Below are 72,089 nucleotides of genomic sequence, written 5' to 3'. Positions count from 1 at the left end.
GAGTTGGGTCATAGGGAATGAAATTTCTCATACTAACCTGTGCTTTCAGTAGAAGGAAACCATCGATAGAAGAAGTAACTTACAGTATTAGAAGTTACAAAGCACGCAAGTAAGCAAAGGCACGAAAGATATATGCCAGGTAAGGTATTGAAGTATGATTGACATGTAAAGTTAAAATGGAAAGGAAAGTGCAACAGGTGCAGTTCGAGTGGACATACAAGGTAAGTCTATTTTCATACTATTGATATTATGTGCCCTGTGTGGCTGTGATATGATATGATCTGAATATACACATGTGTGCCCTGTGAGGCATTGTTTGTATTTCCTACGTGCAGGTGTTGAGATAGAGAGAAATACAAAGGAAACGCTGCCCAAATGTTTCTAGAAATAAAAAGAGAATAAGATACAGGGTTGTAGTATGTCTTGAAAGGTCATGCCCATAATAAGAATGAGATGTGACTAAACTATGAGTAGGGTTGACCTTGAGAAATAAGATAATGACTGAAGTGATGGTAATAGTAATGAAGAGGTCAATATTGGCATGGAAAAAGAATCTGGAAAAGACTAGTGAGACTAAGGGATGATTTAGACAAAGGTTAGGTGTGTTTACCTCACCTAGCCTAATTAACCCATAGTAGGAATTGTGAAAAAGGTTAAGAAGTGTTATAATATGGAACTGAATGCGAACAGGATATCACGTGAATATAATGAGGATTGTTATGAAAATAAGTAAACCCTTGTAAGAAAGTAACTAAAGGATATGATGAGGTTTGTGGGGAACAGGAAATCAAATAGAAAATGAATGAGAAAGACTTACACAAATGTATAGGGAAGTTTTAGAATAAAAGGTCAAGTGGTAATGAAAATGAAATGTGTAAAGCAGAATAAGCTAAGAAAAAGAAAGACTATGATTAGAATAGAACGCACTTGGTATAAATTATACAAAAATAGTTATGCAACCTATGAATGTTGGTATGTTAAGGGTGAGATCAAGTGGTTAGTTGATAAAAATAATAAGAATTCAATAACAACAGGGTGATTGCAATATTTTGGATACATCAAAGGGAAGTATAAGATGGCTTGAGGCAAAACTATTGAGACATGACTAGGATTAAGGGTACAAGCCATAGTGAGCCCTGGCATCAATCGAAGGAGGTAAGAGATAATATAGAGCCTGCATGAAGACTAGTAGGGCAATGTTAAGGCATTTGCTAGGCTGATCTAAGTACCTATTCAGGTTTGTGTAAAGATTGCAATATTATGTGGGGCAAGAGAACTAGAAAGAAGAGTTGAGTAAAGGCACAATAGAATATACCTAGAGTGTTGCAAGTTGGGGTAAGAGAAATTGTATGATAATATAAATAAAATTGGGAATCATAAGGCTAGTAGCCTATTATAGGAAATGGAAATCCTGACTTGGAAATGAAAAGCAGTTAATATGGATTATAGTACAGGCTGACCTCGCATTCTACGAAAGCATGAGTTCAGATGGGTTATGGTAGATAGGCTGACAGAATCAGCCATTTTCTTCCAGTTAGGAAGACATATTCAGCTGAGGGTTATGTGAGATGATAGATTAAGGAAACAGTATGATTTCGCAAAGTTCTGACATCTATTATCTCGGATAGGGAAATTCAATTTGTGGCTAACTTCTGAAGATTATTCCAGAAAGGATTGGGAACATAGGTGAATATTTGTACAATATATCACCCCAGACTAATGGACAGGACCAGATATGCCTCAGTAGATTTCGGAGTCAACATAAGTCATATGCAAATAATTGACGTTGACATTTAAGGTTTGAAGCTGAGGATTGAGTATGCTTGAAAGAGTCACCGATGAAAGGTGCAACAAAATTTGACAAGAAAGGGAAACTTGGCCTGGGATATGTGGGTCCTTATCAGATCATTTATAGGATAGGCAAAGCTGCCTATGAGTTGGACCTACCATCAGATTTGGAAGCAGTACACCCAGTCCCTCAAATGTCAAGGTTTCGCAAAGGTATAAGTGACCCTTCCAGAATAATTCATGTGGAGGAGATCTACGTAACAAGGAGTTATCCTACGAGGAGCAATCTATCTCCATCATAAATTGGTAGATTAGAAGGTTGCGAACTAGGGACATAGCATCCATCAAAGTCTTGTGACAAAATAAGAATAAAAAATAGTTGACCGAGAAGGCCGAAGAAGAGATGGAAAAGAAATATCCGTACATGCTTCCTATGTCTACAGGAAGTCTAAACTACTGGGTTAGCTAAATCGATGAATTAAAAGTCTATGGATGACAACCATTATGGAGAATTCCTAAGGTCCTCGTGCAACCTAATGAACTTAGTTAACATTCGAGGATGAATATTCTAAAGGGGAGAAGGATGTTATGCCCCATACTTTCGCACCATGGGACACTGTCTTAAGTCTATTGAAAAGTGTCGTGTGATCTAGATTATCCACCACGTATCAAATAACTCTAAGGAAAGGAGAATGAGATACCATATAATAAGGAAGATTGGAAATAGGGTTATAAGAATCCGGAAGGAGTTGGAGGCCAAGTAATAGGTCGTACGACTCGATCTACTTGCGTAAGCTACCAACTTGGATTTCCTACATAATTAATCTACTTGAGTACACGTCAAGCTTAAGTAACAAGGAATACATAGGATATTAAAGTAAGACGAGATTACGAACCCATAGAAATGAAGCAAGCAGGTGAAAAGTAGGTGACACACCTACTTGGACCAAGTAGGTGACACACCTACTTGGACCAAGTAGGTGGCTCACCTACTTGGGGTGGACCCCATGCTGCCACATGACAGCTTTGGATTGGCCGCATGATTGAGGTGGCACCATAGAGGGATGCCACGTGTCACCCCTAAGGGGATTCCATGTGTCCCTCTCCAACAAAGGATATATATATGTGTGTAAGTTGCTGAAAATACTCTCATTCTTCATCTTTTACTTAAGAAAAGTTGAGAGAAACAAAGGAGAGAGCTACGGCTTAGCTGCAACAAGGTAGGGCCTCAATTTTTCTTTCTGTGAATTAATTGTTTAAGGTATCCTATGGTTAAATAACAGTTTTTAATAACATGAAATTACTATTTGGGGAAGCAAAGAAGAGACATGAAGAGTCCGCAACTTTCAGCATGTTAAGGAGCTTCCGAAGTAATTTTCCGCAAGTTTGGGAAGTTGTTTGTTAAGGTATGGCTTGATTCTCTTCTCCCACGTTTTGGTAAAGGTTTAAGAATGTTATGGGTGTATAAACATGAGTTGGAGATGTGAAAATATGGATGTCACGACTGAAGGAAGTTGCAGGTCGTGTAGGGACTGTTTTGACGTATTCTAGTGGCTTAAAATATAACTGGTGTCATTGTTATTGTAGTGTCGTATTGGGAATTGGTTTGTAGTGTTGTAGGGATGGAAGCATGTATAAACATGGGTATAAGGACTTCTGGTTGCAGCAACATGACACCCCATTTCGTGTGGTGAAGATTTTATGAAATAAAGATTGAAAACCATGTTTTGGAGTCGTAGTTTGGAACGGGCATTTTGGGACTTGTTTGTTGTGATGTTGAGGTGGTATAATTCTGTATTAGCTGCTGGCTGTTATTTTTGGTTGGCTGTATTAATTGAGGATGTAATTAGACGTTCGGATAGGGAAAGTTATAGAGGAGATGTTGCCCGAATTCTGTTAACTTCTTAACTAACTAATACACTAGGCGAGACTAGTCAAGAAAGGAAAATAAGGAATTGATTCCTATGGGTGCTTAGTTGTGGATTTAGAAGCTGGAAAGTTAAAGGTTATTAATATTAGTATTACCTTCGTGTTAAATAGGTCCAGAAGACAAAGAGACAAGCCGGGTTAAAAGCAATCAATAAGAGGTATGTAAAGCCTATCCTTTCTTCTCTTTTTGCATGTCTTAGATGTAAGTGTTATGTATGTAAAGCCTATCTCTCCATTTTTTTGGCATGTCTTCAGGTTAAGTAATGAATGATATGAGCTTGAGGGTAACTCTACTCATAAATGCCAAGCATAACTTACGATCCTCATTTACTTCTTAATGAAAGCACTCTTACAGTAATTGAATTAGGGCTTCTCAAGTCTTCCATATGTTAGGAAGTGATGAGTATGTAAATCTATCCTTCCTTTCTCTTGGCGTGTCTTAGTCTTAAGTATGATGTGCATATGAAATATGGGACAAATCTACTCATGAAGCTCCAAATATGATTCATGACTCCTACCTACTTCTTGAAGTGAGAGCTCCTATGCTAATTGAGTTAGTGTCTCTCATTGTCTCTTAGATGATAAAAGATAGAGGGTATGTAAAGCTTAACTCTTCTTCTCTCTTGGCATGTCTTAGCTATAAGTGGTTGGTGTATGAAATATGGGGACAATTCCATTCTTAGAACCCCTAGCATGATTCGTACATCTTATTTACTTCTTGATGTTAGAACTCTTGCGATAGTAGAGTTATTGTCTTGCAAGCCTCTTACGTGATGAAAAGTTTTATACGTGAAGCCTATCCCTCCCTTCTCTTAAAATTATTTAATGTAAGTGAAATGATATGTGATATGAGTTAGAGATAGTTCCATTTATAGATTCTAGATGTAACTCATGACTTGTACTCACTTTTGAATGATAAGGGCCTTGAAGTAGTTGAACTATGACCCTTGAGTATTCTATAGGCTAAATAGTGATGGGATGTGTAAGCTCCTATACCTAGGAGCTTTTGAACATGCTTTATGGTGATATCTGAGGGATGTTTGATATGTTATAGAGTTTTATGTGCACATATATGCATTATGATATATATGGATTGGGTCGAACGTACCTCGACATATTTTGCTATATAGGGGTATGACGGGGGCCCTGTCCCATCATATGTTGTTATCAATATTCTTATAGGTCTGTAGTCACGTGTATGTGGGTTAAGTGTAAGTTGTCTCAATTGTGCATATACGATGTGTTGTAAATGTTTTTATATTATGGCAGCCTTGTCGGCTCGTGTGCCATGTGGCAGTGGGGACCACTTTTCATCCCACTATTAGCTTAATTCATCTAAATAAATTTCAAATACCCACATAACAATACAACCATGAATTAATCCCTAATATTAATTAATATTTCCACACTGATTTAAACTTACAACTAAGTCAAGCCATTTAAAATTCAAAATTAAAAGTCCTTCAATTAATGTCCATTAGTTCATGAATAGTCCGATGCGAAAAAAATATGAAATATAACACCGCCTTTGATTTAAGTTGACTTGCTTGCAAATAATTTGACGTGTAAATATACGGGGTATAACATCCTTCCTCCCTTAGAACATTCATCCTCGAATATTGAATTGATTCTCAATTCCTAATATTTTCTCAAGTGTTCTCTTAGTTAGTTATGCCCTTTACATACCTCATCCATTTGTCGAATCACTTTAGTTCATTATAATGCATTCCAGGTTCTATGTGTAAAATGAAATTTCACAGGAGGTATCATTTTTGTACTTCAATATTCTTGCTTTACTCTATTATGATAGTCCATATTCTGGAATCCTCGGCATCATGTGCCACTTCCTGACTCTCTCTTGAAGGTCTTTAATTATCATTTTCTTTTACTTCTTAATCTCAATTTTTGGGTTGTCTATCAATTAGCGCTAGGGTTCCCATATATTATAACCTTACCATCATCCAATAACCAGTAACTCTCTTATTCTGATTGTCTCATTTCGTACTTTCCTTTAACCTAACTAGCAATACTTTAGACATATTATCTTGAGTCATTCATCTATTTTCGACTCAAACATTTCTAGTGCCCTCGCTCTTAGTTCTCCTGTCATGCATCCTATTGAAATCTTTACACGAATATGTGTTGGTACTTAAATCAGCCTAGAAGATACCTTAACATCGCCACGCTAGTCTTTATGGAGACCCTATATTTTCTCTTACCTCTTTCAGTTGATATCAGTTCTCCAACTATGACTTTTGCCCTCAATACTACTTATATCTTTGTAGTTTTATCTCAAACCATCTTATACTTTTATTTAATGTATTCGAAATGTTGCAATCACATTATTATTACTGAATACTTATTCTTTTTATTAAGTAATAACTTGATCTTACCCTTAGCATACCAATACTCATAGGTTGCATAACTATTCTTGTAAAATTTGTACAGAATGCATTCAATTCCAAGCATAGTCTGTCCTTCTCCTGGCTTATTCTGCTCCACATATCTTATTGTACTAACACTCACTTGCTGTCTATTTTGTCATACATCTTTCCCTTCCTTTACTTACTATTAAATTTTCTCATATTCTACCATATGAGAGATTTCCTATCCTTTCTTCTTTGCTACTTGTATGTCAAAATATCATTAGCCAATAACTCTATTGCCAACATCTTAACCTCTAATCTAGTATAGCCTTGCTATCCTTTATAATATCTTTAAGTTACTAGTTACTATTCTCTTGTCGTATTCATCCCTTTTTAAGCATCCATTTTTTGATGTCATGCTATCCAAGATCTTTACCAATAATTCTCAGCATAGTCTCAAATATTATCTTGGTTTCTATCCATTTATTGTTGGCTTTCAAATCTTACTTCGGACTCTATTCACAGCCTACGAGTTTGGGTCGTGACAATCAGAAGCTTGATAGCATATTACAGGGGATGGAAATCCTGACTTGGAAATGAAAAACAGTTAATATGGATTACAGTACAGGCTGGCCTCGCATGCTGCGTAAGCATGAGTTCATAGGGGTTATGGTAGATAGGCTGACAGAATCAACCCATTTTCTTCCAGTTAGGAAGACACATTTAGCTAAGGATTATGAAAGGTTGTATGACAAAGAAATAGTAAGCCTTCATAGAGTTCCCACATCTGATATCTCAGACAGGAAAGTTCAATTTATAGCTAACTTATGGAGATCATTCCAGGAGGGATTGGAAACATAAGTGAATCTTGGTACAACATTACACCCCAGACTAATGGATAGGCCGAGCGTACTATCCAGACACTAGAAGTTATATTGCGGGCCTGGATTACTGACTATAGGAGTAGCTGGTTACTAACAGATGGTGCACTTGTATGCCAAAGCCCTTCAATATTATACCAGTTAATGATAGAAAAAACATAAAGCGGCGATGAATGTCATGGTGTGAAGGAATTTCAGGACCACTCAGTAGCCAACTCTGAGGGGCTCACTCAAATTCTAAAATGTTCACCAAGAAGAGAGATTCTCATCTTCATCAAATGAAGATAGAGAGAAGTAATTAGAAAGGGAGTAAGGGAGAGATTAACGGATAAATGGTGGTGATTCTTCAAGGTTATGGCAGCACACTTATCTACTTGTTGACCCAAAATCTGCGGCAAAAATTAATCCCAACTTCAGAAAATTCTTCAAGAAAAGAAGAGCTCTCATCTTCACCAAGAGAGGGGTAAAGTTCGGCCATGGCTAACCTTGAAAGGTATAACATTTTGGTGATAAAAACAAGCAATATTACAAGATAATTCAACCCTTTAGAAGGTCCTTTGTAACGTGACTTTAACCATTTGAGCAGCAAGAACACTTACCATTTCAGTCCTCAAATTTCAGCAAACTAAGGAGCTAAGTTATCATGATAAGATTCAATCTTTCTACACATTTTTGAGGTAATTTGAACTTGTGTAGATTGGTAAATGTGTGATGAATGTATGAAATTATGGGTTTTGATGTTGAAATATGGTGGAGGATGTTGCGGGGCTGTTTTGGTATAGAAAATGATGAATTAATTTTGCTTAGTATTTTGATTGTTATTGTTATGGATTTTATGAGGAGAATGAAGGTATTTAGTGGTTAAAGTTGAAGCTAAACTTGTTGTGGGTTCTTGTAAGGATTTTAGTGATAATAATATAGTTTACTTGCATATGAATAAGGTATATAATGGTCTTGTGGCTGCTGCTATGTCTCACAAAAATTGGATGAAAATATAATATGAAATAAGGTGTAAAAGTCATATGTGGGTTCCTTGGTGTATCCACAAGTATTCGCAAGGTTTCGAGCATCCTTATGTTGTTAATTGGGGGCTATTTTAATATGTTGTTGTTGTTCTTGTTGGGCTTGGAAGATTAATGATAGTTAAGATTATACGTTATGTTATATGTTGATTGAGTTATGGTAGGAATGTTCCAATGAAAACGTTAAGACTATGGATCATTAAAGATAACTTGAAGATGTAGTAGTTGTATGTGGATTTGGATTGTTGTTTGATTTTATGAATGTGGGCTGCCTTAATCTAGAAATGATGTTATAATGAAGAGATTAATTTGTCTTAAATGGAATTGAAAGTAAAAAAACTCCATGATTAGCGTTGGTATTAAAATGGACAGAATTAGAGTTTCTTGAATTAGATTAGGTTGATTATTGTTGTTGCTATTATTTTTATGGATCATGTGTAAAAAGTGAAGGGATTGTATATCTTAATGTTAAATCTCTGTTTGGGCTGTATTGGGACTGTTTTAATCTAAAAGTGGTGGATTAATATCGATTAATGTTATGGTTGTTATTGTGGATGATTAAATAACAAAAATGAAACCATTCGACAATTCAAGTTGGAGTTGTAATTCATTTAGGGGTTGCTTGTAATGTGTGGCTGCTTGTAATGTATGGCTGCTTGTGTTAATTGAAGGAATAAGTTTAGTTATGATTATGCATTGTATGGTTTATTTTTGGGCTGTTATAAATCATTTCGATAAGGTGTGGTGGTTTAAACCTATTAGGAATAATCCAATATCATCGTAGTTGTCATGTTGATAACTAATAAAAGTCAAATGTTAAATGGGCTATTCGGAGGTATTCTTGAGTCTTGTCTTGGCTTGTCTTGACATGGCATTTGAATGTGTGATTGTTGATGTTGGTCGGTGATTGTATGGATGATTTAGAAGTGGGAAAGTGAGTGGTATAGGGAGGTGTTGTCCAATTTTTTCTAGAAATAACCTACTAACAATGAAGTACATTTTATGCCTCTGTATAGCCTAATCATAGTGCTTAACATATTAATATAGGTTGAGACCCTATAGGGCAGCATATACATATTGTGTGTAGATAAACTCTAAAGATATGGAAAGCCTATCCCTTTTTTCTTTTGGGCATGTCTTAGATATAAGTAACGAATGATATGTATATGAAATTTGGGGTAATTCTATTCATAAGCTTCCAGCGCGATTCATGATTCTTATTCACTTCTTGATGTTAGAACTCTTACAATAATTGAACTATTTCTTCTCAAGCCTTCTATACGTTGGGAAGTAGTAACTATGTAAAGCTAACCTTTCTTTCTTTTGGCATGATCCATATGAAATAAACGGACGATGAAAGTATAAATTCCAAAGAAATTCCTATTCTTAGAGACACTAGAATGGCTAATGTTCTTAATTCTTAGAACTTATATCATTATGTCTTGATACATGCGTATGATTCTAGCCTTTCTATTTTGGTATAATTCATATTTTGATATAATTCTTGTTTGGTATAATTCTTAATGACAATCTAAGGGTACTAGATATGGCTACTGTCTTAATTTTCAAATGATGGTTTTTTTTTTTTTTTTTTTTTTTTTTTTTATGGGAACAGACCCTACACGAGGCTCCCACCTCTCGTGCACAGTCAGGGGTTAAGCAACACCCCCAAGCCTTAACATAAATAATCAAAATAAAAATACAAGGAGGGGGACATAAACCTTACCTCCGATCTTATAGTGGTTCATAAGTCGGCTAACCTATTAAGGTCGGCTAACTCATCCCCGATACAAAAAGAGACTAACTATAACTAGAAAGCAGTAAACCTGTGAGAGGACTCCTCCCGGTACAATTCAACTATGAAAGCATAAATGAGGGAGACTCTCCCCTTCCATGAGAAAAAAGAAAAGTAACCTACACTAGTCCTATTCCAACTATGCTACGTACCAGACATAGCTACATTGAAGAAGAACAAGTATACGAAACTTCTATCTCGCATGGGATGGGAAATTCTTTTCATCTTTGCTCTTTTTAGTCTTGTCGTACCAAGAAAATCCAGGTGAAATATGCCTTTGTATCAGTATCATGATTACCAGCTAAGGAGGCTGAAAGGATAGGAAATATATGGAACTATAGTAGCCAACAGCCTTTGATTTGTTGTGGAAGAAAGTGTAGCTGTGCACCTGCACAGACAGACAAAACCAGCAACATGCACAAGCAACCAAGTCTGGAGGTTGCTGTACGTGGGTGTGTTGGTTTTGGCCTCTGTTGTTACTGATGCTGTTGAACTTCATCTTTCAATTCTGCACTTTCAGCTTCAGCTCTGTGGTTGAGTTGTTGTTTGGTGTGTGGCTGAGTAGTTGTTTGGTGTTGTGTTTCCACAGTATGTATATGGAGTTGATGGAGGTGTATCATTCTACAGCTACTCATGATATTGTTGTTGGTTCTTGGATGTTGTCTCTGAGGGTGTTGGAGTTCCTTCTGGGTTCCACTGTTGCTTGTATCTCCAACAACCATTAGCTTGTATTTGTTCCTTGTCTGCTTCAAGTTGGTGTAGCTGTTGCAGCTGTTGATGGAATGCATCCAAGGCTGCCAATCTGCAGGTTCTGATGGCTGCAGTCTCCCTAGGCTGCTTGTTGGTCTTTGTTATGAGGTGGTTAGACTTCTTGGAGTACCTGTACAGAAAAACAAAACAAACTAACTTGTATATGTTTCTTGTCTGCTGCAGGTGGATGGAGTTGTTGCTGGGGTGACTGCTCTTGGGGCTCAATGCAGCTTCAAGGAGGAAGCTGCAGCTGGGGTACCTGCATAAATCAAAACGACTGCACCTCACAACCAAGGGGATCTGCAGGCTGTTGTACCCATGTTCCTTGTGTGCTGCCAGTTGGTAGAGTGTTTGCTGTGGTGTGTTGATGTTAGAGAGTGTGGATGTCCCTAAGAAAAAACAATCAGCCAAAGACAAACAGCCAAACAAACACAAAAACCAGAAGGAAGTTGCATTTCTGCATAGTCCTTGTGGAGGCCTCTTAGTAATTGTTTTGGTATTTGTTTTGGTGGTTGTAGTTGTGATGTGTTCTATGTAGGTGTTGGGAAGACATGTTGATGAGTCCATCCTGACATCTGCATCTACACAACAAACAAGAACCAGCAAGAAAGGAGCTGAGGTTAATAGAAAAGATCTCAAACAAGTGTGCATCTTCTTGTTGCTTCCTTTGTGATTAGGTTGCTTGTTGGTGTCAGTTACACAAGAATGGATGTCCTTTGTTGTGATCAGGTTCAAATTCTTGGAGTACCTGCACAGACAATCAAAACCAACAAACCACACAACCCAAGAAATCTGCATGCTGCTGTAACCAATAGTAGTACTATTAGGTTGTATTTGTTCCTTGTCTGCTGCAGGTTGGTGGAGTTGTTGCTGGGGTGTGTTGATAATAGAGAGTGTGGTTGACCAGCTGAGTGTGTTGCTCCATAGAAGCCCCAGGACATTGCATCCCTCATAGCAGTTCCAAAGAGGGCCTGCATAAGTGGACAAAGGCCATGTCCAAAAAGATGGAGAAGAACAAGGCCAAATACTGTATTGGATGTTATGGGATTGTGTCTGTGAATTCCTGGTGATCAACTCCAATTTCTGATGGAATAGCTCCCCAGTTTTTGATGTCCCTAAGCAAAAACTAACAGCCAAATACAAACAACCAAACAACCACAAAATCCAGAAGGAAGTTGCTGCTCTGCACAGTCCTTGTGTAGGACTCTTAGTGATGGCTGCAGGTTCCCTAGGCTGCTTGTTGGTCTTTGTTTTGAGGTGGTTAGACTTCTTGGAATAGCTCTCCAATTTCTGATGGAATAGCTCTCCAGTTGTTGATGTACCTGCAGCTACACAACAACCAGGAGCCAGCAGGACAGGGGTTGCACAATGGGCTGCTGCAAGTGTTGAGCTTTTAGAGAGTTCATGGATGGAGTGGAGAAACTGCTGAAGGTTTGTGTGCAGCTCCAATTTTGTGTTGGAGCATGCTTCACAGAACAGAGGATCCTCTCTTGTGATCTGGTTCAAGTTGCTTGTGTGTGGCTCCCCATTAGTTATTGCACCTAAACAAAAACAAACAAAGGAATACATACAACCAAACAAGTACCAAAAACAATAGGGGGCTCCATTTCTGCACACTCCTTTTGTTTCAGTCATGGAGAGTCCTGTAGCAGTGTTGTCCTCCATGTATTTGTTGTTAGAGCATGCTGGTGTATATCTCCAACAACCTGCAATTACACAGCAAATAACCAAAGACAAGCAAGGACCTGTACAGGTTAATAGAAGAGAAAGGATCTCAAAGAGAGTTTTGGAGCCTGTTAGCATTTTCCATGTCGCTCGACTAACGTCTCCTCTTATCCGTTTGAGCTGGAACTTTCTGAAGTTTGCATATATATTCTCTCCTTTATCCATGCAAAGTTTGAAGGCTTGTTTCCCAAGATGGAGCTTCAATTTAGCAAAATTCTTCCTTTTAAATTTTAAGACAGCTGATTGTTTCAAGCTCGCTCGCCTAACGTTTCTAATTGTCCGTTTCGGCTGAAATTTCTTAGGCCTTGTCAAAAAAACATAAGCTACAATCCTGCAAATTTTGGGAGCCTTTGGACAGGCCCACATGATACCCCTCACCCTGCACCTGCTGCCCTGCTGAGGCTTAGAGGCTGCAGGGGGTTTGGAGGATGTATTTGTGCTCTTCTCTATGTATTTGTTGTTGAAGAGTGCTTCTATATCACTCCAAACACCTGCAGTAATACAGCAAACAAACCCAAACAAGACATAATATACACAGACTAGCAATAGAGATAGGACCTCATTAAGAGCCTTGGAGACTGTTATCATTTTCCAAGTCGCTCGACTAACGTTTCCAATTCTCCGTTTGAGCTGAAACTTTATGAAGGTAGTATATATATATCCTCTCCTTTAGTCCTGCAAAATGTGAAGGCTTGTTTCCCAAGTTGGAGGATCCAAATTACTAAAGACCCTCTCTTTATGCTTAAGGCAACTGAATGTTTCCATGTCACTCGCCTAACGCCTCCGATTATTCGTTTGGGCTGAAACTTTTTGGGACTTGTCAAAATATTATATTCTACCATCCTGCAAAGATTGGGGGCCATTGGACAGGTCCACATGTTACTCCTCACCCTGCACCTGCTGCCCTGCTGAAGCTTAGAGGTTGCAGGGTGTTTGGAAGTTGTTTTTGTGCTCTTGTCTATGTATTTGTTGTTGAGGAATGCTAATATATTACTCCATACACCTGCAATAATACAGCAAACAATCCCAAACAAAACATAATATACACAGACTAGCAATAAAGAAGGGACCTCAGTAAGAGCTTTGGAGAGTGTTATCATTTTCCAAGTCGCTCGACTAACGTCTCCAATTATCCATTTGAGTTGAAACTTTATGGAGTTAGCATATATATCCTCTCCTTCAGTCCTGCAAAGTTTGAAGACTTTTTTCCCAAGTTGGAGGGTCCAAATTACTAAAGACCCTCTCTTTAGGCTTAAGGCAGCTGAATGTTTCCATGTCGCTCGCCTAACGCCTCCAATTATCCGTTTGGGCTGAAACTTCTTGGGACTTGTCAAAATAATATATTCTAACATCCTGCAAAGTTTGGGGGGCATTGGACAAGTCCACATGCTACTCCATACCCTGCACCTGCTGCCCTGTACCATCCTGCTAAATCCTAAATCTATTGGTAAGGAGATTATCCTATAAGAGCAGTAAATTAGGGAGACTCTCCCTTTTTCAATGGACCTAATTATCATTATTAATATCAGTTAATAACTCAATGTATGAAGAAGTTCCTTCAATGTGGTTGATTGATCTTCTTCATCTTGGTTCTCCTGAAGCTAGCCATGCCAGCTTTGTCCATTTTGTAATGTCCCTTGGTCTCTCTTGGAAGCTGCTGAAAGCTGTAGTAGTGTTGTGTATAGCTTTTCATGTGGCTTTCCTTTGAGAGTGAATCTGCAGTGTAATTAGCTTCCCTAAAGATATGACTGAACTGGAAATTCTCCAGTTTGCTAACCAATACCTGCAATTCAGTAGTATAAGCAACAATGTTCCATGGAGGTTTAGCCTCTTGTTTGAGCCACTTGATTAGAAGTTCAGAATCCACTTTAAGGGCTACCCTGCTGTATCCATGTTGTAGGCACCACTGAATACCAATAATTGCTGCCTGCACTTCAGCTTGGTTATTAGAACCACAACCTAGTGGAGATGCAAAAGCATATATTAACACTCCATTATGGTCCCTTAGAATGCCCCCTGCCCCTATCTTCCCTGGATTGTTAAGGGCACTCCCATCTGTGTTTAGTTTGATCATTGTAGGCTGTGGTTTAGTCCAGCATACTTTGGTTATTCTCAATTCATGTTGGCTTTTTTCAACCATGGTAACCAAATCTGCCCAATTACTTGGCAAATCAATATATGGATACACAGTGGAGATAAGCATATATAGATCTTTGGATATTGAGAATATTACTCTAGTTGCATTAGACTTCTTGCCCCCATACTTGCAGGCACATCTATTCTTCCATAGATTCCAACACACAAAAATGGGGGTGGCCTGCATTACTAACTTATGTAGCTCATTGTTAGTTTTGATTAGCCACCACCTCATCAATAGGTTTTTTAGATGAATATTGCTGTGTTGCAGACCCCAGTACCCTGAGAAGTGCTTCCATATGTGTTGTGCAAAGTAACCTGATACAAAGATATGCTCTATATCATCAAGACCTGCTCTATAACAACAGGAGCATGCTGCAGGAGCATGTCCAAATGCTACTATTCTGTCATTTGTGGGGAGTTTAAGTCTGAAAGCTCTCCAAAGCAGAAAAGAGGCCTTGAAAGGAATACTATTGTGCCATATGTTGCTGTTAGTGGTTGATCTTGTCTTTTTCTTCCTTACCAACTCCCAGGCTGATGAACAAGTGAAATTACCATGAGAGTTAGGCTTCCAGTAAGCTTGATCCTGCATATTTGGATTGTAGCTGATGGGAGTGCTGAGAATTATGTGCACCAGCTGAGGGGGTGCATGTTTTCTTACTTTCTCTTCATTCCATCCTCCATTTTCCATGAATTCTGATACAATAGAGTTATTCAATCTGGGGAGACTTTCATTGTGGTAAGCTAAGGGACCTACCCCTAGCCAATCATCCCACCAAAAGCTGCTTGTTCCAGACTTAATCCACCACTGTATATGAGGTTCTATATCCTTTTTGTTGCTCATCATATGCTTCCACATTAGGGACTGTCCTGTGTTCCACTTTTTAATGACTGGATGAGCCCTTTGGCAGTATTTTGCTTTAAGGAATTCCCCCCATAGTGTCTTCTTTGATCTGAAAGTCCACCACTGTTTGTATTGGAAGGATAAGCACACATCCTCTAATTTTTTAACACCTATACCACCCTCCTCATAAGGATAACTGAGAGTATCCCAAGAGGCCCAGTGATATTTTCTTCTTTCAGTATCCCATCCCCAAAAGAAGTCAGCAATTAGTCTTCTGATCTGATTCATGGTGGTCTTGGTAGGACTGATAGCTGACAGCAGGTGTATAGGAATGGATTGCAGCACTGTTTTCACCAAGGTGACTCTACCTCCATAGCTTAACATTTTAGTCTGCCATCCCCTAATCCTGCTTAGAACCTTAGAAACCATACTAGAGAAGTATATGATCCTTTGTCTTCCTATATATAGGGGGCAGCCTAGGTAAGTGATTGGGCCATGAGTGCATTTGTATCCTGTGATCATGCTGACCCTATCCACCACACCAGAGGGAGTATTCAGTGGCATCATGATTTGACTCTTATCTTTATTGATAAGTTGTCCTGAAATAGCTTCATACAGTTTAAGAGTTTTGGTAATCAGTGTAAGTGAGAAGTTGCTGGTAGATGTGAAAATGATCACATCATCTGCAAAGCTCAAGTGATTTACTTGAGGACCTCTTCTTTCCATCTGGAATCCTGTGTATAAATGATGGTGATGAAGATTGTTGAGAAGCCTAGACAGAACTTCAGCTCCAATGATGAATAAGGTAGGGGATAGGGGGTCTCCTTGCTTGAGTCCTCTTGTAGAGTGGAAGAAGCCATGCCTTGCACCATTAATGATGACTGAGTACCAATTGTTTGACATAATCCTCCAAACCATATCAATCAACACTTCTCCAAACCCCATTTTCCTCATGACCATACAAATGAATGACCAAGAGACCCTATCATAGGCCTTGGCCATATCCAGCTTTATCACCACATTATCCCCAGCCTTTGGTCTCTTAATATTGTGGATGATTTCTTGAGCTAACATTATGTTCTCAGCAATACTCCTACCTTTAACAAATCCAGATTGGTTATCTGAGATTAGCTGAGGCAATATAGGAGCAATTCTGATGCTTATCAACTTAGAAATGATCTTGTTAGTGAAGTTGCTGAGAGAAATAGGCCTGTATTCTGATAGGCTGTTGGGATGCTCATTCTTAGGAAGTAGAGCTAAGCATGCATGAGAAATAAACTTGGGAATACCATGTCCATTGAAGAAATACTGGACTAATCTCAGTAGGTCTTCACAGATGATATCCCAGCATGAATGAAAGAATTTCCCATTCATTCCATCTGGTCCAGCAGCTGATGTAGGGCTCATAGAAAATACAACTTTCTTCAGCTCATCCATAGTAGGTAAGGCTTGCAGGCTCTCATTCTGCTCCTCTGTAACCATCCTTGGAATGCACTTAAGAACATCTTCCCTGATCAGTCTCTCTTCTCCAGTGAATATTTTTTCAAAGTGTGCTGTGGCAGCTCTTGCAATATTGTCTTCACCTTGAATAGTATTGCCTTGTTCATCACTAATCTGATGGATGATTAACCTTCTTCTTCTTCCTCTGATAATAGCATGAAAATAGCTGGTATTGGCATCTCCATCTTTGAACCAATGAAGTTGACTTTTCTGCTTTAAGATAGCCTTCTCCATCTTCAGATATCTGATGTACTGAGCATTGATCTGATGTAGCTTGGACCTGTTCTCTTCAGTATTGTCACTGATTATTTTCTCTTCAGCTTGTCTCACCTGCTCTTCATATTCTTTTACTGAAGCAAAGATGTCCCCAAACTCATTTCTTGACCACTTACTAAGAGTATTAGAAACTCTTTTCAGCTTTTGTTGGAAGGTTCCCATTGGATTTCCTTCCACAGGATTATCCCAACATGCTTTTACAGTGCTAAGGAAATTGTCATTGTCTGTCCAGCAGTTTAGAAATTTGAAATACTTGATAACATTACCTTGTTTTGCCCTGCTTTCCATCAATAGAGGGCAATGGTCAGATCCTGTGGAGGCTAAGTGACTGACAGTTGTTACAGGCATGACTTCTAACCAAGAATCATTAACCATGGCCCTGTCAAGTCTTTTCCAAATTCTAGCATCTTTGTCCCTATTGTTGCACCAGGTGAACTTCTGCCCACAGAACCCCAGATCAGTGAGTCCACATGCTTCTATCACACTAATAAACTCAAAGCTCTTGTTCACATTATATGGCTGGCCCCCCATCTTTTCTTCAACATCTGTAATAACATTGAAGTCTCCAATGGTGCACCAAGGCTTCTCCTTACTGGAGAACTGCAACATCTTGTCCCATAAGTCTCTTCTCATGTAATCCTTGCACTTTGCATAGACAAAGGTAATGAGGTAGCTATTAGGACAAGCCACATGATTGATCTCACAAGTGATCTGCTGCTCATCCTGGTCCAAAATGTTGCAGGCAATGTCTTTGTTCCAGAATAACCAGATTTTGCTATTGGAGTTGGACATAACATTATCCATACCTAGCTGAATTCTGTGGAACTAAATTTGAGATTTGTTGGAAAAAGGTTCCAGCACTGCTATGATAGACAGCTTATGAAAGTCTTTCAACCTTTGTAACCTATCAAGGGTCCCCTGAGTATCAATACTCCTTGCATTCCAGCAGATTGTACTAATCATCAGGGTTTCTGAGTTTTGGACCTAGTGTTGATGTTGCTGTTGACAACAACATTAGCAAAACTGCTGATGATACTTTGTTTAGTCTTCTTCTTTGTCTGCTTACTTTTAGAGGGTGGCTCCTTCTTTTCCTTGTCTTGCTGACTTTCCTTCTGCAATACAGCTGTCATTGTAGATCTGAATGCCTCCAGGTGATCTTCTTTTTGTGCCTCTTCCCCATGGTCATGGTCTTCCACATCTTCAGAATGAGTGACCCTATGTGTATCAGATGATCCCTGGGACTTAGCAACCAGTTGGACCTCATCCTCATGCACTTTGTCCCTGGATGGGCTGGAAGCCTTAATTTCACTCACAGCATCCTCATCCTCAGAGTCAGTCATTGGTTGATAATCACTGTCCTCTTCATCTTCCAGAGGCTGGTCATCAGAATCTTCCTCATTCTCAGACTCACACACAGCATACTCATCTTCTTGTATGTTGAGGGTGTAGGTGAGCTGAGGTAGATCAGTAGCTCTCTCAGTGATGATTTCAGCTGGATTTCTGGGAGATGTAGGAATGCAGTGGGCTTGGAGAGGAATGATATTCATCCCCACCTGGTCATCATCTAAGACAATTTGTTGACACCCCTGCTCCCCTTGCTGTACTATCACACTGTCCATTTTGGGAGTTTGACATTTATCAGTTGAGTTCATTTCTTTTATTTTCTTTTTGATGGCTTCTCTTCTTTTCTTGCTCAGCTTATTCTTCTGAACAGTAGTACTTTTACCACTAGTACTGGGATGAGATCCCAGATCTTTGGCCATGGCACCTTTGCTAGCTTGCATGGTAAGTTCAACAATACTCTCATGCATAGCATGAGGGGGTACCCCTCCCCTATTGGTTTCCCCATCCTGCATGTTAGTGGGGTTCTCCTGTACACTTCCAGCCTTTCCTCCTTCAACTACCAGATCAGCAGCAACAATATTAATCTTTGGGAGGTTCAGGGGTATTGGGAGTGATAAGTCAATACCTGAGTTCCTTGCAACATTGTTCCCTTGAGCAATACCTGTTAAGATAGTACTTGTGCATTCAATATGGGGGATGGGGTTTGTGGGAGAGATAAGTCAATACCTTGTCTCTGATTTGGAGTGCTTTCCTGCATTGTTGATGAACTCCTCACTATTGAGTTCTTTTGAATGTGTGTGTTCCCTGCAATTTGGTTAGTGGGTTGGTCTTGCATAGCAAGATCAACATGAACATTTGGAATAGAGATAGAAGTAGTAGTTTTACCTGGATTTACTTTGCTTTGCTGCACTGCAACATACTTACCTTTGGTTAATACTCCTGCAGCTCTTATTTCTTGGTTCAGCTGGCCATTAATGTGTCATTTGTTCTGTTTCCTTCTCTGAGTTTGCCAAGCATTGTCCTCCTTGCTACTCTTATTGTTCTGTGACTGTTGTGGTATATTGGATGTCAAAGGATTTTGGTGCACCTGTAAGTTGTCAGGTTGAGGTTGGTTGTGCTCTTTGCTCTCTCCCTGAGTTTGACTTGTATTTTTTGTTGTATTTTCAGAACTTTTCTTTTTCATTTGTTCTTCATCTCTTCTCTTGATATTACACACATGCACCTTGTGCCCCTGATGCTTGCAATACATGCAGTACTCAGGTACACTCTCATATAAAAGTTCCTGCCATCTTCCTATTGTAGGATCACTTTTGTCATGCCCAAGCCATACATGATGGGGTCTTTCTTGTGTAAGGTTGACCTGCACTCTTACCTTAGCAGTACTTCCCCTAGTCTTCTGAATAGAGGCTGCATCCATGAAGAGTACTTTCCCCACAGGAGCAAGGAGAGTGGTCAGGAACTCCTTATCATAACAGTGCCAGGGGAGTTCAGGAAGGGCAACCCAGACTGGGACAATGGGAGTCTCCTCCTCAGGCCTAAAAGTTGGAGTCCATGTTTGTATTCTCATGGATTGGCCTTCAATGGTCATTCTTTGCTTGGTCCACACAGTTGTGTAGTCCAATTCATTGTCCAAGTCAATATACACATGTCTGGCATTGAAATAGGCAATTTTAACACCCCCTACCAATTGAGTTTGGAGAATGAAGCTTCTCCTTATTAGCTCCACCTTAGGCATAGTGTTGCTGAATTTTCCAACAAGGGTATATTTACACTTTTCAGCCAATTTCACCATGAAATCCTCTTTGTCATAAATGACAGCTGGTAGGCCTTGTCTGGTGGTGTAAATAGGAGCAGACAAATTAAGAGGGATATCATTTTTTGCTTGGTTCAGCCTCAGTTTGGAAGCAAAGGTTTGGATGACTGTATATGGGGCTGGCTGAGGGACCTGTTCCTTTCTATTAGGGAACTGGTTCTTTGGGGGATTTTTAGTCATGCTTTCTATTGGCTGGGGCTGGTTACTAACAGGTTTGGGGCCCTGGTTAATGGGGTTAAGCCTATCAAAATTGGAGGAGACTTTAGGGAAGCTATTTTGAATACTTACAGGCTTATGCATTTGCATCATGTTGTTGGCCCTGTTTTGAGAGTTGGTATTAGGCTGGGGATTTGTATGCTCAGTAACCTGCATGACCATACTAGGAGCAGTACCAGGGAGTGCACAGGCTCCCCTGGAGTTCAACAAGTTAGCATCAACAATTATAGGATTAGAGGGATGCCCATCTGCACTATGCTTACCAATGTGATGGATAGACTCATTAACATTAGGCACCACATTATTATTCAAACATTGCACAAGATTATTAGGATTCTCAATATGCTTAGACTGTATTTGCATATACTGACCCTGCATATTGAGTTCAAGAGAGTGAGAGGACTTACCTTGTGCTCCTGTGGTTGAGCTGCTGCTGTGGGGGTGGTTCAATCCTTTTGGCATTTGATTCGTTTGATTATTTTGGGATTGAATACCATTGGCAAGGTACTGAGATTGATAATTTGCCAATGTAATCTCCTCAGTTCTAACATCACTGTGACTATCTTCCTCAAGCAAGTCTTGACGACTTTTTGGATTTGAACTTTTCGGAGCTAATTTGGGGTCTGTAGTTTGTGTAGGAAGCCTCACAACAGCCTTAGGAACATTTTGATATTGGCCCCTCATCATTTGTCTCGCCGGAACTCCGGCGACCCCACTGTGGTTGTCGTCTTGACGACTTTTCAAATTTGACTCGATTGGTAGTGATTCGAGGCTTGCCACATAGCTAGGAAGCTTCTCAACACTATCACGAACCTGTTGAACTATGCCTTGAACCAGTTGTCTCGCCGGAGCTCCGGCGCCCTCTTCACGTTCAGAATTCAAATTAAAATTCGAAGCTTTTGGTAGAGATTCGAGCTGGTTTTGGATACCTGATAGGTTCTCCTTATCCAACCTAGTGAGTTGGCATTGATTTTGAGATGAAATTGTTGCCTAAGCTCCGGTGCCAAAATCGCGGTCAGTGGTCAAATTGAAATTTGAGATTCCAAATTGATATTCGAGCTGGTTGTTTATGCCTGTGAGGTGCTCCATGTCCAGCTGAGTATTTTGACATTGAGTTTGGTCCTTTAAGCTTGCCGGAGTTCCGGCGCCGGCGTCGATATTATCACCGGCGATAGCTACGCCGGTGAAACTTGTCCCATTATGTGCGCCATCGTCTGGGGAACAATCCCCAGTGCTCATATCCTCTCGAACATGGCCGGAACTAGGTCGAACGAGTGATGGAAACTGCGGCGGCGCAGTTAACTTCGCCTCTTCAGCCGCCAGTGAATATCTCGACCATGGATGATTCAACCGATTTGATTTTTGCATATTGTGTAGTTCTTGCAATGCTGATGATTCCCCAATTGTTTGTTCGATTCGAATCCGCCCTGCTTTCTCCAAATCGTTGATGTGATGAACCCAGGCGAGTTGCTCCTCCGACAGTGCTACAGTGATCGCCGACTGATTTTGCACTTTGGAGGGGCTACGGGTGGAATTTTCCGATGCTACGACTTGCGTTGCATTCATGTCGTCGTTATCTTCGTTCCTATCTTTCGAACGAAATTTTCCTACATCGGGAGGTGGTTCCCCTCCCATTTTCGTCTTGATGACAATAGTGCCCTTAGTTGAGAGCTTTGTTTCTAGAGAGATGTTAGAGAGAGAAAATTGTTGCGATCAACTATTTAAATGATGGTTCACTTTGGTTATTTTATTGAGTCTCAAATAATAATTTAAATGCATATGGTTACTCACTACTCTGCTCGTGCATACTGTTGTCACATCTTCCATTGAATCCCGGGCCGAGTATGTATTTGTGCACTATTTCACTGCATTGTTCATCGAGTCCTTCACTAGAGGGTCGGGTATGGTATATCTGTATATGATGATATGATATGATGACATGATGATGTGATGACGGTGTCGAGCCCTATGATGGGCCGAATATGATATACATGTATATGACAGATTCACCTAGTCCATTATGGGCCAAATATGATATATGATATAATCATTTATCATTTTATTTCATATGGCACAGGTATAGTGATCTTTTGAGTATCGGTATTATACTTGTCTCCTGAATCTCTACTTCAGATGTGACCTTCTTTATTGTATTTTATGCTTTAAATACTCAGTACATATGCCGTACTAACCCCCTCTCATCGGGAGGCTGTGTTTCATGCCCGCAGGTACAGATAGTCGGTTCAGTGACCTTTCAGCATAGGGCTTCTACTCATCTGTCTTGGAGAGCTCCGTTGTTCCCTAGTCTAGACTTGTGATTCAGATCATATGATGTATATGTATATGTTTTTCCAGGGGTACGACGGGGACATGTCTCGTCATATTTCACTGTTAGTACTCTTAGAGGTCTGTAGATATATATATGTGAATTGTATATGGATATTTTCTAGCTATTCTAACGACTTAGGTTTTGGGGACGTTCCTATTCGTAGTGGGATCCTTATCGGCTTGCGTATGTACATGAATATTTTGGAATGTTGTATGTAGTGGAAACCATATCGGCTTACGTACTATGTTATCTTTTGATAATTGTCACTCCTCAGGAGACAGGTGATTTTGATATACATATATATGTGATAGTTTTGATATACATATATACAACATTAATCGATATTAATCCACCATTTTTATATTAGAACAGCCCTAATACGGCCCAAATGGAGATTCAACGTTAACATATACAATCCCTTCACTTTTAACACATAATCCGTGATAACAATAGCAACAACGACAATCATCCCAATCTAATTCAAGTAACTCCAATCTTGTCTATTTCAACACCAACACTAATCATGGAGTTTTCTTACTTCCAATTCCATTTAATACAAGTTAATCTCTTCATTATAACATCATTTATAGATTAATTCAGCCCATTAATTACCATCAACACAATGCAAGTCTTAACTCTTAATTCCTCAAATCAACAAGAACAATAACATACCCAAAACAGCCATTGCTTGAATAAATATCATTTCAACTCTAACCATCAAATTTCTTTACTTTCATCATTTAGTCCATGAAGAAATCCACAATAATACTAATTAAGATAAAATCACCAATTCTAGATAAAACTGCCCCACATCCACAACATTCGATAACCATCCAAATCCACATACAACAACTACATCTTCAAGTTATTTTTAATGATCCATAGTCTTAACGTTTTCATTGGAACAATCCTACAACAACCCAACCAACATACAACACAACATATAATCTTAATTATCATTAATCTTTCAAGCTCAACAAGAACAACAACATATCAAAACAGCCCCTACCTACAACATAAAGATTCTCAAAAGCTTTGTGAATACTTGCGAACATACCAAGGAAACTACATATGATTTTTACACCATAATTTATACTATTTTTCATCAAATTTAATGACATATAGCGTCAGCCCCACAACAACAACATCACTCATTTAAATGCAAGAAAACCATGTTAATATCATCACAAGTTCTACAATAGCCCATAAAATGAATTCAACCTCAACTTTAACCATTTAATTCCTTGATTCTCATCACATAATTCATGATAACAACAACTAAAATACTACTTAAAATTAATTCATAAATTTCAACTAAACAGCCCCCCAACGTCCTTCACCATGACTCAACATCAACACCCATAATTTCATACCTTCATCACTCATTTACCAACTAATACAAGTTTAAATTACCTTCAAGATGTGCAGAAAGATTGAATCTTACCTTAAGCTATAAGGACCCAATTTACTTGAACTTGAGGACTTGATTTAACAAGGTACTTGCTGCCCTAGTGACTCCATCCTTGCTTCCATGACCTTGAATAATCACCACCCTTGACCCCTTAATTTCTCCTTCAAAGCCTAGCTTGGCGGATTTGTCTCTCTCTCTACACTTCTCATTTTTTTCTCTAAAGAATGGTCTAGAGTTGGAGAATAATGAGGGTTGTAGATTTTTTTATGTTTGCTGTAGATTTTTATGGTCAACTTAAAGACCATTTTGCTGCCCAAGGAGTGTTATTGTCCCCTACTAAACCATGGACCAATCGGAATTTTCCATGTGGCAGTGGGTCCATTTTTCATCCCACTATTAGCTTAATTCATCTAAATAAATCCCAAATTCCCACTTAATAATCCAATTATGGTTAATTAATCCCTAATCTCAACTAATATTTCTATGTTGATTAAAATTTACAAACCAGTCAAGTCATTTTAAAATTTGAAATTAAAAGTCCTTGAATTTATGTCCATTAGCTCACGAACAGTCCGATGCGAAAAAATTACGGAATATAACACCGCCGTTAATTTAAGTCATCTTGCTTGTGAATAATTTGACATATAAATATATGTGGTATAATAGTTTTCACATCTTTCTTCGAGTCCCGGGTATATATTCGTGCACTATTTCACTACATTGTTCACCGAGTCCTTCACTAGAGGGCTGGGTACGGTATATCTGTATATGATGATATGATATGATGACATGATAATGTAATGATGGAACTGATCCCCATAATTCTCTTGATCCTAGTTTATGGAAAATCTTTCCATTTGACCCTGGCGATCATTTGGAAAGAGGTGATCGTGACTTATACTACTTCGTGCTTGGTCAAGATGACAAGCAAAATTTGGAAATTTGGTTAAGGTTGTTGGCCTTCTTCTCTATGAAAAAAGGTCTTTTGTGAGGATTTACGATCTAATTAAGGTATCTAAGTTGTGTATGGGGGAAGTTTCCAATGACAAAGATTTTCTTTTAAACAAGAAGTGCAATGAGGGATATCTTGTCTTGTTTGACTTAAAAGGGGAATTTTTCTTGTGTAGATATCAAAATTTCTTTAGTAGACAAGTGTCATCTACTTTGTGGGATCACAAACTTGTGCTTGTACAACATGATACTTGGTTATATATTAAGTGTGTGCAACCTTGGTATGGTGATAAAATTGTTCTTACTAACGCTAAACCTTATGGCGTGAGGATATTGTTGTTGCTTGTTTTTCCTATGGTCTTACAAGGTATGGATTCGAGGACGAATCCTTTTTAAGAAGTATAGAATGATTGAATACGGATTTCCTCAAGGCTATTCACTTGGAGCCAAGCTAGGGATCTTCAAAAGTTGAAAGAATTTATCATGAAGCTAAAGGTCCTTGGGCTTGTGTTGATGGCAAAAAGAGGTTTCTATGCCTTGAAGATTGCTTGGAGAAGTGATGGAGGGACTATTATATTTGGCGAGGAGAACCACTTAATGAGCGACTTGCCTAACCCAAAGAGAGACTCACCAAACACTCCCTTGAGCTCGCCAAATACAAAGGACAAAAAGGGAAGGGCTATTACAATCGATGAGCAGGGACACCCAATCGGCGACTCGCCAACTAGCTTCCAAGCTCACCCAACTTTCCAGATCAAGCTTCCAAGAAGTAGGCTTCCAGGGACAGCTCATCAAATCCATAGAGGACTCTTCTAATCCCTTCAGCAGGGATGCCCCAGCTCACCCCACGTCCATTTCAGGCAACTTTTGGGCCTTTTTTGTAATAAATGACCAAAACTATAAATAACTAGCTTAAGCCTTTTATGTCATTAGATAATTTTGAATATTAATATTATGAATTCTTGTATGAGTGTTGAGAGCTTTCTTATAAGTTTAGGTTTATTATTGCTTAGAAACATCAGTTATGAGGTGAATTCATTTCCCTCGAGGTCATTGTAAGGGATAGGAGATCATTGTAGAATCAACGGATTGAGGTCTTAAGGTTTAATATACCTTTTGGTTGGTTTCTATTTCCTCTTTTTGTGTCTATCTTTCTTTCTTGTCTTTAATTTCCACATTTTGATTCGTAGTTCGTAGTGAGAATTACATCAAAGGCTTTGTAGATTCATGTATAAAGTAAAGTTATATTTGGTTCCTTGATAGTTGTGGACTCAACGGCCAAATCATGTACATAAGTTTTGTCCCTATGTATGTTGGCCTTTACTACTGTATCTTATATATACATGTCAAGCTTGGTGATTTTCATAGTTATTCGCATGGTAAGTATAGGTTGTAAGATGGTTCTCCTGAGTTGTGAAGGCATCCAGTGCCTATCCGTCTTAATGAGATTTGAGGTGCGACACCAGGCTATAATTGTGAGGAAGGAGATCATTCAGCGACATGCCAAACCTATTAGACAAGGATGACCCAAATTGCCAACTTGCACATTTCAGGCCACTTTTGGCCTCTTTTCTAATAAATGCCTGACATAAATAGCTCGTTTAGGTTCTCATTTCCTTAGACTATTTTGAATATTGACATTGTGAAACTATTACATGAGTGTTGAGAGCTTGGTACAAGCTTTGGTTGATTATTGTTTAGAAATGTTGGTTGCAAGATGAATTCATTTTCCTCGAGGTCATCGTAATAGATATGTGCTCATTGTAGGATTATTGAGGTCTTAAGGTTTAATAAACCTTTTTGTTGCTTTCTATTTCCTATTTTTGTGTCTGTCTATCTATCTATCTTTCTTGTCTTCAATTTTGGTATTTCTATTGGTAGTTCGTAGGGAGATTTATATCACTTGATGTTTCGGATAGCAAGTTTGTCATGATCCAAAGTACCTTATAACCATGAAGGACCCTAAAATCCATTTTTCATAAGCATGACATAAGAGTAAATGACATAAACAACTAATTTTAAAAGGCGGAAGATAAGTCTCCAAACTAACAATCTTAACATATGAAGAATCTAAATATAACAACTGATAATGCAGAAATCATACTAAGTCTAACACAGCATCTACTATCATAAGTGTTGCATAGGATAAGCCTTAGCTCATAAAATAATCTGAAACTGAATGAAGTCTGAAAAGGCATAAAATAGCTCATAATAGGGTTGTGCCCTTGAATCACGAGGACTCACCACAAAAACTAAGCAAGCCAAATCGATCCACAAGCCATGACCGGGTGGAGGAACGTCAGAACCTATATTATAAAATGAATATAGGCACAAAGAAGTATGTGTCAGTACTATGTAATGTACTCAATATGGAGGATATGAAATGCATAGAATAAATCATGATAATGCAATAAACAAGCTAAAATATGACCTAATCCTTTAAAACTTCATTAGAAACATAAGATATTATCAATGTAAAGCTTGAAAGATAATCATAATCAAAACATAAAGTAAGTGAGAAATATTATTGACTGACATAAACTACGTGAGCTATAACACAGATTCTGGTGTCTTTCTTAAACTAAAAAGAGGTTAGCCTACTGTCCTAGGTAAAGACCGTAAACATAAGCTATCGTGGATCTACTAGCTAGAGTCAATTAAGACTAAGTGCTATGGGGGCATGTAGTTATGGGACACGGGGATTGCTACTAAAGACCCGACCTCTACTAATGGGATGGCCTCCATCCCGATATCCACTTGGTGCTAGGTAAACTCTCAATAGAAATAGTCATAATCGTATCAAAAATTTTCACAATGGTAAGAAGTAGTAATACCAAGTCCAACATAACATATATTTTGAACTCATAAAAAAATCTCCTTCCAACATATCATAATTCATAACATACTTCAATTCATAAGAGAAACTTATCTAAACATCCTAATCATGATAAGTTTTTATAGTAATGGTGTGATACTCTGTCTAAGAGCATCCTTAAATCATAGTTCTTCAAAATCATGATGCAAACATAATCTCAAACCATAGCTCATAATCATAAAAGAGATATAATGCACAGGTTCATATAGAAATCCTTGAAAATGTGATAAGATCAATTCGTTCATAATAAGATCATTGAGAATGAATAAAGTTATAATGGATTGAACCCAATGAAATATCATCAAAACCCTAGGTTTCTAGCTTGAAATTCATGGATGATATTGGGAAATGTTATGGGATTCCATGGATGAATTCTCACATACCTTGAAGAACACTAGACGTAAATTGGAAAAGGAGATTTGAATCCTTGAAACTCTATCTTGTTTGAAAAAGAAGACCTTGAGAGAGAAACTTCTTGAGAGCCTTGGGGGTTTTGAGTTAATGAGAGGGAACGAGGGAAATTTGAAGGGTAAGAATAGTTATTGGTCTTAGTAATTAGTCCAAAATGACATAGCTTAGGCATTAAAAGAATATAATTTGATAAAATTAACCCTGGAATTAACTGTCGGAGGTGACCTACACATCCTACCTACAGATCATAGTTCCTCCCAAGGGTCGTCGAAGTCCTTCGTGGAAATTAGTTAAAAAATTTCAGATCCCTGCAGTCCATCCTACAACCCTACCCTATGGGTCATAGGTGAGTCTATATTTCGTAGACATTCTCATCCTGTAGACCCTGAAGAACCTACTCTCTGAATTTCCATGTATGGGACCACGTACTGCTCATAAATCCTTTGACGATCTATAGGAATCCCTCATCGAACCAACCCCTAATACAGTGCCTCTGTATCTCCACCTACAAGCTCATCTATGACCTATATCCCCTTCTACGGCTTGTCCTGTGGGCTTGTGGAAAATTTTCTGATACATGGGAAATTTTTCAACTTCAGGACCTTGTCTATGGCACCCTCCTACGGCCCTGTCTGAGCCAGCACCAGTAATTTTTGCAACATTTCCTTTTTTCAATTTAACTTTCCAACTTTCGAGGTGTTACAATGGGTTCTCAAAATGGTGCTTCAAAGGGTGAATGAAGTTATTGTGATCTCAAAATAGTCCTTCAAAGAGTGAAGGTAGTTATTGCAGTTTGATAATAAAGGTCATTTGGACACGCAATTTTCGTGGACCTAATTTGATAAATTTTATAATTCCTCCATCAAAATAAAAGAATATAAAGTGGTGAGGTCGGTCATATAAATATGATGAATGTCAAGGCATGACAATGAACTTATAAAAGAATTTATGAAGCACATATGATTATAGTTCATTTATTGAAGAGAATGTGACTTGTTTAAGCATGGTGAATGCTTAACCATTCTTGAAAGTGAATTTATCAACATATGATAAAATTTATGGATAAAAATGTGTTCATGTGTAGTTGGATACATACCAAAACTCTAAAAAATCTATAACCCTCTTTCTAGTCGTTTCATGTTTTTCTATTAAGAATTTCAATGAGAGAATACTCTCGACCTTCTCCTCTCATATAATTTCCTTTTTATTTGAGTAGTCAACATCCTTGAACTTGTTCACACTTCGGGCGATTTAGCCTAAAGAAAATGATCTTGATCAACCTTGACTCATTTATCTTTAACCCATTTTTCACAAATTTTGTTGTTAAACCAAATGACAATTTTTCCTGTTATGTATTAATCTACTATGTTACACTATATCATATCATCATATATTATTAAAAGTGGAAAGATTCTAACCTTAAAGTTGGATTACCATTTTTTCCCTACACTAAATTCAAATATTATAAATATTTAACTAATTAAGTATTAACTAATAACTATAGTCTTTTCATATTTCAACCTTATTTGTTTTATCCTCTGAGCTTTCCTGTAATTATTCTTTTCATAATCATAACTCTATTGTCTTTCTTTTCTTTCTTGTACTATATAAAGGTGTACAAAATAATAGTAAATCACTATTCTCTTCTTTTTGTAAAGATATATTTTTGTGGACTTTGCTCAATACTACTTGGACAAGTTGTAACTTATTTTGTTTCGTTTTTAAGAGATTATAAAATAACACGTACTATCATTATTTACTACTTGATTCATGTTTTAGTTTGACTCGATGAATAAGACTCTTGAATTTTGATTGATTATGGAAGAATGTGATACTAATTTTGTATTTCTTTTTTCAACTATATTATTATGATTAAAGCCTTAGAAGGATATATATATTTTTCTTCTCTATTTTTTTTTTGTTTTTGTTTTCTCTCTATTAGACCTCCTTATTTTGATTTTCAATGAATTCCGAATGTCGCAAGTCTGTATGTTAAAATTAGCCATTTGTGACTTAATTCAAAGTTTGCTAACTACTAACCAAATTTATAGTTATTAACATAAAAGGAATTAGTTTTAACATTAAAAATATAACCCTCATTTGATGTCTTTTGTCACACTTTAAAGGTTTATTTATAAATATTGCATTTTATAACTCATTACATTCATGTCTTCATAGGTTTTTAATATTTTTACGGATCTATAAAAATTTACATGAGACACACATGCAACGCATGTGTCCAAAAACTAGTAGTGCCTATACATGTAAACCATTTATATTACGAATTAGTAATAGCCAATAATAAAAAAAAATTCATTGATAAAAGTTCGTATATACCTTTCTCATTTTTGTTGTTTTCTGTAATGGTATTTTCCATTAGTTTCCTTCTTGTGTACCCATTAGTTTCATTATTGTGTATCTCCGTTTTTTACACACTACTTTCTGGACACGTGCGTTGTACGTGTGTTCCATATAAACTTTTATAGATCCATAAAAATATTAAAAATCTATGAAAACATGCATGTAAGGAGCAATAAAATGCAATAGTTATAAATAAATCTTTCAAGTGTGACAAAAGACATCAAATGAGGGTCATATTTTAATGTTAAAACTAATTCCTTTTATGTTAATAACTATAAATTTGGTTAGTAGTTGGCAAACTTTGAATTAAGTCACAAATAGCTAATTTTAACATACAGACTTAAGACATTCAGAATTCATAGAAAATAAAAATGAAGAAGTCTAAAAGAAAGAAAACAAAAACAAAAATAAATAGAAAAGAAAAAATACAACATATATATCCTTCTAAGGCTTTAATCATAATAATATAGTTGAAAAAAGAAATACAAAATCAGTATCACATTCTCCCATAATCAATCAAAATTCAAGAGTCTTATTCATCGAGTCAAACTAAAACATGAATCAAGTAGTAAATAATGATAGTACATGTTATTTTATAATCTCTTAAACACGAAAAAATAAGTTACAACTTGTCCAAATAGTATTGAGGAAAGTCCGCAAAAATAAATCTTTACAAAAAGAAGAGAATTGTGATTTACCATTTTTTTACACCTTTATATAGTACAAGAAAGATAAGAAAGACAATAGAGTTATAATTATGAAAAGAATAATTACAGGAAAGCTCAGAGGATAAAATAAATAAGGTTGAAATATGAAAAGACTATAATGCAAGCAATATCACCATTCATCTTTTGATTTAACACCGTCCCATTTTTAATTTTTAATAATAAAATAATATCCAACTTTGAGGTTAGAATCTTCCCACTTTTAATAATATATACACACACACAATCTTAAAATCAAGAACTCTAAAATTTGAATGTTAAATTACCTAAATACCCCTAACTAAAAACAATCCAACCTTGCTTGTCCCCAACCCTAAAACATTGCACTACAAATTCCTTGCTAATATTCGTCACCTGCAACTCTATCCCAAACAGATGCAACACATCGAATTTTCCTCTATAAGATACTCAAACGGCGATTAAAATTCCGATCAAACAACCAACTTCTGCAAGCCACAAGCAGGATAATGCCTTAGTAAATCAAACCTTCTTCTTCACTATGCTATTCATTTTTCCTTATGGCGCAGATTATCCACATTAGTAGTGCTTCTTCTCCCGCTTAAGTCCTTGTTGATTCTTTGGTGAAAGTGCTAACCACCCTTAATGATTTGTAAGTCACACGTATGCTTAGTTACTACAACGACAACAGCAACAACAACCTAGTGGAATTCCACAAGTGGGGTTTGAGGAGGGTAGAATGTACGCAGACCTTACCACTATCTCATGGATATAGAGAGGCTTTTTCCAAAAGACCTTCAGCTCGAAAGTCACAGTTTCAAGTACAAGAGAAAAATATATATATATATAGCATAAAGAAAAAAGAAAAATAAAAAATAAAAAATAAATAAATAAAAAGTAAAAATAAAAATAAAAATACAATGCAATACAAAATTTACAAGACAAGAATAATAACTATAGCAATGTACTGCAATAATCAAAGGCAATAGCAACACAACTATAAAGGCACGTCTAGACTTGCGACCACCCTAAACCGACACACGGTAAGTCACCATTCTATCCCTACTAGCCTTCTACCCTAATCCGCGACCTCCACTCTTTTCTATCTAAGGTTATGTCCTCGGTGATATGGAGTACCTCCATATCTTGTCTAATCACCTCTCTCTAATACTTTTTCAGTCTACCCCTACCCCTCCGCATAGCCCCCAAATCCAACTGCTCACACCTCCTAACTGGGGCATTGACACCCCTTTTATGCACATGTCTAAACCATCTCAGTCTCATTTTTCTCATCTTATTGACCATGGATGCCACTCTCACCTTCTCCCAAATAACCTCATTTCTGATCTTATCACTGCTAATGTGTCCACACATCTATCTCAACATCCTCATCTCCGAAACATGCATCTTCTGAACATGAGAGTTCTTTACTAGCCAGCACTCCACTCCATATAAAAATACTGGTCTAACAACCATTCTGTAGAACTTACCCTTAAGTTTAGGTGGTACCTTCTTATTACGCAAGACTCTAGAGGCTAACCTCCATTTCAACCATATTGCCCCAATGCAGTGCGTGACATCATTATTGATGTCCCTACTACTCTGGATGATAGATCCAAGATATTTAAAGCTTTCTATCTTGGGGATAGGTTGGATGGCAAGCCTCACTTCCCTTCCCTCTTCATCCATCACAATAATAAATTTGCACTCCAAGTATTCTATTTTGGTCTTTCTCAATCTGAACCCTTTGGACTCCAGTGTTTGTCTCCAAACCTCCAACCTATTATTAACTCTGTCTCGAGTCTCATCAATCAAAACCATATCATCTACAAATAGAATACACCATGGAACCTCCTCCTGAATAGATTGTGTCAGCTCATCCATCACCAAGGCAAAAATAAAAGGGCTCACCACTAATTCCTGGTGTAGTCCTACCTCAATAGGAAAATACTCTGAGTCACCTCCCACCGTCCTAACTCGAGTCTTGGCTCTATCATACATGTCCTTTATTGCCCTAATATATACCATTGGGACAACTTTAGCCTCCAAACACCTCCAGAGAACATCTCTCAAAACTGTGTCATAAGCCTTTTCAAGGTCAATGAACACCATACGGATATCCCTTCTTTCTTTCTCTATATTTCTCCACCAGTCTTCACATAAGATAAATTGCTTCAGCAGTCGACCGTCCTGGCATAAATCTGAACTAGTTCTATGATATTGATACTCCTCTTCTCAACCTTATCTCCACCGCTCTATAGCATCCCATTTGGGGAGGATGCCACCTACGAAGCAAAAGATAGTTTTTTTTATAATCTCAAATAGTCAACACATTTAGAAAGCTTAGCATAAAGCTTCTTCTCTTGCAGAATTTGCAAAACAATTTGAAGATGCATTCCATGATCTTCACTATTCTTGGAGTATATTAAAATATCATCTATAGAAACCACTACAAATTCATCAAGATAAGGCTTAAACACGCGATTTATCAAATCCATAAATGCCGCAGGAGCATTCGTCAACCCTAATGGCATCACCAAAAATTTATAATGGCCATACCGAGTCCTAAAGGTAGTTTTAGGGACATCATGTTCCTTTACCCGCAGTTGGTAATACCTAGACCTTAAGTCAATTTTTGAGAACAAACTAGCACCTTTTAACTGGTCAAATAAATCATCAATCCTAGGCAGTGGGTATTTATTCTTAATGATTACCTTGTTCAGTTGTCGATAATCAACACAAAGCCTAAAATTCCGATCTTTCTTTTTCACAAATAGCACAGGAGCTCCCCAGGGAGAAATACTCGAGTGAATAAAACCTTTCTTAAGGAGTTCTTGCAATTGATTTTTCAACTCTTTCAATTCTATTGGAGCCATTCGATAAGGCATCATAGAGATAGGAGTAGTTCCAGGAACAACCTCTATAGGAAATTCAACTTCCCTTTCCGGGGGCAGTCTGGAAAGATTTTTAGGGAAGACAACAGGAAATTCACACACCACGGGTATATCCTCAAGGCTTGAACTTTCCAAGCATGTATCAAATATATGAGCAAGATAAGCTTCACAACCTTGTCTAACCATCTTCCTTGCCACAACCACGGAGATGATATTAGATGTCAATGATCTTTCACCTTGAACAATAATGTGTGAAGGTGAAGGAGCTTTAAAGGTCACATGCTTTGACCTACAATCAACTACCGCATGGTATCTATAAAGCCAATATATACTGATAATGACATCATAGTCTTGGAAAGGCATTTCAATTAAATCAGCAAGGAAGACTAGATTTTGAATCACCAAGGGACAATCTCGGTAGATTTGATTGCAAACAACTTTTTGACCCAAAGGACTTTGGACAAGCACCCCACAATCGAGTCTCATAGATTTCATATTTCTAGGAAAAGCCAATGATGAGCAAACATATGAATGTGTAGAATCAGGATCAAATAATGTAACAACACATAAGTCGAATAAGTGAAATTTACCAACAACCACATCTGCTCCATCTTGGCCATACCTCTGTCTCATTGCATAAGCTTGTGTTGTAGCTCTTGACCCACTAGCTGGATTCATTGCACATGCACCTATTTCTTGTGTGTTTCTAGATCTTGCGCCTCTATTCCCTTGAGAGGGAGTGGTAATAGGTTGTTGAACCGAGCCTTCCATATGCGGAGAAAAAGTGGGGTTAGGATTAGGAAAATCCCTTACTTTATGATCGAAGTTCCCACAATTAAAACAAGTGCCAAAAGCTCTTCTACAAGTACCAAAATGATTCTTTCCACATTGTACAGAAGTGGGTATATAAGTCTTGCCTTGGCCATAGCTTGGAGTGCTGGCAGCAGAGAAACTTGATCTATTCTGCTTATGTTGGGCTAACTAGCGAAAAGTATTAGCTATGGAACTGTCAAACCTCCCTCATTTTGATGGACCTCCTAAATCTGCATAAGCTTTCCTGAACATGTGTTCATTTCTACCAGCTTGTTCCTTGTCGATCCTTTCCCAAGTAAGAGTAGCTGAAACTAATTTACAAAAGTTTTCATGTTGTAGTACCACTACAGATTTTCTGATAGAATCATTCAAACTGTTTCGAATCACCTGGACTTATCTTTTTCGTTATTAATAATACCCCTAGAATAGCGGGATAGCATGAGAAACTTCTGATGATATTCAGCAATAGATATACTCCCTTGATATAAAATTAAGAACTTCTTTTTTTGCATCATGATAAGCAGGTGGGACATACTTCTTATGAAATTCTTTCACAAAATCATTGCAAGTAAGAACAGGAGGTTTTTTCCTAGCATTCGGTACACTTACCCACCAATCATAGGCATCCTTTTGTAATAGTGACACAACATACTTAAATTTGGTAACGTTTGAACACTCTAACTGCTCAAACACTCTTTTAATCTTTTCCAACCACTGCTCGGCATCTGTAGGGTCAACAATGCCTTCAAACTCAACTCCACCTATTTTTATCATTTTCTCAAAGTTTATTTCATCAGTGTCAGGTATTCTTCTAGCCATGTGACGAAAGAAATTGGCTATTTGTTGAAAAGGGGGATCAACAGTGGAGGCATTATGACTCATTTGAGGGTGTGTCCCAACTCTCATATCCTGATTACTTCCCGCTTTAGATCTACTTGTACTAGGAGGATTAGAATCAAAAAAATGTTCTCCAACCCCTTCTTGTAGGTGAAGTTGGGCATTAGAGGTATTTAAACCCTCACAAGTGGCTTTCATAAGTCTATTAGAAGTAGAAGATACCACGACTTGATTCCTTCATAAGAGAAGATCACATTGCATTAGGGACATATACATGATGCATATGCACTATATAAAAAAACAACATGTAACAAAAACAAATAGTATACCAACAAGTCACAATAAAAGTCCTAGAATCATAAACTTAGGCTCTGATACCAACACTTGTAGCATCCCCTTTGGAGAGGATGCCACTTACGAAGAAAAAGATAGTTTTTTTTAATAATCTCAAATAGTCAACATATTTAGAAAACTTGTTTTGAAATTCTATTTCCAATTCAACACCATTGCGGGTCCATATAATACACAAAACTCAAACTAGTAATTATCATAGAACTATTATCTTCCTTTGTGTATAATGATAAGTCAAAGTATAAACTCAGTACATGGCATGACTTGAGTTAAAAGCATACTCTAAAAATAGCAAAAATAGTCACCCTGCTCAAGTTACAAGCATCTGGGTTTTTTTTCACAAGCTTTCAAAATTTCATACATAAGTCCCACATGTATCCTGTACAAGTCCCCAAAATATTTACAAGACTAGATGCATATGCAGATGTGATCTTCACAAGGGCTCCAAAAGTCTACTCCAAATGGCCATCTTCACATATCATCCCGCATATTACCTACGATAGAAAACAACAATCGCTAAGCATAAAGCTTAGTGGTGTATAAATTTTGGGCTTGTAGCCATTAAATTCTTCAACTCCATGATTCGTCGCACATGGCTCAATAAGGTAAAATTAAGCCCAAGTGAACAAGTATATCAAAGTATCGAATACAAATCTTGAAGAGTTTCAAAATCAATATCAGTATTCGAAGGCTCAAGTATCAAGAAACTTATAATTTAATTTGAAAGAGTTGTCAAATAATCAATTTCACCCAATAGGTACGTCATGCCTTCACACTAAGCACAATCAATATCAAGATGGACCGAAGCCCCGAAATCAAGAAGAGTCGTCACCCAATATCAAGAGAATCAAGAACCATGTTGAAAGTGGCTTTCCACTCATACTCGAAAATAGATGAAACCCCATCGTCAAGACGAAATGTAAATCCAAAATCAAGATGGGCGAGATACGAATTAAGAAGCATGTCAATATCGATGACAAGTCATCGTAACAAGAAGGACAAAGTCCCAACAAGAATGCAAAATGATTAAGCAATTCGTATAAGTGGGCGGTTTAGCGAAAGTTTTGCAATACTTGAGATAATAGTCATACCATAATACAAGACAAGGAGTAAGGAAAAAAACCATCAGAATACTTCAAATTTCAGTAAAATAAAATATTTCAAGTTCAAGTTTATACACAAACCTTGGCGTTTTAGCACATAACAAGTTCTACCATAACTCGGGGAGTTCAATTCATCTACGCCATAGACCAACCAAAGTCCACTTCGTCAAATAATTCTCCTTAGCTTGTATAAGAGAATATACACCTTAAATACACAATAAAATACCTACTTAAGTTTAACAGTCTCATCATATCAAAATTAAACATGAAACCAATGAAAATAAGTCCAAACTATCAAAACAAGAGTTCTGGACAGCCTACTGTCTTATATTGTTGCTCAGTTTCGAAGGGGTAAATGGGGTAATTAGGCTTTGTGGCCTCAATAAAAGTTATAGACATATGTCTTAGGGTCTCATAAAATTTTGAATCACCCCTATAGAAATTCTATACAAAAGTATATTCCCAAAATACCAACAACAGTCCATGTAAGATTTCCAAAACAAAATCTGGGCAGCACCTCCCATATACTTCATCACCCTTTTTCAAACAGATAAAAGCAAAAATGGGTTTTAGAGCCTAAATGAAAGTTATATATCTATGAAATAGATTTCCAAAACATCTTGAATCACTTGAAATGAAGATTTACACAAGGAGTTATACTAATATTACTAACGGAAGTCCCATCCAAAAATGGGTTTCCTAACAAGAAAAAGAACCTCAATCTTACCTTAACAAGTGGGTCTCTCAAGTTGGCTAAAATATGTGGTGTGCACACTAATCTCCTCTTTTTATTTCTTTCTCTCAAATTTTCTCTAAGTTTATAAGTGTAAAAGATGAAAAAATGATAACCCTTAGTCATTAGTTGGCTTATATACTTCTCCCTTGAGAGTGACATGTATCAGCCCCTAAGGGTGACACATGTCCGACTCTTAGGCCACCACCTCATTCCATACATCCACCCTATGGATTCCATGTGGTAGGGTGGAGTCCACCCAAGCAAGTGCATCACCTACTTGGAACAAGTAGATGCATCACCTACTTAGTCTAAGTAGGTGCATTACCTACTCGTTCCAATTAGGTGCGTCGTCTCCTTATTCCTCTTTTATGGATTCAAAATCTCATCTCATTTTAAGAACCTACTTGATACTTAAGCTCGACATGTACTAAAGTAGCTTTGTTATGTAAGGCATCAAAGTCAGTAGCTTACGCAAGTAGGTTGATTACCACGACCCATTATTTAGCCTCCAACTCCTTCCAAATCTCTTTAGACCTATTTCCAACCATCACTACTCACGTAGAACTTCATAGATAACTTGGATCACCTGGCAATCTTTTAGAAAAAAAAACATAAAAAGAAAATTGGGGTGTTACACGCTCTCTCCCAAATCTTCATAGTGTGGCTTAGTAGTTTGATACCCCTGTAATTATTACAGTTTTGGATATCACCCTTGTTCTTGTACAATGGAACCATAGTACTCCACCTCTATTCATCAGGTATCTTACCAGTCTTTAAAATAGCATTAAACAACTTAGTCAATCATTCCAAACCTATCTTCTTAGTTCTCTTCCAAAAGTCCACCAGAATCTCATCGGGCCTATCGCTCTCCCCCTCCTCATCCTGCTAACAACACATCTAACCTCCTCAACCTTAAAACACCTGCAGTACCCAAAGTCTCGAAGACTATGAGAGTACACCTAATCTCCCAGTACAATGTCTCTATCTCGTTTTTCATTTAGGAGTCTATGGAAGTAAGCTTGCCACCTTTGCTTGATAAAGGTCTCATCCACTAACACTTCACCTTCCTCATCCTTGATGTACTTTACTAGATACAGATCACATGCTTTTCTCTCTCTCACTTTGGCGAGCCTATACAATCTTTTATCCTTACTTTTTTCCCCTAACTCAACATACACGCATTCAAAAGGTGCCTTCTTAGTGCTGGTGACTGCCGACTTCGCTACCATCATTGCCTTTTTATAGATATCTTTAAGCCTATTCTTCTCCTCCTCATCCACACACTCCAACCACTCCGTATAGGCAACCTTCTTCTCTTTCACTTTGCCTTCTACTTCTTCATTCCACCACCAGGCTCCTTGACGACCACTAAGGATTCCTCTCGTACCCCAAGAACCTCGGCAACTGTATTTCTAATTTAACCAGCTTTCATGTCCCACATGTTGTTCATATCCCCGTTACTACTCCAGGACCCTAAACCATTCAACTTCTCCCCCATCTCTTGAGAAAATATGGGAGTTAGGCCCCCCATCTAATCCTCGGTCGATCATAAATGGTCTTCTTTCTCCTATCCCTCTTAATCTCCAAGTCCATCACCAAAAGCTTATGTTGGGTGGTAATATTTTTACTCGGAATAACCTTGCAATCCTTACAAAGGCCTCTATTACCCTTCTGGAGGACTAAGTGGTCAATCTAAGTCCTAGATACCGTGCTACTAAAGGTGACCAATTGATTATCCCTCTTCAAAACACACGAATTAGCAATAACCAACTCAAAATCTTTGACAAACTCCAAGAGAGAAACCCCGTAGCTATTCCTTTCCCCAAAACCAAAGCCTCCATGGACATCATCAAAACCATTAGAAGTTGTACTGATATGACCATTAAAATGTCCACTAATGAAAATCTTTTCGGTACTAGGTATACCTCTCACTACTTTATCTAAATCCTCCCAAAAAAGCCTTTTGACTTCTTTATCCAGACTCATATAGGGTGCATATGAACTAACAATGTTCACAAAAAGCCTGCCTATAACTAGCTTAATAAACATCATCCTATCACTGATCCTCTTTACCTTTACCACACACTCCCTAAGGTCTGCAACGACTAGAATACCCACTCCATTCCTATCCCTTGAGCCTCCTGAGTACCATAATTTAAATCTATCCATATCCCGAGTTTGGAACCTACCTATCTAGTGTCCTGAACACAGGCTATATTAGTCTTTCTCCACTTAAAACTCTTCACTAGCTCTATGGACTTTCTGGTAAGCGACCCTCTAACCACTATATCCCCTCGCCTTCACCCTCAATTGAGTACATGTCTTGTCTACCATCAGTAATCAAAGCCACTAAAATGATATGAACTACAAAGTGAAAAACAACTGATAATAAATAAATTAAGAGAATGCAAGAAATGAGATAATAATTGACAATATAGAATGTATAACAAAGAAACAACTAACACTAGCTAATATGTAAATCAACAACCCTAGACACTAAGTAAAGAAGGAAAGTGAATAACAATAACTAAAACACTAAAGGTAGGAACTAGTAAAGAAGAATAGTAATCAAACTTCAAATAATTAGTTGAGGAGAGGAAAGATAGAACCTGTCCCAGAGATATTTAGTCGCCGAACAATTCTCGCGGAAAGTTCGTCGTAAAATTCACCAGAAAGTTCACCAAAAAGATCTCACCAAAAATCACTAGATCTAGGTCCGATCTAAATAGATCTGGAGGTATTTCATCGAAAAATGAAAAAAGAAAGAAAGAAGAAGAAGAAAGAAAGAGAATTTGCCAAAAAAGGATCCTGTTGATATATCCAAAATCTGAAAGTCCTGTAGTAAGATGCCAAAAGAACTACTTGGAGTCGATCACCTTATACAGCAGTAACAAGGGGAATGAAAAGGAAGATATGTCTGTTTCTCATTAATGGTTTTTTGAACAACATTTAACTGTTGTTTTCCGTATGATTAGTTACTATTTAGTTATATTAACAGTGCTTGCAACACTTTCTTACGACATAGTTTATGCTTTGGTGAAAGTGCTAGCCACCGTTAATGATTTGTAACTTACACGCATGTTAAGTTACAATTTATATCCATTCACTTACATATGTTACATTTAGTTAAGATACACACTCCATCGAGAATACTATGTACTTTAATAGTATAAGTGATGAAACTCTTGCAACGTCACATCCTCCACTCTGCTTCTCTATTCAACTTAGTCTGTTATATTCTCAACTTTGGTATTCTCGCATTAGCATTGATACATCGTCCCTTACATTTTTCACTTTAACAAAAAAATAGAATTATATGGTTACCACATCGCCCCTTAGAAATTTTATGCTGAACAAAAAACTACACTAACAGTGCTCCTTCTCCCGCAAAACACACTAAAGGTTTGGTTTACGCTTTGGTGAAATTTCTAGCCACCATTAACAAGTTGTAAGTTAAGCTCATGTTTAGCTAGAATTTACATCTGTTCACTCACCTATATTACATCCGATAAAGACACACACCCCCATCAACTTTCTAATACTCTATATTTCAACACTTGAACTAACGAAAATCTTGCACCGTGCCATCTTCCATACTGCTTCTCTATTTTACCTAGTCTATTTCCATCTTTGGCATTCTCTCATTAGCATTCTATATCGTCCCTTAAATTTTTTCACTTGTTCAAAAAGAAAAACAAAAAAACTAGACTAAATGGTTACCATGGGCACTAGATGGTTACCAATCATGGAAGAAATCCCATATGAAACAACTGTTGTGTAACACCCCAAAAGTTTTTAGAAAAAACTTGAAATTTCGATTTATCATATCTTGATAGTAAGGGTATATTTTACTTTGCACTTCCTTAATGTGAACTTGACTACATTGAAACTTGTTTGAAGTGTTACGGTATAGTTATATAAACTACTCCTACTATGATTATCTTATTAAATTTATTAAATGGACTAGATATTTACAAAAGTGGGCAGCCTTTCTTTTTTGTTATTATTTTATTTTATTTTATTACCCTTGGTTCTTATCCTCTCCACCACCCCTCCAATTTTATGTTCTCTAAGGAATAAAGACAAGAAAACCTCTCTTCTCTCATAATATTCATCCACTAAATCAGTCATCAAGATTTACCTTGGTTGAGCCCCAAACAACTCCACAGGAATGAGGTAAGTTACAAACCCATTTTTGGACTGGACTGTTGTTAGTGTTTTTAGCATTATACCTTGTATAAAGCTCCATTATAAGTGAATCAAGATGTTATAGGAAGATATTTCATATCCCTACAACCTTCTTTCAAGCCCCAAAACCCAATATTTCTTGTATCTACTTGAAACTGGGAGGGGAAGTATAGGGCAGGTGTTGCCCAGAATTCTGTTTTGCAAACTCTACATGTACTGCTGTTAGTATTTTGAGGATATCTTTTTGTACAGAACTGATATAGGGGTTATTCAAATTTCCATGAAACTCTGATACATATATACAATTTTTATTTAGGCCATAAAGTCTATTTTTTCATTTACCCCTTTGAAACTGAGCGACAATACAGGACAGTGGTACTGTCCAGAATTCCTATTTTGACAGTTTGGGCTAATTTTTCTATTTAGTTTTGATGTACTGAATCATTGAGCTTAAGTAGATATTTGATTATGTATTTAAGGTATATATTCTCTTTTACAAAACAAGAGGAATTATTTGATGAAGGAGATTTTGGTTGGTTTATGACGTAGACGATTCAAACTTCGCAAATTATGGTAGAACCTATGTTGTGGTAAAACACCAAGGTTTGTTATAATCTTGAAATTCAAATATCTTTATCTTATAGAATTGTTGAAATATATTGATGGGTTTCTTCCTTACTCTTCATCATATAGCATTGTATTATTATTCTCTCCAGTATGAAAAAGTTTTCGCTAAATTGCCCACTTGTATGAATTGCTTGATCATTTTGCATTTTTGTTGTGACTTTGTCCTTCTTGTTGTGGTGACTTTTTCATCGATATAGACATGCCTCTTGATTCAGATCTTTTCCATCTTGACTATGGATTTGCATTTTGTCTTGATGATGGACTTTTTTCCATTCTCGAGTACGAGTGGAAAGCCACTTTCAACATGGCTCTTGATTCTCTTGATTATTGAGTGACGACCCTTCTTACTTAGGGGCTTCGGTCCTTCTTGATATGGGCTTTGTTCTATCTTGATATTGATTATGCTTAGTATGATGGCATGACGTACATATTGGGTGGAATTGGTTGTTGGACAAACTCTCTTGAATTGATTTATAAGCTTTCTTGACACTTGAGCCTTCGAATATAGATATCAATATTTTGAAACTATTCAAGGATTGATATTCGATATTTTGATATACTTGGTTATTTGATTCGTTGTCTTATTGAACTACCTACTATGGACAAGGGAATTTGAGAATCTAATGGCTCCAAGCCCAAGGTTCATACACCACTAAGCTTCATGCTTAGTGATAGTTATTTTCTATCATAGGTAATGTTCTGGAAGAGAACTGAAGGTGGCCATTTGGAGTAGCATTTTTGGGGAGCTTTAGTGAAGATCACAATTTCATATGCATCTAGGTCTTGTAAAATTTTGGGGACGTGTACATGATCCATATGTCACACTTATGTATGAAATCTTGGAGGCTTGTTGAACACAAGACCATATGTTTGTAATTTGAACTTGGTGACATGTTTTTCTATTTTAGAGTGTACTTTCCACCCAAGTCATGCCATGTACTGGGCTTATATTTTTCCTTCTAGTTATTTACAAAAGAAGATGCTAGTTTTTGTGATAATCGTAAGTTTGAGTTTCGTGTTTCTTATGGAATCCACAGTGGCGTTGATTTGAAAATATAAATTCCAAAAATAAAGTTTCTTAAATGTGGACTACTTGAGAAGGGAATTACCATCTTAGATTGATACTCTTATATTGTATTTCATCTAAAAAAAATCGGAGGGTACAATGAGGGGGAAAAAATGTCGCACTTATCTTGTATATTGTATTTTCGCTATTAAATATATTTTGTGAATATATTTTGGCATAAAATCCTCCTAAATGTTTTAAGTATTAAATTAGTTTTTGTTTCATATGTGGTATTCCTCCCAAGGGGATGCTACATGTTACCTGCAAATTATCATGTATAGGACACATCAGTAACTCAGGTGCTTCCCCTTGAATCAGCAAACATATGGATTGTTATTTGTGCGTAAGAGTATCAAAAATGTCCCGCCATTTATAATCTCATTCTTTTTTCTGTATATCTTGCATTTATCCTTGCGTTTGCAGCAAGACTAACTTTTACCTCTTGTAACATGTTATTAACACACGCCACTCTCAACATTGGTAACATTCGAAACCTTTCTACTGCAAGCTAATTTGTATATTACAACTATTTTAAAGAGCGACTATCAACACATAGTTTTAGATTATAAGATTAACAACATAAATTAACTACAATCACACATGAACTGTTATACCCCATATATTTATACCTTAGAAGCTTGTTTAAGTTCCTTAAGCTTCTTAAGATTTTTAAGCTTTTTAAGTTTCTTGAAAGGTTCATAGGCCTCGTAGAAGTCACCATGTGAGCCGAATGATCTATAACGCTACCAAACAACCCTAAGGAAGGGATAATGTGACACCCCATAGTAGAGAAGATTGGAAATATGGTTATGCGAATCTAGAAGAAGTTGAAGGCCAAGTAATGAGTCATAGGACTCGACTTACTTACATAAGCTACCAACATAAAAATATTACCTTCTTAAGCTACTTGAGTTCATACCAAGCTTACGTAACAAGGATTACATAGATTCATAAAGTAAGACGTGATTACAAACCTACGAGGAGGAAAAGAAAGTGATATATGGCAGAAACTGGAAGTGCCACATAGCAGCAGTTGGAGCAGGGGGTGGACCCCACCTACCATATGGCAGACCATGGGTAGAGGAGGGGGTGCGTTCGCCCAATGAGGGCTTAACATGTGTCACCAATGAGGGCTTGACTCGTGCCACCAATCTAAGGTAGTCTATATATATGTTTGATGACTCATTAAAATTTATTCTTATCCCATAAGATTCATTCTTCATCCAAAAGAAATTCTAGAAAAGAGAAGAGAAGAGAAACCTTAAGCTAGAGAGAGAGAGCGCTACAAATTGGGAAGAAAAAAAAGGTAAGTTCTCTAATTTCATTTCATAAATTAATTATCTAGGGTATACCATGAGGGTATGAAAGTGTTAGTAATGTAAATTTATGGTTTGGAGCAGCACCAAAGGGATAACAAACAGCTATGAAGTGTCAGTTGCCTAAAGGAGCTTCCGAGGTGAGTTTTGGCGAGTTTTGGACAAGGTAAGGCTTTCTCTTTCAAATAGAAGTTTATGGTGTTGTTATAAAGTATATTACATGTCTTAAATAAGGTTGTAAATGGAAAAATTTCATAAGGATGCTTGACGTTAAAAATAAGCTAAAGTAAAGTCATTATAGTTAAATCGAAAAATTGCATACGGCTGCTAATATTAGAATTTGGATAGGGCAAGTTATAGGGGAGATGCTGCCCGATTTCCGATAACTTCGGAACTTGTAATAAACTAGTTGAGGAAAATAGATACTTGGTTGTAGAGTTGGAAATTGGAAAGTGAAAGGTTATTAACCTTAGTATTACTTTCGTGTTAAATAGGTTAAAGGAGTAACGAAGAGAGATTGGATGCAATTAACCCATAACAGGTATGTAAGGCTACTAAAAACATGGATTGAATTCACCATGTGCCCTACATCTTCTTTAAGATTGAATGTTCATAGGAATTGGGTTTTCTTGATAGATTTATGTCCTAATGAGTTTATACATCTATTAACTTGATTTTGTTATGTTGATATTGATAAGTTGAGAAATTGATAAATGCTTCATGTTTGATATGAGTTGATTGATATGAGTTACTATACATATTTTGTTATATCTAAGAGTTGATTGATATGAGTTGTTATACATATTTTGTTATGTCTAAGAGTTAATTGATATGAGTTGCTAAACATATTTTTGTTATAAACTTAATATTTGAGTATCTTAAATTATTGAGTTAGAGTCTTGGTGAGTCATGATTTAGCCCCAAAAGATTGGCTAAATGAATGGAGAAATGATTGGATAGAATTAAATGTTGTCATAAATGAATATCTAAACTACTTTTGGAAAAATATGATTGGGCTCTATTGGATAATATGATTGGTCAAGAGGCTTGATTTTGATAGAATTGATGAATTGATAAGGGTCAAATGTGACTTGTCGAAATGACTAGATTGAACTGATTGGATAGAGTTTTATGAGCATTGAGTCTTGGGAAGAGTATCGAGCACCGAATTGGGTAAGAGTAAGTAATAATTCAAATCCAATAACTACGTCGCCAAACGTAGGAGGAGATTGGACCGTTAAAGTCGGATGTTTCCCAAATTACTGTCCTGATATGATAGGACTTGATTGGTTATGGATCCATGATTTGTTGATTCGTTCTTACCCTGACAATGTATGAACGGACGTGAAAACAACATCGGCTTATTGTACTATCACTGGCTCATAAGTGATGGTTTTAGGATAAGAAAAACTCCCATATGGGTCTTGATAGTACTTTAAGTCGGATTAGGATGGATTGGGTTAAATTGTATGGGATTAGTCTTTTCTAAATCATATATTCTTGTTTAGACTCATGACATCTTGATTGAATTGTTTCTTCTTCTGAGTTGAGGTTCTAAGTTGATTTGATTCTACCTTGATGTCTATTTTATTTGGCCATTTTACATACTCGTACATTCCACATACTAACGCCATTTGGCCTGCATCATTTTATGATGCACAGACAGGTACTAGAGATCATCAACAGGTGCACCATTGATGATCTATTTACTTCTCGCTAGTTGGTGAGTCCTCTTTTTTTCGGAGGATACTGCAGTTATCTTTTCAGCTTTGAGTTAGTTTTCCTTTATTTTGATTTGTGGTAGCCATGAATCTGTTATTGGAACCTCTTATATTATTGATAGAAGCTTCATAGACTAGAGTGTGGATGATGCTGAATTATTTCGTTGTGACTAGTTTTATTTTTACTAGTTGTTGAATGGAGATGTGGTTGGCCTTCGGCCTTATTATGAATAGTATTCTTATGATTTGAGTCTTTCACTGATAGAATGTGACTGAATGAAAGTGTGATTGGACCAAGTGGTTTTCTTGAAGGCTATAAATGGTTTTCAAGTAACGGCCACATCTAGGGTACCCTCCTGAAGTATGACAAACTTGGTATCAGAGCACAGAGTTCAAGAGTCCTAGAGATTCTATGAAGCCGTGTCTAGTAGAGTCTTGCTTATGGGCGTGTTGTGCACCACACTTATAATCAGGAGGCCATAGGACATTTAGGATGTTACCTCTCTTTCACATCTAAGATCGTACGATAGAGTTGAGTCACAGGGAATGAAATTCCTTATATTAACCTTTGATATCACCAAAAGGACAACATCTATAGAAGAAAGTGACTGATGATATTAGAAGTTACAAGGCACACAGGTAAGCAAGGGCATAAAAGGTATCCATTGGGATAAGGCTGGTATTATGACGAAGCTTGAAACACAGGTCATCAGAGTATAAATGCTCCTGGATGGGAAATTTGAAACGATTATAAGCACTACCCAAATACTAACTGGGATGTAATTTTAGGTGTCTTTGAATGCATTGCTACATTAAGGATATTACTCGAGGACCAGTGTTTAGACTAGATTTGGTATAGTATATTGAGGATTCCAAGCACCTTACGATTTTGTTAAGGTTTTGAACATGGGTAACCTAAAGTATAGCTGGTATAAAGAAAGATATGGATATGGTACAGTATACCAAATGTGGTGGAAAAGAGTCATACGTATTTGAAAATTGGAAATAAGGGCGTAAGGTATAACACAAGCAGATAGTGACATGGGTACACCCTAAAGGGGGGAAGTGGCTTCAAGTAAGATCCCATACTGGCACGAGTTAACAAGATCTAAAAGCCAGCAATGAATGGATAGAAGCTATGATATCTGAGACCGTGCGGAGAACCATTAGCATAGACCTTAATGGATGGGTGCATACAAAAAGGGGTGAACACAATAACAGAGTAAGACTGAGCAATTTAAGGACCGCGTAAAAAATAGTAAGGCCATGGTTGAGTAAAGATTAAGATATGGCAACGGAGTTGTTGGCCGTTGAGATGTGACATACAAGTAGGTGTTATTGTAATAGAAAGGAATTTTCCCTATAGTCTGTGTAAGATTTTGAAAAGGGTTTTGTTTAACATTCGAGGACGAATATTCTAAAGGGGGGAAGGATGTTATACCCCGTACATTTGTACCTTAGAAGATTTTTAAGATTTTTAAGCTTTTTAAATTTCTTGAAAAGTTCATAGGCCTCGTAGAAGTCATCATGTGAGCCGGATGATCTATAGCACTACCAAACAACTCTAAAGAAGGGAGAATGTGACACCCCATAGTAGGAAAGATTGGAAATATGGTTATGCAAATCCGGGAGAAGTTGGAGGCCAAGTAATGAGTCATAGGACTCGACTTACTTATGTAAGCTACCAACTTGAAAATCTTACCTTCTTAAGCTACTTGAGTTCATACCAAGCTTACGTAGCAAGGATTACATAGGTTCATAAAGTAAGACAAGATTACGAACATACGAGGAGGAAAAGAAAGATACATGTGGCAGTAGCTAGAAGTGCCATGTGGAAGAAGATGGAGCAAGGGGTGGACCCCACCTTCCATGTGACAGCCCATAGTTGGAGGAGGGCGTGTGTTGGCCTAATGAAGGCTTGACACGTGTCACTAATAAGGGTTTGACACATGTCACCAATGAGGGCTTGACATGTGTCACCCCCTAAGGTAGACTATATATATGTTTGATGACTCATTAAAAGTCATTCTTATCCCATAAGATTCATTCTTCATCCAAAGAAAATTCTAGAAAAGAGAAGAGAAGAGAAACCTTAAGCTAGAGAGAGAGAGCGCTACGAATTTGGGAGAAAAAAAAAGGTAAGTTCTCCAATTTCGTTCTGTGAATTAATTATATTGACAAGGATATTAAGGTGTTATTAATGTAAATTTATAGTTTAGAGCAGCACCAAAAGGATAATAAATAGCCACGAAGTTTCAGTCGCGCTAAAGGAGCTTCCTAGACGAGTTTTGGTGAGTTTCGGACAAGGTAAGGATTTCTCTTTTAAATAGAAGTTTATGGTGTTTTTATGAAGTATATTACATGTATTAAATTAGGTTGGAAGTGGAAAATTTTCATAAGGATGCCTGACGTTAAAAACAAGCTAAAGTAAAGTCGTTATAGTTAAATCGAAGTCGAGTAGTGTGTTGTGATTGTGGTACTGTGGTTGCAGATGGTTTGGTTATGTGTTGCAGGGATGGAAAGTGTTCTAAAAATGGTGTGGGTTTTTCTTGTTGCAGCCACACAACCCTCCATTTCGTATGGTTAAAGGTTTTATGAAATAAAGATTAAAAACTCTATTTCGGTATCGTAGTTTTGGGCGAATTTTGTAGAATTGTTATTTCATCGTATTGGGATGATTTGATTGAGTATAGATGCTGGTTTTTGTTGGAAATATGTCTGCTAAGATTAAAATTTGGATAGGGCAAGTTATAGGGGATATGCTGCCCGATTTCTGGTAACTTCGAAACTAGTAATAAACTAGTCGAGGGAAATGGATACTTGGTTGTAAAGTTGGAAATTGGAAAGTGAAAGGTTATTAACCTTAGTATTACTTTCATGTAAAATAGGTTAAAGGATTAACGAAGAGAGACTGGATGCAATTAACCCATAACAGGTATGTAAGGCTACTAAAAACATGGATTGAATTCACCATGTGCCCTACATCTTCTTTGAGATTGAATGTTCATAGGAATTGGGTTTTCTTGTTAGATTTATGTCCTAATGAGTTTATACATCTATTAACTTGATTTTGTTATGTTGATATTGATAAGTTGAGAAATTGATAAATGCTTCATGTTTGATATGAGTTGATTGATATGAGTTGTTATACATATTTTGTTATGTCTAAGAGTTGATTGATATGAGTTGTTATACATATTTTGTTATGTCTAAGAGTTGATTGATATGAGTTGTTAAACATATTTTTGTTATAAACTTAAATATTTAAGTATCCTAAATTATTGAGTTAGAGTCTTGGTGAGTCATGATTTAGCCCCAAAAGATTGGCTAAATGAATGGAGAAATGATTGGATAGAATTAAATGTTGTCATAAATGAATATCTAAACTACTCTTGGAAAAATATGATTGGGCTCGATTGGATAACATGATTGGTCAAGAGGCTTGATTTTGATAGAATTGATGAATTGATAAGGGTCCAAATATGACTTGTCGAAATGACTAGATCGAACTTTGAGTCGGATTAGGATGGATTGGGTTAAATTGTATGGGATTAGCCTTTTCTAAATCATATATTCTTGTTTAGACTCATGACATCTTGATTGAATTGTTTCTTCTTCTGAGTTGAGGTTCTAAGTTGATTTGATTCTACCTTGATGTCTATTTCATTCGGCCATTTTACATACTCATACATTCCACGTACTGGCGTCATTTGGCCTGCATCATTTTATGATGCAGAGACAGGTACTAGAGATCATCAACAGGTGCACCATTGATGATCTATTTACTTCCCGCTAGTTGGTGAGTCCTCTTTTTTTTCGGAGGATACTGCAGTTATCTTTTCAGCTTTGAGTTAGTTTTCCTTTATTTTGATTTGTGGTAGCCATGAACCTGTCATTGGAACCTCTTATATTGTTGATAGAGGCTTCATAGACTAGAGTGTGGATGATGCTGAATTGTTTCGTTGTGACTAGTTTTATTTTTACTAGTTGTTGAATGGAGATGTGGTTGGCCTTCGGCTTATTATGAATAGTATTCTTCTGATTTGAGTCTTCCGCTGATAGAATGTAAATGAATGAAAGTGTGATTGGACCAAGTAGTTCGTTTGAAGGCCAGAAATGGTTTTCGAGTGCCGGCCACGTCTGGGTACCCTCCCGGGGCGTGACATGAACATTGATAATTCATCCCTTATTAATTTTACCTTAATAATAACTTGAATTGGATGCTCTTCCTTTGGACTCCCCAATTTTCAATTTATTTATCTTATTTTGCCCGCACACAAAGTTTAATATGGTAAAGGAAACTTTTAAATCATGTGCTTTTACATGAAAGATATGCATAAAGTGCTAAAAAAACTTTTAATCTTGTGTTTGTAACGTGTGATGTAGGATGTTTGAAATGATTAATACATATGTGGGTTCGTAAATGGAAACCTCTACCAGCCTGTCGATGAGCCTTTAAAATAAAAGCTTTTACAGAAAATACCAGAAGCCCTCTACTAGTGGTGCTAAGGCCTAGGCCAACAAGAATTATTCGACATATTAAACGAGCTCCCATAACTATGGTGCTACCATGAATGTCTTTGCGTTCCTAAGTTATGGTGGTACTGGTCATCATTTCCACTTCCCGCACTTTGAACAGACACCAACGTCCAAGTGATCCCAAACAGACCTACCCCCTCACTTTTCTCTCTTTAAAATAACCAAACCCATATCATATTTTCCCAGAAAACACCCAACAATAAATGAACAGGTATTCACTCACATCTGTTTATTCAAGCATACTGTCTTAGAAAATCAAACCTTCTTCTTCACTATGTTAGTCGTTTTCTCTTTATGCGTAGATTATTCACAAAAATAGTTTTCCTTCACCCGCGAAACACACTTAAAGATTGGATGCTTTAGAGAATTGCTTGCGTTATTTTTAGGAGCAATTCACTCGCCTGTTTCATCCCATCAACGTTCGTATACTCTGCAATGTACTCAACAATCAAACTGCTGAAAATCTTGCAACACACCATCCTCCACACTGCTTCTCTTTTGTACTTAGATTGTTACCGTCTTTGGCATATATTCAATGGAAAGTGAAAGCAGTTCAGGTTCATTCTTTTTCTACAATTTCTTCCTTCTCTTGATTTTCTTTTTCAATCATCCTGCTTCGTTATACTTTCTGACTCTGTACATTGACTAGAAACTTGCTAAATGTGTAGGATCACATTAAAGATACAGGAGAATGTAGTCTTAAAATGTTTACGTACCTAGTTAAAAGCAGGGATCTACTTCTATGAAATGAAATAAAAGTTTAAGGACATGTTCATGTTCTTTATCTTTCAGCAGAAGGTACAATTTAAACTTCTTCTTGATGGCACCGGTGGCATGTAGCATAATATATATAATTTGTCTTGTAAATGGTGAAACAGACATCATGGGGGTGGAGCAAGAAAGTCTAAAATTGAGCTAATCTTTTGATTGGGCTTAATAACTAGAGTGTATGGGCGTGATTGAAGGAACAAAACTTTATGAAGAATCCAGAGACCAAAAAGACGTTTGGTTCTGAAGAATAAAAACAGAATCTTGTTAAAAACGCTTCACAGACACTTTAATTTTGTCCATAATAGGTATTACTAAGCAGCCCTTGTTTGCAGGTTAGTCTTATTAAGTTCTCATTCCATCAGTTTCCTACTTGATTTTCCTTTATGCTTTTGACATGTTATCTATTCAATTCTTGTAAGTATAATTTTTGGTACAACACTTGTTTGCATCATTGTCTTCTCACTTTATCAGCTATACTTGACAAATAAAATAAAAGAGAGAGTCAAGTTAAACTTAAAAAGTTTATAGAAGACTACAAGGCCATCAGACCAACACGATATCCTTATGCTGATATTAAGAAGATAATAGTTGATTTAAATGAAAAATTAGGAGAAGGGAGTTATGTAAATGTATACAAAGGCAGACTTTCCAGTGAAATCTAAGTTGCAGTAAAAGTCCTATGTGATTCCAAGGGTAAAGGGGAAGAATTTAATTATGAAATCAGAACAATTGGGAGAATTCACCATGTTAACGTGATCCGCTTGGTTTCTTTTTTGTGCTAATTGATTCAGCTGAGCTCTGATCTACGAATACCTACCAAATGATTCACTTGAAAGGTTCATTTTACCAGTGAGCTCAAGCTCTGGTAGTGTCTCACTCATCAACTGGAACAAGCTTCAACATATTGCTCTGGGTACTTCCAGTGGGATTATCTTCACCAGGGAAATCCTCCATTTCGATATCAAACCACAAAACCTCCTTTTAGACCACAACTTGGGCCCCAAGATATGCGATTTTGGCCTAGCCAAATTGTATTCGAAAGAACAAAGTGCGGTCACTATGATAGCTGCTGGGGAAACCATTGGCTACATTGCACCAGAAGTGTTATCAAGAAACTTTGGTAAAGTTTCTCATAAGTTTGATAGTTATAGCTTAAGGATGCTCTTGTTAGAAATAGTTGGTGGGAGGATAAAGATGGATTCTAAGACGAACAGTCACAGTAAAGTGAATTTTTTGGAATGGATATATACACATTTGGAGAAATGAGAAGAATTAAAGATTCGGATAGAGGAAGAAGGAGATGGTACAATTGTGAGAAAGTTGGCTATTGTTGGACTTTGGTTCATACAGTGGCATCCCATTGACAGGCCTTTAGTAAAAGAAGTTACTCAGATGCTGGAAGGAGATGGCAGCCATCTCAACTTGTCCTCAAATCTTTTTATGGCTAATAATACGCCTAAGTTAAATGCAAATCCTCACAGTGAAGTTCTAGACGTGATTGCAAAAGTATTTTATTTCATGTGATAAATATTTAGACTTATTTCTCGAATTGTACATGTAAGATCATTGCATTAAAACCACTAAATTTAAAAAATGACTACCAACAAAAGGTTCTCGTGCTTATAAAAAAGCTAATATTTGGAAACAATTTTCAATATGACAATAAATAAAGCACAAGGTCAAACAATTCCAAATGTTGGATTGTACCTACCACAACATGTTTTCTCACATGGCCAATTATACATAGCACTTTCAAGAGAAATATCAATGGCTACGATGAGAGTATTGGTTATGACAAAACGACCAGATCGGAAGATCGAACATACATAAGAAATATCGTCTATGTCTGAAAGTAATCAATTGGAAAAAAATATACACATATCATGAAGGTAATGAAACTTTCATTGGTTGTATTCATAGGTTTGGGGGAAGAAGAATCGTATGGCCAACACCAGAAAACTACCATAGAAGCCGCTACTATCGGGTAGAATTAGTTATTTAAAACTATGCTACAACTATTTTGGTACTACTTAAAGGTGACATGCATTTCATGACCCCACATATATAAGAGTCCGAAATGTTAATTCGCGGTCAATTAGTTACTTACAAATTGGCAAATCTTCGTCGACATTTTCACTATCGAACTAATAAGAAACTTTGAATATGTCGTTCTTCAATTCCTGCCCTACAACCAAAGACAGAAAAAGGTCAGGCAGTTACTTAGTCTGGCGTAATGTAGTATTATTTACAAACCTATAATTGGAGAGCCTAAATTATACATTACAACTAATCAATACATTCTCAAGAAACAGAGCTTAAATAATATCGCTATTGCATATCCAATAGTTTGAAAAATTATAGCATGAATACAGTTTTCCTGTTAAATGAATCTCAAGATTAGGCATACACGTGCAATGCACGTGCGGTGAATCTCGTATATATATATATGTATATATATATATATATATATGTGTGTGTGTGTGTGTGACGATAAGTTTTGCTTTGACCACTTGATTTGAATATATCCCTTGTTTAATTTCAATTTCACAATTGTTTCCCTTTGTGCAATGCTTAAATAATATTTGAACGCTGTTTGATTTGAATCAAAGTTGTCGGCGCTGTTTGAACTAAGAAAGATACACTGATAAGCTTTTTCTTTCTTTTCCATTTTTCAGAATTCTTGGTTAATGAAATGCTTTCAACATATAAGAGAAGTTATCCTCTTATTCTCTCATTTATTATTTCACTAGTGGTTTATTTATGATTAATTCATTGCTCGTGTATTCACTTAATTCAGAGTATAATTGATACGATGATGTTCCTGATGGTAAAAGAAGACCTTCATATTACATCAACTCTACAATGTCTTAAAAGAATTTGTCAACCTTTTCTTAACACCTAACATGCACATTGTATAGATCTTCTCTAGTTGTAGGAACAAAAGAAACATATATTTTATGGAAACATTTTCAGCTGTTAAAGAAAGAACAAAAATTGTACAATTGTAAAACAAATTTGGATATAATCAACTCCTATCATGGAATAAAGTTTCTGAACTAATGCAATTTCAAGCATAAACAATCTCTTCATATTAATCAGCGTGTCAGTTGAACCAAAATTAATAGATAACTTCAAGGACTTCTGTTTGATGTTCTCTTATCCTCCTTGCTAAGCTTCAATTGTACTAAGTCCAAAAGCACAATGCATTATTTCTATTTTTGTTTTTAGGCATCCGGTATCCGAATCTTGCTGGCCCGACTAAGCACAATGCATTTCAAGCATTAGATAATATGTGGCTGTTAAGTTGTAAGAGCATCAGGAAGATTTGTGGGTGCCCCTAAAATCTTACCACCAACATCAGGGAAGCATTCAAAGCCAGGCAGATTCGTGACATCTCCATTTCTGCTAACCTGAATTGGATATTGCATCAAGTGCCCCTTCATCTTCTTGTACTCATGTCCTGCAAATGCATTCCAATTGTATCTAGCCATCTCATTAACACGTCTAACACATTCCACAGTCTGGGGCTCCATGAATGTGTTTTCGACCAACCCAAGATGTTCAGACCAGAGAGACATCCGATAACCATAGACCTGGATGCAAAAGGATCCATTTCAATTGACTTTGTGGTTATATTCATAAAATTTCACTTATATGTATTGCTACTGTAATGAAATTTTTTCACATTAAGTGCAATTTTACTTGCCTTTGTTTAGCAGTTACTAATTTCAATTATTATGTTATTGCCTCGTAGTTATCTATTAAATGACGTGATAACATATTTGTTTCACACTGGTAAGTGTATAGAAATTAACTCATGCTCATATTAAGCTCCCGCTTCTCATTAGCCCCTTAATATGCTCAGATACTATACTTAAAAAACAATAATTCAACTAGTTTAGTCATCCATCTAAACTGCAGCAGTGATCCAACTAGTGTACTACATGCTGTTAGTTCAAAAACTTTATTAATTATAGAGTTCTTTCAGGTATTCCCAGAGAAAATTATCCGAAGTTGGACAAGCTTATTCGGATATGTATGGTATTTGTAGTGAAAGAAAAGGGAAAAGTGATAAATTCGATCCCAAACCTGTCCATTTGGATGGCTATCCTTTCTTGCCCATGTGTAATTTGGTTGATAAGCTCCCATAGCAATTTCTGTGTCCCTTGAACCACTCAAAGATCTTTGATTGATATTTGCAGAACCCATCAAGACATATTCATCATCTACTATCATTCCTTTTGAGTGTACATAGATCATAAATCTCCCAAACTTTTGAGCCAATCCCTGTGAGAGTTTAAGAGACATGACAAGTGAGTGTATTTCAGGTGTACCAAAATGTTAGAATTTCGTAGTTGACAAGAGGTATTGGAAATACAGGAGAAAACTTTTGCATTAGGTCAAAGATGAAGTATGATTATAAACAATCATCAATGCTAAATTTACCATAAAATATAAAGTGCATAAAAGTAAGATATAGGTATAACAGAAACTTGACCCTATCCCCATTTGCCTCTTTTACCTTCGCAAACACTATGGTCTAATGCTAGAAACTGCTAATTTACAAGGTCATTGTTGACCTTAAGAAACCAAGGAACATAAAAAATAAACAAAAGACATTGTTATTGCTCTACATTTACTGCAAGGATGCTTAACAAAGACATTCATTATCGAGATATTAGTAGTCCCTGTAATTTAAGTATAACTGTACCAGTAAACGGTCCTGGATATGTGCACTAGCTTTCTGAGTTCCAGGCTTTACTTCACGTTTCCCTAGGCAGTAGAAGTTCAAGTAATCCTGAGGATGAAAATACTGAGAAAGGCCTGCCTTTTCAAGAGCCTCTGCCACAATTTTGTACATCATAGCCATTGTTTGGCTCTGTAATAATTGCAATTCCAAAATAAGAATTATATTTAGAAAAAGCAGAGTAGATTAATCAGAATTGATCAGGATTTATGAACAATCAGTTCGGCATGACCATTAGACAACCAAGGTAGAGCTTTGAGCTAAAAAAACATTTCATGTAATACTGTCTCTTTGTAGCTGTTTATCCAAGAATCAACCTTCATACCTAAATATGAATATCAGTAGCTAATGTAACTTGTCAAATCTTGGTGACTAGATAAGTATGGTTTTAAAAATGTGACAATACTTATGAAATCAATGAAAAATTAGCCTTTGTGAGTACATCTTCAGCTCACAAGAGCGTTCTTGTTTGATAATGAGCTAGATCTGTATTCTATCATAAAACAAAATGACGAGTTGAGTGTTCAGTAGCCTAGTTCATTTACTGATATGAAAACTAGAGGAAGGAAAAAACTTTATAAAGACGGCATTTATCAAATAAGGACCTCATAAAACAAATAAGTATTGTTTATTTGAACCTGCCAGAAGAGAATTTCTTGTACTGCTTTGCTGGTTGGGACACCTTCAGGCCACATCGGAACCACAATGTATGCTGCAAAAGGTTCATTTGCTGCTACTTTTCTGGCAATTTTTAGAGCAATTTCCATAGGGACTAGGTTATTAGCTCCTGTTAGAAAGATATAGTACTGAAATGTTAAATATTGACATTCAAGTAAGCTATGAAATTCATTTTTCTAGTTGAAGATTCTACAATGTTCATTTATTTGCACCTTAATTGCCTGCTAGAGCTTCTCTCATTCTATCACATGCAAATTTTTTATGCTTCTTTCCCTAAATCGAAATTGATAATTCAAATACAGTAGAAATGTCAAACTATGGATTGTATTCGGGGCAAAATTTCAATTTATTGTTAAAAGCTCTTAGTTTGTAGTTGGCTTTTTGACCTCCTGCCCATCAGTTGTGCATTTTGGAAATATTTCTGCCTCATTATCGTACATATCATCAGATGTCTACGTCTATAATATTTGTAAAAGACCTCTACATGCAAAACTTCTCCAATATGTCACTAATCTCCCTCATTCGAGAACTTGTCATTCACATGCTCATGCATTTGTCATACTTGTGCCAAATTCTAAGTGCTAGGGGCACCTGTTTAATTATGTACACATCTATATCAGCTTCCTTAACTTGCTTCATTAGATATTGTTTTCCTTAAATGGTACAAACTACAAGAAGTTTCCATTTGAATTTTAATCAGAACACTAAAAATGATGCATTACATTGGCATCTACAAAACATAAGAATTTACTCACAACATGGTCCTACATAACATTGGATGCATCTACAAGTATGAGTTTTGACAAGACATCCTTAACGAAATGCGACTTATAAATTCCAAATGTTTGTGCTAATTTGTTACATCAACAAAATCAAGTTAGGTAGTCACTTGTCAGATTTTTTTTGGTCTTCCCTAGCAAACCAATTCGAGTAACAAAATCCATCTGGAATTGACCAAGTGAAATAATTTGATAATTACTAAATATATTGTTTCCTCCATTTAAAACATAAGTTGTCACATGAGATAAAGAAGAAAAAATGGAAGTGTATATGGGATGTGGCTCCAGCTCATTAAAATCTTGAGATCTTACATAATGTAGAGCAATAGATTTCAATAATGGAGCTGGAGTTTCTCTTAGACCTCAGTATACGATAGAAAACTTGGCAATATGTCCCTACCCCCAGCAACTCTGTTATTCTGATGCATCAGTTTTGGGAAGTTGATTGACTATTCTACGATATTGGACCAATCCTCAAGTCTAAAGTCGAGAAACAAAATTCTCCTTGCAGAACTATCACATTGTCCCTTCTTTTAGATCTTAACTGCATTTAGAGACCCCAGTTGAACTTGCAGCATCAATAGCTTATTAGAAAGTTTCAACCATAAGACCTTCACGGCAGGATTTTATATAGGCAGAAGTACCTAAAATTCGTTAGTACTTGCTACAGTCAAGTTGGAACTTCCCTTTAACATTTGTTCTTTTCACTTATACTTCAAAGCTACAAGTTTTTTGTTAAGTTGTCGACAAACTCTTACCTTTCTTCTATCAAACAACAGACAATGCCTCAATCCCAACTAGCTGGAATCGGCTCTGTGAAGCCTTTATATCTGCTCTCAAGCCAATTGGTTCTATAACCAAAAAAAAATATTATTTCAAGGAAAATTATGTGTTTTTCTAAAACTAGAGGTTCTCTAAATCTCACATTTATCCCTTACAAAACCCTTTTTCTTTACAAGTATATTACAAACTCCTGTCTTGCTTGTGAACAACATTTTTCCAAGTTGGAAAAAGAATATGACAGACTTATATTGCCGGCTCGGCTCTATCATATAATTTTGCACCTTAATGCAACTTAAACATTCAGCTGTTACACGATCGAGCTTGTTGTAATCACTAGCAAAAGTAGAAATGTGAAAGGGGGCTAAGTTAGACTTGTTATCTAATTTATATTACTAATATTCTTAGAACAATAACTTTGGAGAACTTGGTAAGAAACAACAAAGTTTAAACAAACAATAACTTCATGATTTATAGTGGTTTTAATGTAGACACATTTATCATACTCCGTGATCTTAAATCTGCTTTCCAATATTGTTTGTTAAAATTTAGCATGTCATTGTTTGGCTGCTTGTTTGAGTCCACAAAGTAACTTAGCAACTTTGCACACTTTCCTTTCTTTACCGAGAACCACAAATTCCTCAGGTTATTTCATGTAAATTTCTTCCTCAAATTTTCTTTATAAGAAGGTTATCTTAACGTTCATATGATGGATTTCAAGACCATATACAACTGCTAGTGACATTAATACTCGAATAGATGTTATCCTTGTTAATGTAGAATATGTGTCAAAGTAATTAAGGTCTTCTTTTTTACTATAACCTTTGACCACAAATCTAGCCTTATATTTGTCAATAGTGCAACCAACTTTCATTTTCCTTTTAAAGATCTATTTTGATACTAAATATTTATTTCTAGAAGGAAGATCAACCAGTTCCCATGTATGATTATTCAAAATTGATTCAATCTCACTATTGATTGCTTCTTTCAAAAATGTTGACTCTAAAGAAGACATCGCTTCTTTAAATGTTTGAGGCTCATTTTCAAGCAAGAATGCTACAAAATCTGGTCCAAAAGAAGTAGATGTCCTTTGACGTTTGCTTAGTCTCGGATCCTCTTTACCTGATGTACTTTCCTTTGGTTCTTCCCATAGTCTTTTAGACCTTTCACTTGACAACTCACATTCATTTTTCTACGGATAGATGTGTTCAAAGGAATCAACATTATCTGATTTCAATTACAGTGTTAATAAATGGTGAAGGTTTATTATTCTTCAAACCAAATACATAATCTGATTTACTCGGTGAAGTTTTTATATTCTTCAAACCGAAGGAATAGAAACTCAGAAAATTTTAGTCTCCAAAAATCAGACAAAGTCGAATTTCATATGAAGTAGAAAACCACACTGATTTTAGTCTCTAAAATAGAATACAATAGAATAAAAACTAATTTCCTTGAGATTATATCTAAGTTGTATTACTAAAATACTTAGAACAACAACTTTGGAGAATTTGATAAGAAACAACAAAGTTTAAAGAATATTTTCAAACCTAGAAAGTTAAACCCAATAAAGAAAATAGAATTTGAGACAGATCACAATATAGAAAATATGTTTCTCAAAGAATAAAATTGAGCCAAATAAATGCACAGTGTGTTGGGTTTTAAAGGTGTGAATGGAAAATGAAAGGTTGTCACCTTTTCGAAAGGTTGTGACTTTTCCAAAAAATTGTGACTTTTTTAAAGAGTTTGCGACTTTTGTGAAAGGTTGTGACTTTTGTGAAGGATTGTGACTTTTTCAATAAGCCACAATAAAAACTTGTTCACACTACCCTTTGTTTTCTATAAATAGAGGATTTTTCTCTCATTTTAATTCATTGAATTCTCCCTCTTCTGCATATATTTTCTTACAAACAAAATTGAGTCTTTGTGTAATTTTGTTGCTGGCTTTTGAGTTCGCTGAAATTATTGAATTTTGAGGTATCGCTAATTCTTTAATAGTTTATCAATTTTATCTTGGGAGAAAATAATCCTTAAATGAAGAAATAATCTTCATGTACAACGATTTATAAATGAAGATGTTTCTGTGTTAGAAGAAGGAACTCCTGACAACGAAAAATTATTGTGACTGAGGCCTGGACACATTTTGATTTCCTTTGCAAGAACTACATACTCAATGGATTGCAAGATGGCTTGTATAACGTCATTAGTGTTTGTAAAACCTCTAAGGAACTCTAGTATGCTCTTGAGAAGAAATACAAAACTGAAGATGCAGGCTTAAAGAAGTTTGTGGCTGCAAAAATTTTGGACTATAAGATGGTTGATAGCAAGACTGTGATGTCTCAAGTCCAAGAATTACAAGTCATTATTCATGATCTCCTGGTAGAAGGTATGATCAAATTCAATAGTTATATTGATAAAATTGTTGAATATAGTAATGGTTTTAAATTATCCATTGTAGGTATGGTCATAACTGAGACATTTCAAGTAGCATCGTTTATTGAAAAACTACCTCCTTCATGGAAAGACTTCAAAAATTATTTGAAGCACAGGCGAAAGGAGATGACTCTTAAAGACTTGATTGTTCGTCTTAGGATCGAGGAAGACAACAAGGCTGCTGAAAAGAAGGCTAGAGGAAACTCAACAATTATGGGAGTAAATATTGTTGAGGATGGTCCAAATAAATCAAAAAAGAGAAAAAAAACCTTTGGACCAAAGAACTATCCTAGCAAAAAGAAGTTCAAAGAAGACTGCCACAACTGTGGAAAAACTGGACATAAGGCTGTGGAATGTCGTTCTCCCAAGAAGGAAAATAAGAAAGGTCAAGCCAATATGGTTGATACAAATGGGGATGTTGAAAACTTATGTGCAATGATGACTGAATGCAACCTGGTAGGAAATTCCAAAGAATGGTGGCTTGATTCAGGAGCTACGTCGCATGTTTGTGCGGTTCGAGAAGCCTTCGCTACTTATCCCCCTGCCACACCTGATGCGACTATCTATATGGGAAATTCTGCAATGGCTAAGGTTGAAGGATATGGTAGAGTATTCCTAAAAATAACATCCGGCAAGGTGGTGAAGCTGAACAAAGTTTGTCATGTTCCAGAAATGAGAAAGAACTTAGTTTCTGTCGGTCTTCTTATCAAAAATGGATTCAAGTGTGTTCTAGTTTCAGACAAAGTAGTTGTAAGTAAGAATGAAATGTATTTAGGAAAAGGCTACCTCACTGAGGGTCTTTTCAAACTAAATGTAATGGTTGTTGATAATAATAAAATTCAAGCTTCTTCTTACTTACTTGAGTCAAATAATTTATGGCATTCACGTTTAGGACATGTCAATCATAAAACCTTGCAAAAACTGATTAACTTAAATGTATTGCCTAACTTTGAGTGCAATAAATTAAAATGTTAAGTATGTTTTGAATCTAAGTATGCTAAGCATCCTTATAAATCTGTTGAAAGGAATTCCAGTCCCTTAGAATTGATTCACATAGACATTTGTGATATGAAGTCAACACCAACTCGTGGTGGAAAAAGTATTTTATAACTTTTATTGACAATTGCACTAGATATTGTTTTGTCTATTTGTTAAATAGTAATGATGAAGTAATAGAAATATTTAGACAATACAAAACTGAAGTTGAAAATTAGTTGAATAAAAAGATAAAAATGATAAGAAGTGATAGAGGTGGAGAGTATGAATCTCCTTTTGCAGAAATATATTTGGAAAATGGAATCATCCATCAAACTACTGCCCCTTACTCACCTCAATCAAATGGAATTGCAGAAAGAAAGAATCGAACTTTAAATGAAATGATGAATGCATTACTTATAAGTTCAGGTTTACTACAAAACTTGTGGGGGGAAAGCCATCCTTATAGCAAATCGAATACTCAATAGAGTTCCCCACAGAAAAACACAGTCTATTCCATATGAGAAATGGAAAGAAAGAAAACCAAACTTAAAATATTTCAAAGTGTGGGGGTGTCTAGCCAAAGTCTAAGTTCCTAAACCTAAGAGAGTCACAATAGGACCTAAGACTGTGGACTGTGTTTTCATTGGATATGCTACAAATAGTAAAGCATGTCGATTTTTGGTTCACAAGTCTGAAATCGGGATATTCATGAGAATATGGTAATAGAATCAGATAATGCTAAATTTTTTAAACATATCTATCCTTATAAAACTAGATTTGAAGTATCTAGTGAATGGTCTAAACGACCTCGAGAAGAACCAAAGGAGAATGTAACTAATAAAGAGAATCCAAGGTGAAGTAAACGTCAAAGGACATCTACTTCATTTGGATCTAATTTTGTAACATTTCTTCTTTAAAATGAGCCTCAAACATTCAAAGAAGCTATGTCTGCTGCGGACTCATCTTTTTGGAAAGAGGCTGTCAATAGTGAGATTGATTCAATCTTGAGCAATCATACTTGAGAATTGGTTGATCTTCCTCCAGGAAACAAACCTTTGGGTTCAAAATGGATTTTCAAAAGAAAAATGAAAGCTGATGGAACTATTGACAAATATAATGCAAGACTTGTCGTCAAAGGATTTAGACAGAAAGAAGGCCTTGATTATTTTGATACATACTCACTTGTAACTAGCATTACATCCAGTCGGATGTTAATTGCACTAGCTGCAGTATATGGCCTTGAAATTCATCAAATGGATGTAAAAACAACTTTCTTAAATGGAGAATTGGAGGAAGAACTTTACATGGAACAACCCGAGGGCTTTGTGGTTCCTGGTAAAGAAAATAAAGTTTGCAAACTTGTCAAGTCACTTTATGGACTAAAACAAGCACCCAAACAATGGCACGCGAAGTTTGACCAAATCATGTTGACAAATAGATTTAAGATTAATGAGTGTGATAAATGTGTTTACATTAAAGACACTTCAAACAAAGTTGTCATTGTTTGTTTATATGTGGATGATATGCTAATAATGAGTAACGACATTGCAAACATAAATACTACTAAGAGTATGCTTTCTAGTAAATTTGATATGAAAGATCTAGGAGTTGCCGATTTGATATTGGGAATTAAAATTCACAAAACTCCTCAAGGTCTAGCATTGTCTCAAATTCATTATATCCAAAAGGTACTTGAAAAATACAAGTACTTAAACTTCAAAAGTGTAAAAACACCAATTGATGTGAACCTTGATCTTGCTAAAAATAAAGGTGAAAGTCAAGCTCGGTTGGATTATGCAAGAGTGTTGGAACATTTGATGTACATTATGAATTGTACACGGCTAGACATAGCTTGTGCTATAAGTCAATTGAGTCGATACATGAGTAATCCCAACCAAAATCATTGGATGGCAATGAAACGAGTTTTGGGGTATTTAGAACATACTCAAAACTTTGCTTTACATTACAATAAGTATCCAGTAGTTGTTGAAGGATATAGTGATGCAAATTTGATTACTGGGTCAATTGAAACTAAGTCCACTAGTGGATACGTTTTCACTATTAGTGGAGGAGCGGTATCTTGAAAATCTTCCAAACAAACATGTATAGCTCGCTCTACAATGGAGTCTGAGTTTATAGCCTTAGAAAAGGCCGGTGAAGAAGTAAAATGACTCCAAAATTTCTTAGAAGATATTACATTTTGGCCCAAACCAATGGCTCCTATATGCATACATTGTGATAGTCAAGATGCAATAGGAAGAGCTGGGGGCGTTATGTATAACAGTAAGTCTCGTCATATACGATGAAGACATAATATCGTTAGGCAACTACTCTCTAGTGGAATTATCACAATTGACTATGTAAAGTCAAAAGATAATGTCTCGGATCCACTTACAAAAGGCCTAACTAGAGAGGGAGTTGAGCGATCATCAAAGAGAATGGGACTATGGCCAAGGATAAATCATCGTGGCGGTAACTCTACCTAGAATGCTGGAGATCCCAAGATCTAGGTTCAAGGAGATCAAATAAAGTCATTGATGATGGTTCAACATTGTCAAAATAATTTTTATGATCCATTTTCATGATGCGACAATGTTTAGTAACAAGGATAAGGCATTAGGACCTTTTAATGATATCTAAGTTTGATACAGGGCATATCAAATGGTGTTTCTATGGGATAACACATTTAGATATCACCTATGTAAGTGTGAAGTATAAGCCGTTTCAAGGAGAATCCCGTAAGGCCAGTTCTCTACGCACTTATGAACCAAGAAGTGTTCATGGCTGAAACGAACAAAACAATGAGAACCAAAAACAGTTAAAGGGTTGATTGTGTGACTTATGTTGTCTAGGTATACACCAAATCTCGACGGTTCAAAGATATCAAATCTACCGATTGACTGAGGATATCCGATATATGTTCACTACGAAAAGTTCAAAGGAAAACCTACTTATCCAGATGCAATTAATTCTTACTTACAAATCACACAGTTTTTTATGCATATGTTTTAACAATAGTCATTTCCCCATTCATGTGGGGGATTGTTGGGTTTTAAAGGTGTGAATGGAAAATGAAAGGTTGTCACCTTTTCGAAAGGTTGTGACTTTTCCAAAAAATTGTGACTTTTTTAAAGAGTTGCGACTTTTGTGAAAGGTTGAGACTTTTGTGAAGGATTGTGACTTTTCCAATAAGCCACAATAAACACTTTTTCACACTACCCTTTGTTGTCCATAAATAGAGGATTTTTCTCTCATTTTAATTCATTGAATTCTCCCTCTTCTGCATATATTTTCTTACAAACAAAGTCGAGTCTTTGTGTGATTTTGTTGCTGGCTTTTGAGTTCGCTGAAATTATTGAAGTTTTAGGTACCGCTACTTTTTTAATAGTTTATCTGTTTTATCTTGAGAGGAAATAATTCTTAACCTCGGGTACAGTGAATTCTGTGGACTCGGATACTATTTTTTTATTTTCATATTTATTGTTTCTGGTTTGCTAACCTTAATACACGAGGGATAACACAGTGTAGCCTTAAAAAAATTATTCCCTCAAATTCCCGAGGTTAATGGATATATCCTCTCATGATAAAACGATCTTACTCACCGGTATATCGGTACATAAAACATCGATGTCAGCAAACCACTCAACGGTAGTAAAGTACACTAGAATTTGTTTGTGCAGAAGAAGAAGAAGTTTAAAAATTTCGATGTTGAAAAATTAGAGGAAACCCTCTATTTATAAACGGTAGTATGAACATGTGCTTATTATGCCTTAACCATTTAGAAAAGTCACAATCTTTATGAAAAGTCACAACACTTCGAAAAAGTCTTTGAGAAAAGTCACAACACTTCAGAAAAGTCACAACTCTTCAGAAAAGTCACAATTCTTCAGAAAAGTCACAACCCTTTATTTTCCATTCACACCTTTTAAAACCCAACCGGCAACAGGACTATCACCCAGAAGTTTCAAAGAACAATAGTTGAAATTGTGTTGAGAACACTTGCTTACCTGCGTTGCGGTACGATGGCCAGCTATATGAAGATCCAAGAAAATACTGATTCTCGACGTAAACAAAGTGCTGGGCAGATCGAATTGCTTTCACATAAGCCAAATGTATGCTTCTTTCTATCTTCAAATTTTTTCCACTGACAAGATTCTGCAAATGGACGTAGCTAATTGACATCTTCCAGTTTCACTTTCTGACTTGATTTGGCAGACAACATCTACCAGCAAGAACTAGTCATATATAGAACTCAGGTTTGCCAAATGCTTAGTTATTATACCTGAGCCTCTGCTTCCTTAATGTCTTTTGGAAATCCTTTTACTGATCCTGAATCAATTGATCTAAATACCTGGAAAGAATGCACAAGAAATAGTTACAATGAACTTTGATTAATTGACAGAAAAGCAACATCATAAAATAAGAAATATGTCTAATACCTGCACATTCCAACTCTCAGGATCTTGTTCACTTGTGACACGGACCACAAGGTCACCATCTGGCCCAGCGGAAGGCATGCGAATTGCTGTTATTCGATCTAACTTAAGCAATATATCAGACCCTTGTTTGACTTTTCTTAGTTTGAGCCATTTCATAGCCTTGTTATATCTTTGCTCAAAGTTTGTTAAAACATCATAAGCAGCAGGACCATCAATTTTACAGTGTAGATCATGCCATGGTTCTCTTGGGCCACCTGAAGTAGTCTGTTTATATGTAAGAGATAAAATGATACATCTACCATACCAGAAGGGTATATGAAAGAAAAGATAATTCAACATCAGCTGAGAACGTAAATAATACTGTGTTTCCCGATGATGGTAGTAAAAATAATCTTCTGTGCATATATGACCATAATGGTAACTCTTCCGTTTAAAATCCATGATTTCAGCCACTATTTCATGAAAAGAGACTATTACGTGTTTTCACCTGCTTTCAGATAATAACATGCAGAATTGAAACCTGTGCTATAAGTCTATAACATAAAAACTGGAGTGTATCTTTCCTACAAAATATGAAGCTCTGCCAATTGATGGACCAAATTTGGCTAAAACTGTTACGCTACTTGCAGGGGCAGATCAAATGTATCTTACTGGATTCAGCTGAAACCAATATTTTCGACTGGAAGCATAAATTTATGGATAATTTTTTTAAAAATTGCAATATACACCTTGCTATGAACTCATAATTTTAAAAATATAATGGGTTCAATGTTAATAACCTTAAACATTGAACCCATAGAATTTAAATCCTACATTCACCCCCCTGTTCCTCTGACAATATTTCATATAGAAACCTTTTAGGTTTCTGAGGTAGTCTGACGTCTCGAATAAAACTTCATCCAAAAACTTCAAGAGATCAAAATTAATAGCTTACTGTGAATGTAGGATTATGAACATCATTTCCAAAGACAGTATCAAGATCGGTAAACAATCTATGCTCGGGAGTATCGTAGCGGCCGTCACATAGATCCAGACCACCAATAAAAGCACTGATTTTCCGTTCATTTCGAGGTGCTTCTGTGTCAACAAGCACACATTTCTGATGATGTGTAAAAAGGTTTCCAACAATCTGCAGAATCAAGTGATCCTTTGATCAACAGATGAAATCAAGTGATCCTTTGATCAACAAATCCCCTTGGCTGATTTCTGCTTGAAGATAGTAAAACTACTTGCTTGTTTTAGATTTACAACCCTTTTAAATATTAAAATAATCATGCAATTAGAATTTATCTTCCCGATATGTTTCCCTCTCCTTGGCCCTTAGAATAAAAAAAAAGTATAAACCTGTCTCTTGAGGATACTAAGCTTACTGCTGGCAGAACGAGGACAAAGCACACAGTGTACACTTGAGTGTTTAAAAAACTTTCGGGTCTCTTCATCATGAGTCTGCATTACACCTTCCTGCATTGGAGATCATACGACAATAAAACCAATATTATGATGCTTACCAAATAGCTCTATTTTCCATATATTTAGAAAAAGACTGCAAAAAAGGATTTTCATGAGAGATCACGTCATTGGATAACTTCCCTATAATAAATAACAGTTTTCTACAGTCCATGATATTACCGTTTTGAGGAAGACATCATCATTTGAAGTTTTGTCATCCCAAATGAGCAAAATCACACGAACTCCTTCTTGTGACTTGTACTTCAGCAAATCTCCCAGTGTTCTTTCCCCTGCCGAAGGCAATGGCCTTGTAGGTTCTCTTACTAGCTGTATAGGATGATATACAGACCAACCAACAACATATATTAGATACTTAGCCTCCAACATGGCATGACATATGTCTTCCCAGCATTTGCTATGAGTAAAAACCTTCCCATCATCTAGCAAAATTTCTGGAAGTGTTGCATCAGGCACATGAGCATCCTGATAAAGAGTAACATTTCCACCTCTTCGCAGTGGAAAATAAGTATGCGGTACTCCTACACTACTGGCGTCACCTCCAACACCATTTCTATATAAAGGGTTCTCTGCCACTGGCTTGTATTGGATTGACAGATGCAGTTGAGCACCAGTTTTTAGGGGATCCCCAGAATGCCCAAGAATGGGGAACCAATTACTTATTTCTTTACCTGCAAGAATTTTATCAGCAGGTACCTCCACTTTTCCAATCAGTTCAGCGCCTACCCCATCATTATCCTTGACAAAAAACTCAACTTTGTCAACTGTATGAGCAACTGGTATGCGAACATGCTCATTCCAAGATGGGTTTTCATCGTTGTGAATTACTGTTGTTCGAGCTACTTTTGCCCCACCTATAACAACAGATACATAGGGGTCACTAGTATCTATTATTTTATGAGTTCCTGATTTCCCTGGATCCTTGCTCTTAAACTTTCGCGTAGATCCAAATGGGCTAAACTTGGAACAACATGCCATGTCCATGTTTGGAAGTGATTTGGCTTCTATAATCTGCATGTCCAATTCTCCATGTAGGAGTACTGGACCTCCAGGAGTGTCCATACCAGGTTTACCAGCCATAGAGACACAATTCCCTTATTTTTCAGCTAATAAATAACAGAATGCCTTATTTTCTTTCCTTGTAGATTTGCTTGTATGTATAAAGGATCATAAGCAAAACACAGCAACTATGATCCTATTTGCTAATACGTGTCCATCGCCAACCTCATTTTGACACAGTTTGGCCAAAAATGGCAACTGATAAGGAAAGGCCGTGTTTCCTCACATGATAGATCATTTAATTATCACAAACAGAGAGCCTGTGTCATCATGCTTCCAAGTGTTATACCAAATACATGTCGCAAATTAAATTGCAGTCCAACATGATGGAGCTGATCCCAGCTGTAAAAAGGAAACAAGAAAGTGAACATAGATAATAAATTGCAACCATTTATTCATAAATTATGTCGCCCATGTCTTTGCTGGAGCTAGTTTGGTTCTATTCGTTAAATCAATTAACAACCAGAAATTTCTTATTTCAACGAAATCTGTTTTCCTCAACACACTTTAGTTTATTCTTTACAATGAGACATGCAAGAAAAGAACGCAAATCCATCAGATGAATTTCCACGAATCCCAAAAGAAAGAAAAAAATTTATGTATAAGACGCACATTATGCATAGATCATTAATATATTTGCCATTTGTTTTAGAGATGTGTTTGTTTGTTATTTTACCTGAAGAATGAGCTTCAGAGAATAAAAGAAATAATTGAAGGATCCAATGAGACATTTTGAGTTTTTTGTTTGTTTCAGTAAAGAAATCTAGTCGGGCCCGTATTTGGCGGGAAATGAATAATAGTTATCGTTGGGGTTTGTTTATCAAATGCTAATTATACGCTATGCCCTACTTTTTTATTATTATTATTACCCCTTTCTTATCCACACAATTGGTGCAGGTTGATTCTCATTGCTCTCCCCCGTGTAATAGATGAACTTTATTTTAAAAAAACAGATCACTTAACAAAAAGGAAAAAGGTCACCTTGTTATGAAAATACAATAATACAATAAGTGGGAGATAATTGGGAGAAGAGAGAGACTTCTTACATATGATTTACAATGAAAAGAACTTTTTATGTATAGGTAAAAATTGACTTGGTCACTAAATTGGGATTTTCTAACTTTTTTCCAAAAGATAGGCATTCACGTTAACTCGATAGACAATCATTATTATTTATAACACTCCTCCTTGAAAATTTAATTGATAGATAATGTGCAGCATTAAAACTTTGCTAGAAAAAATATAATAAAAATCTAGTCAATGAAAAAGAGTATATATAGCTAATAATATACATTTTATTTAATTATAATAATACGCGTTTAGACTGTCTCATTAAAAATCTTACAAGATAAACTCAGTGGGACAAAACATTGTAAGAGAAAAAGAGTACAATGTGCATTAGTTCCCCCTAATGAGAATATCACTCAAAAGGCTTGAATCTTCGCATCTTAATATTGTACACCATTTTCTCAAAAGTTGCAATTGATAGAGACTTGGTGTCACAATCCAAGCTAGGCCCTAGACGTAACATGACGATGAGGATCCCAAGAGACCCAACCAAACCTCCTAGCATATCATTCAAGAACATACATAAGATATATAAGAATATAACAAGAGACATCATAATGCAGAAAGTAAGTCTCAAAGGATAGAATCAAGCATAATCTGTGAATAGACGGGAAGTAGATAATCATGATAGTCTAGACATGCCTCTACTACTCATAGATGGGGCTTAGGACAAGTTCCTAGCTCACCAAAATATAAGGAAAAGATTATAGTTTGAACATGCACAAAAGTCATAACGAACTTTCCCTTGAAATATGAGGACTCACCAAAATAGCTAAGTAGATGGATCGCCAATTATCCACGAATAGGAGGATGAGCATCAGACCCGACATTATGACACAATGCAGGTAAAGGTATATGTTAGTACATGAAATGTACTATGTATGTGAGAAACATATATGAAAAAGAACAATCGGACATAATGAATATGAACATGTGATGCATGACCAATTAACCTGAAGACATGAGATAAAAGTTGAAAACATTCAATAAGGTCATTGCATCATAAAATATCGTAAGAGATTATAAGACGTAGAATATACATAGGTGAATATTAACCTTAACCAACATTTAAAACCATGTGAGCTATAATATGAAATCTAATGTAACTCCCACATCAAGAAGAGAGAGACTACTAGCCAAGGTAGACTCTGTATAATCATGAATATGAGCTATATGTGGATCCACTAGCTAATCCATAAAGGCACATATGGTGTTACATAGTTTTTGAACTAAGGGTTCCTACTAGGGTTCCCTCGTGGATCTCCACCACAAAGTTTGCTCGGTGCTAAGTCA

General features: G+C 36.5%; 1 protein-coding gene and 1 pseudogene across 1 annotated transcript; one reads left to right on the top strand and one right to left on the bottom strand.

Moving 5' to 3' along the window:
* Nucleotides 1-45,444: 45,444 nt before the first annotated feature.
* Nucleotides 45,445-53,892, top strand: LOC129875713 (rust resistance kinase Lr10-like; annotated as a pseudogene).
* A 1,775-nt stretch (nucleotides 53,893-55,667) lies between these two features.
* On the bottom strand, nucleotides 55,668-69,749 carry LOC129876873 (phospholipase D delta-like). Its single transcript, XM_055952351.1, has 10 exons — nucleotides 68,832-69,749; nucleotides 68,547-68,663; nucleotides 68,137-68,331; nucleotides 67,203-67,466; nucleotides 67,046-67,114; nucleotides 66,771-66,918; nucleotides 57,754-57,902; nucleotides 57,080-57,247; nucleotides 56,458-56,655; nucleotides 55,668-55,961 (listed from the first exon to the last, which is right to left on the bottom strand). Exons 1-10 carry the CDS (start codon nucleotides 69,747-69,749, stop codon nucleotides 55,668-55,670), a joined length of 2,520 nt encoding a protein of 839 aa, XP_055808326.1.
* Between the last annotated feature and the right edge of the window lie 2,340 nt (nucleotides 69,750-72,089).

This window comes from Solanum dulcamara, chromosome 12, assembly GCF_947179165.1.
Source record: "Solanum dulcamara chromosome 12, daSolDulc1.2, whole genome shotgun sequence".
Taxonomy (NCBI): domain Eukaryota; kingdom Viridiplantae; phylum Streptophyta; class Magnoliopsida; order Solanales; family Solanaceae; genus Solanum; species Solanum dulcamara.
The sequence above is the reverse complement of the archived record's forward strand: the minus strand, read 5'-3'. Positions and strand labels throughout refer to the sequence as shown.

What these genes read in the sequence shown, in the direction of transcription:
- LOC129876873 (XM_055952351.1), bottom strand. Translation starts at nt 69,749, where the DNA reads ATGGCTGGTAAACCTGGTATGGACACTCCTGGAGGTCCAGTACTCCTA. An exon ending in TTCATAATCCTACATTCACA is followed by an intron (nt 67,467 to 68,136) that starts GTAAGCTATTAA and finishes ACATATAAACAG; the next exon opens with ACTACTTCAGGTGGCCCAAG. An exon ending in ATATCCAGGACCGTTTACTG is followed by an intron (nt 56,656 to 57,079) that starts GTACAGTTATAC and finishes AAACTCTCACAG; the next exon opens with GGATTGGCTCAAAAGTTTGG.